This window comes from Propithecus coquereli, unplaced genomic scaffold (genome assembly GCF_000956105.1).
Source record: "Propithecus coquereli isolate 6110/MARCELLA unplaced genomic scaffold, Pcoq_1.0 Scaffold461, whole genome shotgun sequence".
Lineage (NCBI taxonomy): Eukaryota > Metazoa > Chordata > Mammalia > Primates > Indriidae > Propithecus > Propithecus coquereli.
In genome coordinates this window covers 2,506,986-2,560,154 of record NW_012150408.1, presented here as the reverse complement: position 1 = coordinate 2,560,154, position 53,169 = coordinate 2,506,986, and the positions used below count along the sequence as shown (strand labels likewise).

The following is a 53,169-nucleotide window of genomic DNA, read 5'->3' as shown; positions in this document are numbered from 1 at the left end:
ATTTTTTTAATTTTAAATTTTCTTAGTCGTTTGGCTCATTTCTTTCTATTTATAGTAGACACTGGGGGGGAGTCTCACTCTTGCTCAGGCCGGTCTCGAACCCCTGACCTGGAGCGATCCTCCCGCGTGGGCCTCCCAGAGTGCTGGGATCACAGGCCTGAGCCACCGGGCCTGGCCTCCTTCTTGTTTTTAGCTTTTGTTTTTTTTTTTTTTATCAGAAGCAAGTTCTCCCTGCAGAAGAGAACTGGCCCTTCTAGCATTTTCAACATATGTAATTTAAAGTCTCAGTAACCTTAGTTTTTGTGAAAACCTACAAAATAAGCAATTTGAACAATTTTTTACATACCATTTTATGACATGTTTATCCCTAATTTACCTACTTGGTTCAAACCAAGTTTGAACATTTGTGGTAATTCTGTGAGACATAGGACGAAGCTAGCCTTCATATCAAGTCAGCGCCCTGTTGACCATTTACAGCATATAAATATTAGGTGGGAATCAGCTAAGGAAGAAGCCTAAAGTTAAGTACCTGGGCATTTTGCTGATCAGAAGGCACAGCTCTTTTCATTAAACTGAAGTGGAAAATTCCACTGACAAATCTCCACTATTGCTATCTCCCCTAACAGCTGTCACTCTTGCCTCTGTAAACTGCTTGCAGGCGCCAAGGTGGCTCAAGACCCTGCGTCCGCTAAAGATAACCTCATTGTAACTGTGCCCCGCTCCCTCCCTAAACAAAACGTATAAAACACTGCTACGTTCTTTTCTCTGGGCTCAGAATTTGGGAGGAAAAATCCCCTCTGAGTCTGCCGGCATAGTTAAACCTGTTTGCCAATACCTCTGTGTGCCTCTCAGTCTATTCCTGGTCAATTCAGCTGTAACATTTTGGTTCCCTGATGGGGAAACCCTGATTGCACTGGCCGTTGGGTCCACTGGCTCGGGACGGAAGTTAGCCGACTGACCCTGACAACCGGTGAGGATCCAGGCGCCTAGACCCCGGTTGTGGACAATTTCTTCTCCGTTCAGAAGGGCTCCTCCGACCCACGCTCCCGGACCCACCCGGACACCAGTGAGGTGTAGGCAACCAGGAAAACCAGGAGCGGCCATCTGAACCGCAGTAAGGTCCCGGGACCCAGTCCGAAAGGAGCCAGGCCCATCTCAGGACGGAAGAGGAGACTGCTCACCTCCTAAAGGAAAGGTTAAAATTCCCAGAGGGGGAATGTAAAACCTCTGTCTCTTCCAGAAAGGCTAGAAATTCCCCAAAGGGGAAGGGAATGTAATAACCTCTGTGTGTGTGGTGTGTGAGTGTGAGCGTGAGTGCTACAGCTCCATGGCCAAAAGCTAGGGAGCTCGATTGGTACTTGCGATTCATACTTGCGGCTCTGTGGCAGCGTCGAAAGGCATAACAGTGACTCACTCTTCCGAAAGGGGAGTGACCTGGCCCGGGGTTTATACAGGTGCATTTCACCAAGACGTGCCTAAATCCCCACAAGGGGAGCAGCCAGGCGGACAACTGAAAGTAACCCCTCCTCCCTGTGCGACTCCAACCAGTAGGAACACTATGGGGCGGAGTGGGGGGGGGGACCGAGTCCAAACCAACCGCACTCAGGTGCATGATCAAAAATTTTAAGAAGGGGCCGGGCGCGGTGGCTCACGCCTGTAATCCTAGCTCTCTGGGAGGCCTAGGCGGGCGGATTGTTTGAGCTCAGGAGTTCAAAACCAGCCTGAGCAAGAGCGAGACCCCCTCTCTACTAAAAATACAAAGAAATTAATCGCACAACTAAAAATACATAGAAAAAATTAGGCGGGCATGGTGGCACATGCCTGTAGTCCCAGCTACTTGGAGGCTGAGGCAGGAGGATTGCTTGAGCCCAGGAGTTTGAGGTTGCTGTGAGCTAGGCTGACGCCACAGCACTCTAGCCCGGGCAACACGGTGAGACTCTGTCTCAAAAAAAAAAAAAAAAAAAAATTTTAAGAAGGAATTTTCCGGTGACTGTGGAGTTAAAATGACTCCGAATCACCTCCAGACACTCTGCGAAGTAGAGTGGCCATCCTTTGGAGTTAAGTGGCCCAATTCGGGCACCCCCGACATTTCTATTACCCAGGCAGTCTGGAAACGAGTTACAGGCACCCCAGGACACCCAGATCAGTTCCCCTATATAGATTCCTGGCTAGGAATTGCCCAAACTCTGCCCCCTTGGCCCGGTTCTGCATAGAGAAGGGACAGAGCAGGGTACTCTTTGCCCAGTGGCCGTGGAGGCCCCTTTGATCCCAGCCCCAAGCTGGTTCACCAAGGGCCGCCGGAAGATGAACTCCCCCTGCCACCTCTGTACAATCCCGGCAACCCAACTCCCAGGACCCACACTGCCAGCATCGGACACCCCGCTACCCCCACTGCCTGATGACCCGGCCGAGGAGACTCCAGCAGCTCACCATCTCTGTTCTGCTCAGAACCCAACTCCATCCCTCCAGTTGCCAGTCCGTGAGGTCCGAAATCAACTCCGGGTTGCTGAGGATGGGGCTATCCAGCAGGGGCCGCCAGTGCTCTATTATCAACCCTTTTCAACTACAGATCTCCTGAATTGGCAAAACATACTCCTTTTCACTCAGAAAAGCCACAAGCCGTGATAGACAATGCACCAGCGGGCATCCTCGATCCAGAGACATGGGCACATCAACCAGTCCCAGATGTTGCGCCTATGCAGCAGCCCTGGGAGTGGTGCCGCCACCCGTGCCCTGTGCCCCACGAGCTCCCGCCACGGCGCCTGCAGCAGGCAGAGGTCCGCCACCAGCCAGGACCGGCAGGAGCACGGGGCTGCGGGGCCGGGCATGGCTGGGAACGGCACCTTTTGTCCCCAGAAACCCCTGAAAGTGGGCGGCAGGCGCACAGAGGCGGTGGGCAGCCCCAACGTGGAGGAGCCGGCGCGCAGAGCCGGCATGGGCCAAGGGCATGGCGCAGGGGGGCCGCCACTGGGCCGGCCAGGCATGCTGCTGACACTGGCAGCCGCTCCTGGCTGAGGGCTCTGCCAGCAAGTACGACTATGTGAGCTTCCAGTCAGACGTCGGCTCATACCCCAGAGGCCGCTTCCACGCCAAGCCACCGCAGTGCGTGGACATCCCCGCGGACCTGCAGCTGTGCCACAACATGGGCTACAAGAGGATGGTGCCGTCCAACCTGCTGAAGCACGAGACCATGGCCCAGGTAAAGCAGCAGGCCAGCAGCTGGGTGCCCCTGCTCAACAAGAACTGCCGCATAGGCATGCAGGTCTTCCTCTGCTTGCTCTTCACGCCCGTCTGCCTCGACTGGCCCATCTACCCGTGCCGCTGGCTCTGCCAGGCTGTGCGCAACTCGTGCAAGCCTGTCATGCAGTTTTTTCAGCTTCTACTGGCCCAAGATGCTCAAGTGCGACAAGTTCCCTGAGGGGGATGTCTGCATCACCATGACCCCGCTCAATGCCCCCGAAGCCTGAAAAGCTAGAAGGTTTTGTGGGAATGAACATCACTCAACTGTTGGAGGCGGCCCAAAAGGTGTACCGGAACTAAGATCATGTGGCCCAGAGGGAAAGCGAAAAAAAGGATGAAGCATAAGGCCACCCTCCTGGCAGCAGCACTTGGGACTCCTGCGTCTACCCCAGGGCTCGGTACAAAACCTGAGAGGGGGCCCCGCAGGAAGGGGACACTAAAACCGGACCAGTGCACATACTGCAAAGAGACAGGACATTGAAGAAACGAGTGCCCACACCAAAAGACTGCCCCCCTCCAAGACAAGGCCCTTCTCAGGGGTTCCAGATGGAACCAGAGACCCAAGATCTCATTGGACTTGCAGGCACAAACTCTGATTAGGACCGACCGGGCTCCCTTAACCTTGGGCCCCGGGAGCCCATGGTCACTGTGGATGTGGGGGGCCGGCCTGTAACCTTCGTGATGGACACCGGAGCTGAGCACTCAGTGGTGACCACCCAAATCACCCCTCTCACAGGGCGAGAGACAACCATAATTGAAGCCGCTGAAAACCAGGTAGCCAGGCATTTCTGCCAGCCCCGCTCCTGTCAGCTTGGGGGACATCAGGTAACACACAAGTTTTGTACTTCCCAGACTGTCCAGTTCCCTTGTTGGGAAGGGACCTCCTACACAAGTTGGGGGCCCAAATCACTTTCCACGCCGAAGGTATGGACTGCCACTCTCAATCGGCAGTGACAATGGGCCAAGCTTCACGGCAGAGATCACGCAGACTTTAACCAAGATATTAGGGATCAAGTGGAAATTCCATACTGCATATAGACCACAAAGCTCAGGGAAAGTAGAGAACATGAACCACACCCTTAAAAATACCCCTGCAAAGATGTGTCAGGAAACAGGGTTACCTTGGATAGACTTACTCAGTCTAGCATTGCTTAAAGTCAGATGCACTCCAGGGCCAACAGGATATTTCAGCCTTTAAAATTTTATATGGAAGACCCCCACCCATAATCAGCTTAAGGGAGACATCACCCAGATAGGAGAAAAGACCCCGCATACTCAGATCATTTCCCTATCCAAAACCCTGAGTCAGATTCATCACAATGTTATAGAAAGGATCCCTGCAGCGATGGGACACCCAGTCCAGTCACACCAGCCTGGAGACTCAGTCTGGGTTAAAGATTGGAAGAAAACACCACTAGAGCCCACCTGGATAGGCCCCCACATTATAGTCTTAATCACACCCACTGCTGTTAAAGTTGAAAGAATAGCACCCTGGATTCATCACATGAGAATAAAGACAGCCATACCTGAGAAAAACCAAGACACCTGGACAGCGCAACACAACCCAGAGGACCCACTAAAGATCCACCTCCGGCATAACGACGGCCCAGCAACCATGCCAGAGGTCACCCAGGCCGAATGACCGGGCCAGCCTATTACATCACCATTGGACTATTCAGACTATTGGCCCTATTATTCGGCATTGGACTTTACTCAGTGGCCCCAGAGGACTGGGGGCCAGGGAAAAAACTGTTATTAGTCATTTTATGTTGGGCTGTGGTAGGATCCCTTTTCTGGTTACAATATTGTTCCCCAATCTAATCTTTGTCTGTCTCCCACTTACAGTCATCAATAGCCCTCTCCCTTGCCCTCCAGAATGTATCCAGGACATCTAGAAATGTGATGATTTAGGTGATGATTTTCACCCTTGTTACAGAGCTAAAGAGTTTTGGGCTTGTACCAGTCTTAAGGGAGGTTGTTACATAGACCCAAAGATCTGCACTCAGGGGGGCAGAAGATATTGGACAGGTACTACAACAAAAGACGGGTGCAGACCAGACAGAGATAACAGGCCAGAAAAGGGTGCCAGAGTCTGCTGGGGGTACGTTCCAGGGCTCCTCAGTGGAACCCGAGACATTGAAAGTACAAAGGATATGTCAAAGCCAGCTTTAAGGCCCCAGGATACTGCTTCACAACTTCCAGATCCCCCGAGTATAGTAAGGCCAATTTCGGGGCCCCTGGATACTACTCCCCAGATAGCCAAGTTTCTCAACGCCACCCTTAATGCTCTGCCTAATCACACCCAATGTTGGATTTGTCTGCCCCTCCAAAGACGAGTATACCTTAGAGTCCCTGTCCCCTTGGGTTAAAACAATTCCATCAGTTCCACCATTAACCCCAGCAAGACACACATAGTTAGACCAGTGGCATATAACGTCCATCTGGCTGAGACATCCAACATCACTTGTCTCGTCAACCTAAAAGGAAATAAACCTATAGAGACTCTGCCAGTCAGTCTATGCAGCAACAACCAAACTCTCAACTCCAGTGTACACTGTCCAAGAGAGGGCTTGTTCTTCCTTGGTGGTAGCACTGCTTACCTTTGCCTCCCAGTCAACTAGACTAGGGTCTGCACCCAGATTTTCCTTACCCTGGACGTCACTATATACACCACTCCTCAAATGGAGAAGGTTTTAAACTCCCACCCAAGTGTCCGAGAAAAGCGAGTGGCTTCTTTACTTATACCACTCCTCATGGGAAGAGGCATCATAGCTGGGGTAGGGGCTGGACTTGGTGGATTAGAGACTTCGCTACATGTCTGCCAAAAGCTATCTCAAAAACTAAACAAAGACATACAACAGGTAGCAGATTCCCTAATAACCCTTCAAAACCAACCAGATTCTTTGGCAGTGGTTACCCTCCGGAACAGGCGAGCCCTAGACCTCTTCACTGCAGAAAAAGGAGGGACCTGTATATTCCTAGGAGAAGAATGTTGCTACTATGTAAACCAGTCCGGAATAGTGACAGCAAAGGTAAAAGGATTAAAAAAAAGAGTCCAGAAAAAAAAAAATAGAGAATTGGTGTTGCAGCAGAGCTGACCGGGGATAGACCGAGTGGCACACGGAGAGTTGGCAAAAACAGGTTTTACTTCACGTCAGTGGGCAAGGCTCAGAAGGGAATTTGCTCTCCCAAAATTCTGAGCACCAGACAAAGAGCATTGCAGTCTTTTATACACTTTCCTTAAGGAGGAGGGGCACAGCTACAACAGGATTAACTTTAGTGAGGCAGAGTCCTAAGCTACTTCATGGCCTGGTACTCTAATTGCTACAGGTGATTTATGAGGGCGGCAGCTGCGGGGGTGGGGGGAAGTTGCAGGGGAGGAGGCCCAGGGAAAGGGTTCAAGGGAGGAAACCTGGTAGTGGAATTTTCCACTTTAGTGGAATTTTGCAATTTTCCATTTCATTAGAACAAACTTAGGGGCTTAATCTGGACAATGGACCTCATGGCTACTGCCCCTGGCAGGACCTTTAATGACTATACTCCTCCTTGTCACTATAGGCCTATGCTTACTAAGTGCAATTATAAAATTCATGGAAACAACTATAACCCAAAGAGCAACAGGTCATATAATGGCCTTAGGAGGCTACCATCCATAAGAAAATTATACTCTATAACAAACACATGAGGACAAATGCCTTGTGATAAATATATAGGGGAATCAAAGGGGGGGAGTGAAGTGGAAAATTCCACTGACAAACCTCCGCTACTGCTATCTCCCCTAACAGCTGTCATCTCCCCTAACAGCTGTCGCTCTTGCCTCTGTAAACTGCTTGCAGGCGCCAAGGTGGCTCAAGACCCTGCCCCCGCTAAAGTAACCTCATTGTAACTGTGCCCCACTCCCTCCCTCATTAACTGTGCCCCGCCCCCTCCCTAAGCAAAATGCATAAAACACTATGCGTTCTTTGTTCAGGGCTCAGAATTTGGGAGAGGAAAATCCCCTCTGAGTCTGCCAGCATATAAACCTGTTTTGCCAATACCTCTGTGTGCCTCTTGGTGTGTTCCTGGTCAATTCTGCTGTAACAAAACCAACAGTATTAACTAGTCTTGTTTAGAAAGATTTACCCAAGTCATGTCAACTAAAAGGCATTTGAGTTAATCTAGTTTTCTGAGAAAATATTTAAGTGCTTACTTTCTCTTAAAGCCAATTAATTAGAGCTCTTTCACATATTTTGGTAGTGAACTACCACATACACATGACATTTGGAAACATATTAAACACACACACAGAAGCAGACTTTAAAGGTTTTATAAAGAATTCTCATTTGCGGGCTTTCAAATGGCTTTTCTTTTCACAAGTTGAGACTGCCAATCTTTCAATTATCTGCTTCATTGCCCTAAGTAATTGTTAGCCAGGCAACCCTACATTTGTACTTCTAAAAGGATGACTGTTAGGTGAAACAAAGTAGGGTAATCTATATCTGGATATCCCTGAGCTGAAATTTTAGGCCTAAATATTGTGCCATCACCTGCTCAATTCAAAGAAAAAGGTTGTAGTTAAGGGCCCAGTTAAGACAAGATGGCCAGAGAAAAGCACCTTAAGGGAAGGTAAGACTTGTTATGTAAATTTGAAACAATGGTAAGGGTTTCTAATATAGCAATCCTCCCTCTCTTTCTGGTGCACAGAGGCAAACACTGTTACAAATGCAAATTTTCTTTATAGATGTAAATTTCTTTTACAGAGCATTTCAAATAGCCAGATAAATGCCAGAAAGGCATATTTTGGAGACAAATTTAGTTAGGTAGTTTTTTTTTAAAAACCATACATCTTGAATTAGATTACTGATGTCATGGCAGATCCCTTTAATGGCTAGAGAAAATAGAGTGTTTGCAGTTTCCAGGGCTTAATATTTAAATATGCATAAAGCAAGAACAACTGGAAACCAGTGCATCTAGATCTTTAAATCAAGGGTCCCACATTTACACTGAGTCACAGGTCCCCATAAAGAAAGAAACACCATGAGACCAGGGCACACAAGCTTCCACGGTGCACCTCACTGCAAACACACTTCTGTAAGTGTTTAAACCGCACTGCTCTTGTTTAAACACACAGGGAAATGAGGAGCCCCTTGTAGTAACAACCATCCACTGGAAATGTAGGGACCGTCCCTGGGCAAAAATTGGCTTAAGCCCAGAGTCAGCGAAACTGGGTGTGTGTAGGGACCGTCCCTGGGCAAAAATTGGCTTAAGCCCAGAGTCAGCGAAACTGGGTGTGCTCTCCTTGGCGCCAGAGGTCAATAGGCCCGGGTTTGCCTGTTGGCCAAACAGAACTATTCCTCATGACAGATAGCTTTATGACAGATAACCAAGTGCCTGGGGTCTTGCAAACAAGCCAAGGCATCTCATTGTCCAGCATACGGTAATGAGATAAAGAAGTTAAGATGCAAGAAGTTAAGATGCAAATATCTGCTTCCCTTAAGCAATCGTCAGGAAGGAATGAAAATGTATTTTCCTCAGGGCGCCCAAGGTAGTCACGTGCCAGGAAGTAGCTGCCGGACAGAGAAAAGTATAAGAATAAAGCAACTGGTAGAATTGACTACTGCAGTCTTGTATGTCTTGTGTGTGTCTGTGTGTTTCTTTCTGTGTCCATCCCCCGTTCTGCAATCCGGGCCGAGACAGGAAACAACTGCTGTCAGCCCCTGCACAGCTGCGGCTCTCGCTAGCGACTTGCCAGCCAGCACACAGGAAGGCCGAGAGCTTTCTCACAGTGCAAAGGGCCCTCGGTGCCGCGAAGAGATCAGGGAAGGCAATGCAAAAGAGCGGAACCTGACTACAACTCTTCAAACTCTGCCTGAAGACAGAAGTCCCCAAAAAGAGGTGAAGTGGCACCTTTTTTCTGTGTTCCCTAAGGGTTTGAGTCATTAGAAGTCTCCTCAAAATTGGTACCGAAAGCTCTGCACTTGTCCCCTAGGCCACATCAGATGAAGGAGAACAAGTGGCTTGAGGAAAAGGAGAGAGTTGTTTCATTAATTTGCTGTAAAATGAGGAGGGTGGAGACTCCTGTCTATAATGTCATTGTCCTAATGAGAAGCAGAAATACAGAGTTGTTAAAGGGCAGGTTCTCTGCTTTAGGCAATTACTGTCCAACTACAGTCAATGATTCTAATTGTCCCATCTCTGCCTAAGACAATCTTGTGACCTCTGCCCATAACCTCCTCTGCTGGCCTGGTAATTCCTGGCATGTTGCCTTGGGCCGAGCTATCCCCTGAGGCACAAAGATCAGAAGACACTCCCCTGCCCCTCCCAAGCACTGGCCTGAGTCAGGGATGCAGGTCCTAGTTCTCCAAAAGGAGTGGGGGATGTGTTTTTTTGTTTTTTTTTTTTTTGAGACAGAGTCTCTCTCTGTTGCCCGAGCTAGAGTGCCGTGGCATCATCCTAGCTCACAGCAACCTCAAACTCCTGGGCTCAAGCGATCCTCCTGCCTCAGCCTCCCGAGTAGCTGGGACTACAGGCATGTACCACCATGCCCAGCTAATTTTTTCTATATATTTTTAGTTGTCTGATTAATTTTTTTCTATTTTTAGTAGAGATGGGGTCTCGCTCTTGCTCAGGCTGGTTTTGAACTCCTGAGCTCAAACAATCCGCCCACCTGGGCCTCCCAGAGAGCTAGGATTACAGGTGTGAGCCCCGGCCAAGGAGTGGGGGATGTTTTAAAGAGACAGAAAATATTTTTGCCATTTTTTTTTTTAGGCCATTCCTTCTGTTACATGTTCCCCACTGTCAATGTCACCCTTCCATATCTATGGGAGGATAGGTGACTACTCTTACAAAATCCTTTCCTGTGCTACCAAAGTCAGCAAAGAGAAAGGAGGAACTTGGATATCACCTTTGTGAACTAAACTAAAATCTTAAGCCCCCAGCCAACTGAATTGTCCCCCTCTTGGCCAAGGTGACCCCAGAAATACCCTAAAGCTGAGTTGTTGGCCATGAGAAGGGAGGTCAGACACGACTTGTCATGCCCCCTCCCTTCTTGGAGATATCCTTTGTGACTTGTTAACAGGCCTAGGCTAGCAACAGCGGTCCCCAACCTTTTTGGCACCAGCGACTGGTTTCATGGAAGACAATTTTTCCACAGACCAGGTATGGGGAGGTCAGGTGTCATGGGTGGGGGGAGGGTGATGCAGAACTCAGGTGGTGATGCATGGCCCATTTCCTAACAGGCCACAGACCAGTAACCAGCCTCGGCCTGGGGTTTGGGGACCACGGCTATATAAGACAAAGCTTAAACCACATGGGCAGGTCATCAATTTACTTAGCAGATCACTTGAGAACTTAAAGCATTCCAAGCCTTTGGAAAAAGCTTCATTTCTTTAATCAACTACAAAGCAAAGAATCTTTATATCCACGTATAACCCGTAATCCCTGACTTTGAGATGTCCCGCCTTTTCAGGCTAAGAAAAGGTATGTCTTCCATGTATTGATTTATGACTTTACATGTAATTCTTGTCTCCCTGAAATGTATAAAATCAGACTGTAACACAGCCACGGCAATACCACTTGCTTAAGGCTTCTTTGGCCTGGCTCTCCAGGCCATGGTCCCACATATTCTGCTCACTCTTTAAATTATTTTACATAGTTTGGGTTCTTTACTGTTGACACCTTTTAATTAAGCTGACTTTTGGTCATAAGAGATATGTTAAAAAAATCTTTTCAGATCTCTTATTATCAGATTTTAGCAGGTACAAACACCTGCTATTCCTGGCTTCTTAACTTTTAAAATGGTATCCTTCCAAGGGACTCACCAAATTCCATAAGTTTAAGCAAGGTTATGACTTAACCAAGTATATAGAAGATGTCTCCAAAGAGGTGCAAATTGTCCTCACAAGACTGAGAAACACCCCAATGACAGCTCAAAGAAAGGAAAGTTTCGGGCCGGGCATGGTGGCTCATGCCTGTAATCCTAGCACTCTGGAAGGCCGAAGCAGGAGGATCACTTTGAGGTCAGGAGTTCAAGACCAGCCTGAGCAAGAGCGAGACCCCGTCTCTACTAAAAATAGAAAGAAATTAGATGGACGAGTAAAAAAGTATAGAAAAAATTAGCCGGGCATGGTGGCACATGCCTGTAGTCCCAGCTACTTGGGAGGCTGAGGCAGGAGGATTGCTTGAGCCCAGGAGTTTGAGGTTGCTGTGAGCTAGGCTGATGCCACGGCACTCTAGCCCGGGTGACAGAGTGAGACTCTGTCTCAAAAAAAAAAAAAAAAAGAAAGGAAAGTTTCACTAGCCACAAATGGACTGTAGCACACATTTCTGTGTGGCCATTTTTTCAAGGATCTCAGTTTCTCAAGTGAGCACTTGCACGTGAGATGAGTGCCAGGTCCCCCTGTGCCCCACAGATAGACAAAGGCAGGACACCAAAGGCTGTCCATGGAAAGGAAAAGATTCAAAACACGTAGATATCCCAAAGGGCAACGGTCACACAAATGATAAAAAGTGAATGGGACTGACTCCCTGCCCAGGCCGTGGTGGTGAAAGTGAGGAATCCCAGCCACTAGATCATGGGGTGGTGTGACGTTTTGTTGTCGTTGTTATTAAATCCTGCAGGGGACTCAAAGCAGGCAGTTTGGGCATTTAAAGGACTTTAACTTGTTTCAGATCTGATCTCACCTAGAATGCTACCTAGCTAATTCCCCGGGTGTTAGCATTTCTAGGATATGCTGAGATTTACATCTCGAAGGGACTGACTTCAGGGCATTTAAAGAGTATGGTTTGATATCGGGTTAATGAATCAGCAGTACTGTTAGCATAGGCAGCAAAGTAAGATATGAGCAGAGGAAGTGCAGAATGGGCAACGTAAACAAAGGGGATACTGAGTGAGAAAACATACTATAACAATAACAAGATAAAGATATTCGCAAGTGTCACAGGGCACATTATACAACATTGCAGTTTCCCCCGCCTGGGCTTCGGGAGCCACAACACATCTGGGCTGACCATATAAGGTGAACCCCCGCCCCTCCCCGCCCAACAGCAGGGAGGAAACAGCATCCCCATTGGTCAAGAAGAAAGGGAAGAGACAACTTCGCCAAGGAGGAGAGGCCAGCTGGGAGATAAAGGGCTGACACAGAAACCCCAGGCCACTGCTATTTTGAACGTGTGCCTGCTCCTGCCTTCTTAGGAGTGTACTGTTGCTTACTAATAAAGTTCTGTGCTTGCTAATTTATTTTTTGTTTTGCTTCTTTTTTATTTATTTTTTTGTTTTCTTTATGATAAGATGAAGAAGCTTGTTAATTTAAACTTTTGTGTCCCTCACTTTCATTCTTCCATTGTGAGGCGGCAAGATCTCAGGTGTTTACATCACATCATTCATTAGTTCTGGTACAGAAAAAATGTGTTGGGTGTGTATTTTTGTAACAGACAGGTGGCTCTGCCACCTGACCGTCTTGAAATAAGACTTCAGGTTTACTGACTTTTGTGCAAACAGATAAAGAGGACCCCAGTGACTTAATGTGATTACTTGGCTCCTACATTACAGCAACTGTGGTGGGAATTCTGCCAGTTTCACTGCCACTTCTGTGTTATTTGATGCCCTTTTCATAGTTTAATAGTGGGGGCAACATGCTATAGAGCATAGATATTGCCCTACTTTGTCCTTTGAGACATAAGGGCAATTCAAAGGTATTTTGTTGTTGTCAATGTTGTGAATTTATCAGCTCCTCCTGCACTTTCGAAGAATGTCTTCACTAGGACAAAACTAAGCTGAAACACCCCTATTTTTAGACATTTATTTCTTGGATACGGCTGGATTGCTAAACTCTGTAACTTAGGGTGGGTAAAGTGGGAGAATTCAATATTAGTTCACTCAATCTTCCTGGAAAATCTGCTTTGCATTGATTTCATCATTTGACAGGTAGGGACACAGAGACTCAGGGCAGGGAGTGACTTGGGCAAGGAGTTGGGGTGGGGGAGTAAATGGATAAAACTGATGTGTTTTATCTGATACACGGCTTGGCAGGAACACTGGTTAGACTGGCACACAACATCCACACCGACACACTTGAGAAAGCAGAGAGCAACAACCCTGAGAACAGTGCTCGTGTGCCAAGTGCTACACTTGGTGCTTAATGTGACCCTCGCCTGCAAGCCAGCGTCACCCTCATTTTACAGATGAGCTGGCTGAGGTCTGACACAGCTCCTGTCGTAAGTTTATTAGAGTCATTTGGCTACATTTCAGGTCAGACAGTATGAGAGATGAGAACAGACAGGAGGAGCAATCTGCGTCTTCATTCACCCACGCCGTCTCGCCCGCCGTCAGGAAGGCAGTACAGTGTGCGATACGAGAACACACAGGCTCAGCAGCCAGGCCCGTGGGGTCCAAAGCCTGGCTTTGCCACTGCTGGCAGCGTGACCTCTCAGCACCTCAGTCTGATCACTTCTAAAATGAGAACAAATTAACAACACTGAATTCACAGGCCTGTTTGGAGAATTGAGATGTAACATGTTTAAGCACATGAAACAGTGCCCAGCAGAAGAAGCATTCCTTAAATAATATTAGTGGCTGTTATCCTCCTCTTTGAGGACACTAGCTCCTAGACCAGGGCAAGGCTCAATAATACAAACGTGGTTGCTTGGGGCTCAATTCATCTGCCTGATGAACGTGCCTGCCCCTAGTAATGACGACTGTATTTACACTGTACAGCACATGTTTCATTGAAACTGGGAAGACATTTTTATGAGTTAACACTGGTTGTTGTAATAAATAAAGCCCTAAATGTTAGTGGCTTAATACATGTTTCCTGCTCACATGACTATCCAATGTGGGTGTCCCTATTCTATGGTGGCTTTCCTGCAGTTGGTTGATGCTAACACCTCGGCTCCTTCCATCTTGCACCACCATCCCCCAGGGCCTAGAGTCCTTTGTGTCCAGCCAGTGGAAGAGGAAGCAGCAAAGGACAACCTCCACCTCTTACAGACTGGACAGAAGTCATATATTACTTCCATTCACATTCCCTTTGTGAGAATGTCATCTGGAGGCAGGGGAACGGGAATGGCAGTTCCTGGCTGGCAGCTGCCTCACACTAACACCAGAACGCTATGGATGTGGGCACAGGGATTTTTGGGCCACTAGCTGTCTCTGCCACAGCACTGCCTCCAAGTCATAGACAATGCAGTGGGAGCTCGGCAGTGAGGACACTGACCCAGAGTCACCCAGCTGGCAAGTGGCAGAATTAGGACTAGATCTCTGTTCTTGTGACCCATAGCCTTGGCCTTGTTCCTCCATCCTGCTCTCTCCTCTACTGATGCTACAGGCTAAGCTGTCATACCTTAGGGACCCTCCCACAATGTTTAACTGTGTGGGGACCCCTCATCAGAAGATTATTGATCCCAACCCATAGCAGGAGCACTGGGTGTGTGGGCTGTGAGACACAGCCCCCATCCTGTGGTCTCCATCAGGCCCTATTTATCTCTGAGAACACTATGTGCCAAGAACCACTATATCCTCTGCATTCGTTTGCAAGGGCTGCCATAAGAAAGTACAATAGACTAGGTGACCTACAATAACTTATTGTCTCAAAGATCTGGGGGCGAAGAGTTCGAGATCAAGGTGTCAGCCAGACTGGATCCCTCTGAGGGATGTGACCAGGCCGCTCTCCAACCTTCTGGTTTTTTGCTGGCAATTGTTGGTGGTTCTTGCCTTGTAAGGGTGTCACTCCAATTTCTGCCTCAGCTTAACAGTGAGGGATCTAGGAGTAGTTTTCTACTCAATCTTTCTGAGATACTGGTATACTAATACTAACATTATGACTAAGTAAGGATGTTAATTTATTTTTTGGAATGATACGTTGGGAAAAGGTTTTACTGACGTGATCATACAGGAAGGACATTTAGAAGTACTGTGAGGAGGATGACGGCACTTCACAACTTGTTAAAATGATTTGTTCTGTAATATTTGGAAGCTCAAAAGGCCACACTTGAGGATTCAGAAGGCCACATGTGGGCCCAAGGCCACAGGTTCCCCACCTGAACACTGCATATGGGAAGCTTTATGTTTAAAGGAAACCATTAAAACAGTATTATATTTCTCAAAGACTACTACTCAAGTATAAGATAGAATTCTCACAGTGTAACCATTTTTCATTTTTATAGTATTACAGGAAAAACAATCTTTTACTGTGCTAGGTGCTTTCATATTGATTATTTTTATTTAAACCTTGCAAAAGTCTTGTGTAACAAATGGTATTACACTCATTCTTACAGTTGAGGAAACTGAATCTAGAAACTGGTAAAGTAGTGGAACAACAGAACTCTTTTGCTATTGGAGTAATTTGAAACTATGCCCTAAATTTTTTCCATTTTTTTTTTTTTTTTTGGTAAAATGTGTGCCAGTGGATTTCTCCCTTGGTGATTGAAGCTGACCCGTGTACACTAAACAGGATTTGACACACTATCAGATTACTTGACTGATCTGACTACATTTCTTTTGGCAAACATGTACAGCAGGACGAACTTGAAACAGTTTTTGCATATCATGTTTGTCAATGGAAAAAAGACCAAACTCTGTAAAATAATTCTAAAGAGATTTACTCTGAGCCAAATTTGAGGACCATGATCCAGAGCCACGCCCAAGAGTTCTTGAGCAAGTGGACTCAGTGTGGCTGGGTCACAGTTTGGTTTTATACATTTCAGGGAGACAGGGGTTACACGTAAAGTCATAAATCAATACATGGGAGGCATACATTGGTTTGGGCCAAAAAGGCAGGACATCTCAAAGCATGGGCTTACAAATCATAGGTGGATTTAGGGATTTATTAGTTGACCATTGGCTGAAAGAGTTAGGTTTTGTCCAAAAGACCAGGAATCAGCTGAAAGGAATGTTTGAGGGTTTTTTTTAATCTATTACATGATGCTAGCTGAGAGGAATGTTTGAGGGTCTTTTATCTGTTACATGATGTTATACCAGAATCAGGTTGGGAAGTAAATGTCATGAAAAACCTGTTTACTGAGATTTTATCATTTGTAGGCATGACTCATCTGGCCTCCTTAGGAAGGAATTTTGAGCAAAAGAAAAAGATCAGAGTTTAGTCCTCAATGCCCTTAGGCTTGTTAATGGGTTATAAAGGCTGTCCCCAAGAAGGGAGGGGGGCATGATAAGGCATGTCTGACCCTCCTCCTGGCAGGCAATTTAGTTTTAGGATATTCCTTTGGCCACGAGGGGGTCCATTTAGTCAGCTTGTGGGGGGTGAGCCTTAAAATTTTATTTTAGTTCACATATTTTTTTCTTTTAATCATGGAGGTAATTCACTAAAGCAGTTGTTTCTAAATGCCTTTTTGTGAGGCTGAATGCTAAAATAGGCAAATATTTTCAACCTGAGAAAGCTGCTAAGAAAAAAAAAAGAGAAAAAAAAATAGACACATACTGACCATTGATGAAGAAACCAGGTAACAAACCTGTAACAGTAGGTAAGATCTTTTGTACCGCAGACCACAAAAGATGCTTGCTAATATTTTGCAGCGAAGAAAATTTTTGAGCTCATTTTTCCAGATGTTGGGTCAGCAATCCAATCTTTTATTGGGCTGGGCTTAGCACGCTAAAATGAATGGGATTTTGTGCAGTTTCAAGGAGTAAGACAACGGAGGCAAGAAGCATTTTCCAACACTGTTGTGAACTAAAATAAAATTTTAAGGCTCACCCCCCCCTCACCGGCTGACTAAATGGACCCCCTGGTGGCCAAAGGAATACCCTGAAACTAAATTGCCTGCCAGGAGGAAGGAGGTCAGACATGCCTTATCATGCCCCCCTCCCTTCTTGGTGACATCCTTTATAACCCATTAACAGGCCTAAGGGTATGCGAGACAAACCTGCAGGTCCTCAATTTACACAACAAATCTACGTCCAGTGGCCTATCTCTGATAAAGAGCTCCTTATGTTGAAACATGCCAAGCCTCTAGACAAAGCTTCTTGTCTTTAACCAATTACAGGCCAAAGAATCTTTTAACCCACCTATAACCTGTAAGCCTCCGCTTCGAGATGGCCCACCTTTTCGGGCCAAACCAATGTATGCCTCCCACGTATTGATTTATGACTTCACCTGTAACCCCTGTCTCCCTAAAATGTATAAAACCAAACTGTAACCCAACCTCAGTACTCACTGCTCAAGGCCTCTTGGGCGTGGCTCCGGGTCCTGGTCCTCAAATTTGGCTCAGAGTAAATCTCTTTAAAATTACTTTACAGAGTATGGTCTTTTTTTCTGTTGACACTGTGGGCAATGCTGTCGTCAGTGTACAAGCTCAGTGAGCGGTTAAAGAAAGGAGAGAGGCATTCGCCCTGGAGGAGCGGGCTGAAGATCCTTAGATTCTCTAAGGTCGATTTGCCATGACCAGGGCGTGGCTGTGTGGTGCCAGGCCCTGAGATGCCGGGCCTCCTGCCTGGGCCCCTATCGCCAGTCCTATACCGTCCCTCCCAATAGTTCCTATCCCTTCTCTCTTCCCTCTGTAGCTTCTCTTCCTCTGCCGGCCTTATAATGCTGTTGTTTCCCAAAAAGAGTTTTATCCAGACCTCTCTCTAGCTTAACACACCTTTTCTTTGCCTCTTCCAAAAATAAAAATAAAAAAGGAACATTAACTGGCCTGTGAGCCCCCTGCAGAGATACCCAACACCGCCAATTTCCCCACTCCCTTGCTTTCCTTCAGTATTGCTACATCCTCGCCTCCGCAAGAGGCAGGACGGAGGCAAGTGGAGGAAGCCGGGCCACTCTTTAGGTTTTTGTATTCCTGGGAAGCTTCCTAGGGCCGGCACTAAAGAAACAATGTGCTTGTGTATGAAAAACCGAGGCTGCCATCGCGACAGCCATGACTCGAGCCACCTCGGCTACCTCGCGCCTCCGACCGCCTTCGGCAGCAGGCCGCGCCAGCGCAGTGGGGCTGGCGAGAAGCACAAGCTGGTGGCGTCATTAGCCGGCGCGGGTCAGTCTCACCGGACTAAGGCCTGGGCGGTAGTTGCCGGCAGTGGTCCCGCCCTTCGGGCCTCGACCTAGGCCTGCGGTAGGCTGCGCAAGCGCAATGGGCACCGTATGGCGGCGCAAGCCGGTGACGCCATTGTGTCGCGGCGACCACGTGTGCGCCGGCTCCGCTAAGTGGGAGCCGGCTGCAGAGGTTGGATGACCGCGGACAGCATGAGTGGCTGCGTGCTGTTCCTGCGCACCGCGGCGGCGGCGCGCGCCTGCCAGCCTCTAGTGGCCTTTACCGCGAGCCGGAGGGCGCTGCGCACCAGCCCACCGATACGAGCTTTCGCCAAAGAGCTTTTCCTGGGCAAAATTAAGACGGTAACGCGGCGGGCCCTTGCTATTTGGCTTCTGCTTTTCGCCCTTAGCAGGCAAAGGTGGGGCGGAGCTTTGTCAGAGTCCCCAAACCTGCAAGAGAGTTACACCCTAGGGGCGAGGCGTGTGAGCACTCTGGATGCTTGAGTTCTCCTGGAGCCTTCCCACAGAAACGATGGAGCGTTTCTAAGGCAGGACCCTGAGAAATGTGGTGTTGGCCAGTGTTGCAGCTAATTTTTGTCAGGGGAGGTTGGGAAACCCTAGGCAAGGCGATCACTAAGCAACCCCTTTCCCAGCTGTTCTGGCCTCGAAACGTGCGGGGCTGTCTCTTTTATTCCTAAACACAGCTCAGACCGTGCCCCTCTGTCGCTTTCCGGCGGCCCCTGGGCTTCCTTTGGCAGGTGAGCCCTAGCACCTTTCCCTGCCACTGAGATGCCACAGAAATCTGGCTCCAAGGTGACTTCTACGGGTCACACAACCCAGCCAATAGTAACGGTTTGGTTATTAAGAACTCACTTTCCTCTTAGAGTTGGAAGACTTGGGTTTGACCTTGGGTCTGTGATTCTGAGACTCAATTCTTTCAGCCTTAAAATGGAGCTAGCGATGTCTTCCTCCACTTGTTCAGACCAAGTCCACATCTAATCCTACAGCAAATCCTGTGTTCTCTACCTTTAGGTTATATGCGTATGTGACCACTTTTAGGCTCTTCTACCATTAATACCTTGGAACAGGCCAACATCATCTCTCGTGGCGTTACTGGGATATTGAGCAGGAACGAGGCAGTGATGCTTAGAATCTCAGAATAGGAAGAGACCTTTCAGATTATCTAGGCCAGTGGTTGTCACACTGCCCTCCGCTATCCTTGGAATGCCCCTGGAACTACCATAGGGATGAGTGGGAAGTGAAGGGAGTGGGATGTGGGTGACTGTTCTGCCCATTGGCAGTCAGAGCCACTCGGCTTTTGTCTGTTTTACATATTTGGTTTATGCACTGCATTTATTTGAATAACAGGTTCTGCTGGTTTAGAAAATTTCAAAACTGTTCATTGCAATTGAACTCCCCTCCCATGAGGTATTTGACCATCGTTAGAGAATTCTTTCTTCGATGCCCCCAGGTCACTCTCTCTGTAGCACTTAACCCTGTGATTGTACCTGAAGGCCAACTAGTTGCCAGGCTTTTCTCATCTGGCTTGCCTGCTGGTACCAGAATGATCTCTAACACAGCCCATTGCACAAGGCTCAGGTGACAGTGAGCCTCTGTGTATTTAGTGAAGGAGACGGGGCTTTGACCTGAGAGGCTGCAGAGTGGTGAGAGTCATCAGCTTGCTTTTTATAGACCACCTTCATGGCATTTCAGGATGGATGGAGGCACGGATTCCTTTCAATCAGCTGTCACTTTTGGTTAGGAACCCTCCTGTAAGCCAGTGATCCTGGCCCCAGAGAGGAGAAAACAGTTGGGAATGTATTGCTAAAGTAGACAAATCAGGTGATTGATGAGATGTACAAGGGCTCGGAGGAGGATTGAAGAGTCCTCTGAAGACCTGTCTGGAACACTGGGTGTGAGAGGTGCCATGAGGAGAGGCGGGGTTCCTGGGCCTGCAGCTCATGACCCAGGACAAAACTGCTCAACAGCCTTGGGTTCACATCCAAACCTCATGTCATGCTGGTAGCTAAAGGGATAGCTGGAACCCAAAAGGCCAGAGGGGCTCAGGACATGGCAGGATGATTTCAAGGGCTAGTAGGGTATCTGGGATGGTCAGAAACATTGGCCACTCACTGGTTTGAAACAAAGATTGGAAGCTGCGTCATTTTCTAGGCCATGAGGTAGGGACAAGAGTAAAACCAGAATCTCGTACAAATAATTAGTCACTTTATGTTCCAGGACACAAAACCATTTTGAGCCTCATAACAACCTTCTGAGATAAATAGGATTGTTGTCGGAAGAGAAACTGACACTGAGAAATGCTGTGTGAGTTGCCTTAATCACACATCCAAGGAGTGGCTGAGCCCGGGTTGAACTCATGTTGGTCTGGCCGCACAGCTGGGCCTTGTCCAGTGAGTGACCTCACTTCCTCACACGCACAGCACAGGGAGCAGGTGTTATTGAGTGGGAGGGACAGAGGCACAGGGGGTCAGACGTGGTAAGCAACGGTGTGCTCTTGTTAGTGCAGTCTTTGAGCTCACACAGGAATTAATGTAGAATTTTACATTTCAGTAAGGAGCTTTTACATCCACTATCTTACACAGTTCTCACAAGGACCTTGAGCACATATTACCTGCATTTGATGGGTAGGAAAGCGGAAGCTTAGAGAGCCAAAGGGATTTGGTGAAGGCCAACAATTAGTGAGCCCTAAAGCAAGGACCAGACCCCCAGGGTTTCTAAATGTTAGCCAAAGGCCCCTTGTTTCATGGGAGGGTCACTCTCATGTGTGACTGAGAAGGAAAGCTGATCGAAGTCAGGAATCAACCTACTTGAGCCAGGGAGGAAGATGGACATAGGTAGTACAGTCTACGCACAATTCCTGTATCATAAGAACCTTGCGAGGTTTGGTTTGCTTTCTCATTCCTTCAGAGGGGAATGTCCTGCTATCCACGTGGAGTTTAGCACATGCTTCTCCTTCCCTTTTAACTGATGTTATCATGATGGGGGATTGCTAAAAATTCTTAGTAAATATTATTTTTTTTAGAAAGAAGTTTTCCCATTTCCAGAAGTTAGCCAGGATGAACTCAATGAAATCAATCAGTTCGTGGGACCTGTGGAAAAATTCTTCACTGAAGAGGGTATGTATAGTTTTCTTTATCATTGCTGATTTCCATTATAATGCAGTTAGGTTGGTGTTTGTATTAGAAGTGGTATACATAGGGGAAGTTCTCCAGTGTCATTAATGAGGGAGAAATAATTTCCACTCGTAACATTTTGCTTTAGGGATCGACCTAATTGCTATTTAAGGAAAAGACGCCTAGTTCAGTGCTTCTGCATGTGTCCGTGGTAAAGGGCCACTTGTGAGCATTTCCAAATGGTTGCAGACAAACACTTCTGTAAGATACAATAAAAAGGAGTAACTAGAAAAAACGAGATGACAAAAAGCCAACGCCATACAAGCCTGTGGATCATGAGTTGGTGGTTGCGGCAGTAGAGGGTTGCCGTCAGCGTTTCTAAAAGTTGAGTTTAGATTTCTGTACTTAGCTTATTGTGAACCAGTACTGGTTTGTGGGCCAGGCTGCAGGTCCCTCTGTCTGAACGATCGGTCAGTCAGCCAGGGCAGCGATGGAGAGTTCAAAGAGTGCAGGGACAGTGGGTTGACGGCAGTCCCTCCTCAACACCAGGGTCCCAGAGAGCTTTTGTTTGTGTGGGTTTTATCTACCAATATTTGTGCTCTTGGGAATTAAAATGGAGGAATTTAAAATATACTGTGTTTATTTATGACTTCATTTAAAAATAATGATAATCCCATTACATGTTAACATAAACAATATTTTTAATGAAAAATATTCAGAAAACAAAACAAACAGATGGAAAGGGTGGCACTGGTTGACAATTTTGCATGTCTTTTTACTGTTTGGTGTATTAGAAGATAGCTGGATTCTCATATCTGTGCGTTTAGTCTGTGATGTCACGTCACGTAGCCTCTGAAAAAGGCCACGGTGCACTCTTCAGAGAATTAGAATTTAAAAAGCAAATAACATTGTTACTAAAATAATTTTGACCCTGTGGACCCCCTTGAAGCAGTTCAGGTCCCCCAGGACCTCTTTGACAAGTGCTGTTCTACATCATTATCTGTCATTATGTTGCTAGTTTTAAAAGTCACTTAGTTATGTATAATATCTTTTGTTATTTAGAAATTGTTTCTGTTTTTTTTTCCTAGTGGTTATCTTCCTACTTATATCTTTTTTTTTTTTTTTTAAATTCCTGTCATCTCTCGTTCTTTTATGTAATTAAAGTTTTAGGCTGGGCGCAGTGGCTCACGCCTGTAATCCTAGCACTCTGGGAGATCGAGATGGGAGCATAGCTTGAGCTTAGGAGTTCGAGACCAGCCTGAGCGAGAACAAGACCCTGTTTCTCCTAAAAATAGAAAAAATTAGCCGGGCATGATGTGTGCCTGTAGTCCCAGCTACTTGGGAGGCTGAGGCAGGAGGAGCACTTGAGCCGAGGAGTTTGAGGTTGCAGTGAACTATGGTGATGCCACTGCACTCTAGCCTGAGTGACAGAGTGAGACTCTGTCTCCAAAAAAAAAAAAAAATTTTTTTTTTACTATGTGGTTTGTCAAGTTTTTTTTTTTCAAGCTTAATTGAGGTATTTCCGATAAATTACCCATAGAGTCATGTGCCACATAATGATATTCCAGTCAATGACAGACTGCATATATTAATGTAACAATGGACCCAATAAGATTATCATACTGTATTTCTACCATACCTTTTCTGTGTTTAGGTATGTCTAGATACACAAATATTAATATACTTTCTGTTCTGTTATAGCTGCCTACAGTATTCAGTACAATAATAGAGTGTACAGGTTTGGAGCCTAGATGTGTTGTAGGCTATACCATCTCGGTTTGTGCAGGTACACTCTATGACGTTCACACAATGAGGGAATCGCCTAAGGATGCATTTCTCAGATCCTTAAGTGACACATGACTGTATTTATAGTGTACCCCTGAGGAACCACCAACACGGCAAAGGTAGTGAACGTACCCATTACCCCTAAAATTTCCTTAAGCCTCTTTTATTCCCTCTCTGTCCCCAGGCAACTGCTGATCTACTGTCTCTCACTACAGATTAGTTTGTATTTCCTGGAGTTTTATTTAGATAGAATCATACATTATGTTTTTGTCTGGCCTCTTTCTGCATAATTTTGAGTTTCATCCATGTTTCGTGTGTCAGTGTAGTCCCTTCCTTTTAATACCGAGTAGTATTTCTTTTGCTATACCAAGATTTGTTTGTCCATTCACCTATCATTGACAACATGGTATGTATCCAGCTTTTAGCTAGCACAAAAAAAGTTGCTGTGGACATTCTTTTGTGTGTCTTCGTGTGGTATACACTTGCATTTCTCTTGAGTGATGCCTAGGAGTGGAATGCCTCGGTCACATGGTAAATGTGTGATTAACTCTTTAAGAAACTGCCAAGCTGTTTTCCAAAGTGGTTACTTTTCTTTTTTATTTTTTATTTATTTATTTTTTTTGAGACAGAGTCTCACTGTGTCACCTGGGCTAGAATGCCGTGGTGTCAGCCTAGCTCACAGCAACCTCAAACTCCTGGGTTCAAGTGATCCTCCTGCCTCAGGCTCCCAAGTAGCTGGGCCTACAGGCACATGCCACCATGCCCGGCTAATTTTTTCTGTATATTTTTAGTTGTCCAGCTAATTTCCTTCTATTTTTAGTAGAGATGGGGTCTCGCTCTTGCTCAGGCTGGTCTCGGACTCCTGAGCTCAAACAATCTGCCTGCCTCGGCCTCCCAGAGTGCTAAGACTACAGGTGTGAGCCACTGCACCCGGCCAAAGTGGTTACTTTTCATTCCCACTGCAGTGTATGTAAGTTCTGGTTGTTCCACATTGGTGTGGTCAGTCTTTTTAATATATCTCATCAATATATCTCTTTTAGTTTCTCATTTTGATTATAATTTGCATTTCTCTAATGACTAGGCATTTCTTCATATGCTAGTTTGCCACCTGTATTTCTTTTGGTGAAGTGTCTTTTTAATATTTTACCCATTTAAAGAAGTTAGATTGTCTTCTAATTGAGTTATAAGAAGTCTTTGTATATTCAACATTCAGGTCTTCTGTCCGGTACATGCTTTGTAAAATGTTCTCTCACCCCCTGGCTTGCCCTCTCCTTTTCTTAGGTGTTTTTTAGAGAGGAAAGGTTTGTAATGTCGATTACATTTTTTTTCTTGTGTAGTTTGTGCTTTTTTGTATTGTGTATGGGAAATCTGCCAAACCCAAGGCCATGATTTTTGTCTGTATTTTCTTTTAAAAGGTTTATAGTTTTAACTGTTACATTTAGCTCTATGATCCATTCCAAGTTAATTGGATGTATGCTATGAGATAAAGTTTGAGTATGATTGTTAATGCATATGGCTATCCAATCATTCCAGCAACTTTTATTGGAAATATTATTCTTTCCCTATTAAAAGTATCTGTGTCAAAAATCAATTGCGTGTGGGTCTATTTCTGAATTCTCTATTCTGTTCCATTGATCTGTTTGTCTGTCTTTATACAAATATCACATTGTCTTATTTGCTGAGCTTTGTGATCAGGCTTGGGACCAGGTATTGTTGGTCCTCCAGCTTTGCTCTTTTCTAAAGTTGTTTCCATTCCTCTAGGTCCTTTGCATTTCCTTAACAATTTTAGAATTGGCTTTTCAATGTCTACAAAAAGGCATACAGTTCTTTTTCTTTGAACTATTGCTTTATCTCTTAGAGCAATTTTTAAAATAAGACAAATGATTTTATGGTTACCTGTCTAATTACTGTTGCTAGGGATCTGCATCATCTCATGTAGAATCCGATTTCTTTTTGGTAGCACCACCCTTCTCTGGGAAGGACGTCCTTCCACATTTCATGACGTGTAGCTCTGCAGGGGAAGAATATTCCCACAGTGTTTCACCAGAGAAGATTTCTCTGTGGACTGTATTTTCCTTGCAGGCCTGTAATGGGGCTGCTCCACTCGCTCCTGCCTTGATGTTGCTTCTGATGAGATGACCGCTGTCCTTCTCCTCTTCCTTGCTTTGTGCATAGTGTTTCTTTCATCTTTGGCTACTTTTAAGTGGTTTTAGGGAAACTGATTATCACATGTGTTGGTATAGTTTTTGCACATCTCTTTTGCTTGGAGTTCTTTGAGCTTCTTGGTTCTGTATGTGTTTATTCTGCTTGTTGAATTTGGATGAACAGTCATACACCCATACAATAGAATATGAAACAACAAAAAGTAATAAAGTATTTATGTGTGTAGCAACGTGGATGAATCGCAAAATCATCACACTGAGTGAAAGAAGACAGGGAATAGAAATACATACTATTGAATCCACTTACTTAAAACTGAAAAATGCAAACTACTCTACTGGTGAAAAAGAGATTCGTGGTTGCCTGTGGATGGAGGCGATGGGAGGTTTGGTCCCAAAGGGGCACAGAGACTTGTGTTGGAAAAGGAATTGTTTTCTTCTTGCTGGTGGTGATGTTCTTGTGGGTGAACACAGCCAGAACTCAACAGATTATACTGTCAGTATGTGCAGGTTATTCTATGCCAATAATATATGTCAGTAAAGTGTAGAAGGATAAAAAACAATGGATTTGGACTGCATTTTGGGGAATCCATAGTTCTCTTTAGTGATCCACGTATACAAAAATTCCTAAGTATAGGTTATGGTGTTTTTCACAATTTATAATACTGATGAATTCATAAGTATACTTTAGTTAACTTGGTGCATACAATATACGATTACAGACCTAATGCACTGATTCCTTGGTTTTGCTGCAGTGAATCAGTGTTGAATGAGAGAACGGATTGGTGTGGAACAGATTAAGTTGTCTCAGAGCTTGTGGACGCTGGTGAAAGCCAGGTGGCCTCTGACAGCCAGGCAGACCTCAGCCCAGATACTGCCTGGAGGTGGCTACCTAGCCGAACATTTTAGTACAGTTCTGAGAATTGCGTATTTATTCTCTCATTTCCTAGAAGATAGTGGCAAAAAAAAAGTGCAGTTCAGTATGCCTACAGGAAAGACATAATCTGCTACTGTTTCACAATGAAAGCACCCATGTGACTAGCACCCAGACCAAGAGACAGATTGCCATAGAGCTTTTAAAGATAGGATTTTTGGCCTGGCACAGTGGTTCATGCCTGTATTCCCAGCACCCTGGGGGGCCAAGGCTAGAGGATTGCTTGAGGCCGGGAGTTCAAGACCAGCCTGAGCAATAGCGGGACCCCGTCCCTACAAAAAATGGAAAAATTAGCCAGGTGTGGTGGTGTGCATCTGTAGTCCCAGCTACTTGAGAGGCTGAGGGAGGCTGAGGCAGGTGGACCGTATGGGCCCAGGAGTCTGAGGTTGCCGTGAGCTATGATGGTGCCACTGCACGCTAGCCCAGGGGACATAGCCGAGACCCTGTCAAGTAAAAAAAATAAAAGAGAATTTTTCCTGGGCTAATTACGTGAAATTGAACACATGCTGAATGATGACTACACAATTTCTAGTTTTAAAAAGTTTTTGACTCTGGGATTATGTATTACATAAAAGCTATTCTGTATACTTTTCTTTGTATAAAAGTAGATTACATTTGTTTAATCAAGATATTTCCTCTTGGCAGTGGACTCTCGAAAAATTGACCAGGAGGGGAAAATCCCGGAAGAGACTTTAGAGAAACTGAAGAGCTTGGGGCTTTTTGGGATGCAGGTCCCAGAAGAATATGGTAAGTCAGGGAAACAGCCACCTCACTGGTGTGGCTCTTAAGAAAGCAGTTTATATTTGTCCATGAAAGGGTTCTGTTTAGAAAGGCTGGCCTTTACATGCAGTAGATGTAATAGCAAAAGTGCTGAAACAGATGACAATGTCAGTCATGGGTAAATGGTGGGTGGGTGGACTGACTGAGGGACCGATAGGAAGGAAAAGCTGTGGAGTCCTGCGCTTCTCATCCTGGCACGAAGGAGTAAGGCCTGGGGTCCTGCTGGCTGTAGGTGCAGGGCACATTTTGACCAGTGGGAACCTTCAGGCAGGGCCTTTGTCCTTTGGACTGTCCCCATAATTCTTTGAGCATCGTAGTGATGTTTTTAGCCCCCACGTGAAAGGCCTTAATCTTCTCCCTAGGATCTCAGTATAATTCTGCCTCATTGGAGTTGACTGGTCCGTACAGCCTTCCTGTCTTTTGCCTGTTCTCGAGTTGGTCGTCTGAATTCTGCAGAATTAAAGGGAGGGCGGCCGGGCGCGGTGGCTCACGCCTGTAATCCTAGCACTCTGGGAGGCCGAGACGGGCAGATTGCTTGAGCTCAGGAGTTCGAAACCAGCCTGAGCAAGAGTGAGACCCCGTCTCTACTATAAATAGAAAGAAATTAGCCAAACAACTAAAAATAGAAAAAATTAGCCGGGCATGGTGGCGCATGCCTGTAGTCCCAGCTACCCGGGAGGCTGAGGCAGGAGGATCGCTTCAGTCCAGGAGTTTGAGGTTGCTGTGAGCTAGGATGACGCCATGGGCAACAGAGTGAGACTCTGTCTTAAAAAAAAAAAAAAATAAAGTGGGGGGGACGGAAAATATTTCAAAGGGATAGATATCTCTCTCACACACGCACGCGTGCGCGCCATTTGTTTTTACTCTCGGGCCGTTTCAGCGTCAACAAGTGCCTCCAGGCTCTACAGCCTTTCCCCTGCATGTCCTCCAGCCTTTGCTAGGGCTGCCTCCAGGTTCGATCAGCTAAGGTTTGAGGTTTACGGGAGATAGCAATTGGTAGTGCTTTAAGGGTCGAGCACGTTTCATGGTCGCAAACTGATCTTGGACATTTTCCCAGCTGTGTATATGCTGGGCTTCTGTGCAACTGGCAGTGTAGTAGGCGTGTTTATGCAGCATTACCACAGACATACGAGTAATGCCTTGTGCTATGATGGTACAAGACTGCGGCAGTAGGAATTCTTTCGCTCCATTATGATCTTATGGGACCACTGTCCTATACGTGGCCGTTGTTTACTGAAATGTCGTATGCTGTGCGTGACTGCACATGAAACAAATTTCCCTTGTCTCTGCAGAAGCCCTATTATAATTAATGCTGCTGCTGGCCCCAGCGGTGGGAAGTGGAGCACAGACCTCCACAGGGGGAGTCATACATCCTGTTTCTTAACAAAAATAGCCTCTGTGTGAGGTTCTGGGAGAGATGAGCCCCCCAGACAGCTGGGACTTGTGGTGTAGCTCACTAGCAGCAGGCCGTGAGTGTTAGAGGAGAAAGCGGGGGCGGCAGAGCTGGAGGGCAGGGTCAGTCTGTGTCAGCAGAACGAAAGAGTAAGTGCTTGGAGCACACAGATAACAAACAGTGGGAGGGTGGCAGTAATACCTGTTCCCCTTCAGAATATTTTAAAATCACTCCTCGGTTCACGAGAAGTACTTAATCTTTTCCCTAGAATAATCCTGTGTGCAGCTGGGGTATGTCTGTTCACGCGTGCGTGTGTGCGTGTCTTACCTGCAGCGTGTGCGGTCTGTGTGGGGGGTGGGACTGCACAGCTCTCCACCCCGTGCTTGGTTCCGTGTCCTGCTGTCTGCTCTGAAAATGCCTTTCTCTCCTGAGATGATAGGGTCATGTGTGGAGCTTTGTTTTTCTTTTAATTCTTCTTGGGAAATTAAGGCAACGGCAACCCTGTGTTCATGCCCAAAAGTTTTGGGAAGCTTTTGTTAGCCTGGAGAATTCTAAAGCCTGGCTGGAAAGCTCTGTGCTGGAGAGCTGAAGCCTTCCGCCGACTGAGCCCAGGTTTCCTTCCCTCGCGCTGCTGCCTGGGGCCTGCCAGTGTGTGGCTCGTGCCTCCCTCTGTGCCCCTCTCCCACCGCAGTCCCCGCCTGCCTGTCTTCTGTCCCGGTGTGGTTGCCATCTCCCTCATGATTTTAGCCATACTTTTTTCAGGAGGGACGCATCAAATTTTTTTTCTAACCAAAACTCAATTCCCTCAATACATGGAGTGAGTAAGAGCAGAAGTGTTTTGACTGGTACACGAGTGGGGTGCAGGACGGGGTGGGGTGGGATGGGGGTGCTTAGTGCAGAGCCCCCCAGCGCCTGCCAAACACCAACACTGAGCCCAGGGGACCGAGGGCCAGGCAGAACCTGGGTGCTGCAGGGTCGCCCTTCCCTTTGTCTGCGAGTGGCGCCCTCTGCAGGTGGGCTCTGCACCGCACCCTGCCTGCAGGGCCCCGCTCTGCTGTGGGTCAGCCTCATGACCTCAGGCCACCTCTGGAAGGTGAAGATTAAATGCAAAGTACTTTAGTTCAGTGTTTTTTTTTTTTTTAAATCCTTTTGTCTTTTTGCTCCTAGTGGTTCCCACTCAGGGCAATTTGGCCCCTCAGAGGAACATTTGGCAACATCTGGAGATGTTTCCAGCTGTCAGAACTGTGGGGGTGGGGGGTTTGCTACTGGTATTTGGTGAGTAAAGGCCAAGGGTGCTGCCGAACATGCTGCAGTGCACAGAACGGACCCCACGACAGAAAGGTCCATCCCGAAATGTCAGTGCTGCGGCAGAGAAACCCTGCCCTAGGGTCCTCTAGGTACTGGACAGTGGGACACTACAGCTGTCACGTTTCTGAAGCTCTGCCTCTGTGATGGGAGAGACTCACTGTGTGTATAGATGTCTTTACATTTAAGAAATTTGTGTGTGCTCATGTACCTAGAAAAAGTCTGAAAGGATACACACAGAAATGCTCTTTCTGAGTGAGAAGATGTGGGCACTTCTGGTTTTCTTTGTACCTTCTGTATGATGATTTTTTATAGTGATCTGGCATTACTGTATAATCAAGGAAAAAACCAGGGAAGCCATTGCCTTAATGGGAGGACTCTGGGGCTGGACTGTGATTAACACTCGTGTGTCTCTCCTAGGCGGCCTGGGCCTCTCCAACACCATGTACGCGCGGCTCGGGGAGATCATCAGCGGGGATGCATCCATCGCCGTGACCCTGGCAGCCCACCAGGCTATCGGCCTCAAGGTCAAGTGTCTGGGGTTTCTGTTTGGTCTTCAGGAGTCACATGGTGCCTTGGTGGCAACAGGCTTGCTCACTTTCCTGAGAAGGGAAATAGGCCTGATGTCTGATGTGCGGTCACACCCCCACAGTTCCCTTACTGAGGCCACACCTTGGGACACTCAGCCCCCACATACGCAGCCTTATTTCTGCTTGACGTAGACCTCAAAGAGAGCTGAACACACACCCTGTTCGGCTCCCCCACCCTGGAGAGCACATGCGCATTCACACAAACATTTAGAGAAAAGAGGGGCCTGTGCACGTGACACTGTCTGGGAGGGGGTGGGACAGCCTGACATTACTGTGCACCTTTGTTATGCTGGGCATGGTTCTAACACTCCTGTGTCCTCACGTCTCGTCTTCTGGACCATGCTGCCATTGGGCGGGAGTGTCCCCAGTTTTTGGATGACGAGATGGAGGCTCAGAGAATGGAGGTTCCTTGCCCAAGGCCCCTGGGGCAGGGCATGGAAGAACTGTGATGAAATCCTGGACTCTGCACAGCTCTGCAGGTCCCACAGGCCTCCCACCCTGGTGTGTGGGCTCCTCGGCAGCATGGCTCCCTGTGCTCTGCCTGGGGCTGCCCGCTGGAGCCCGTGCAGTCTTCTCTTGGAAGCACATATTTTCCTCAAAGGGGAACAAGCACATCTCATAGTCTCTTTTCTCCCCACAGCTGAAAGTAGTTCTCTGTATGTTTTGTTTAGGGGATCATCTTGGCCGGCACTGAGGAGCAGAAGGCCAAATACTTGCCCAAACTGGCGTCCGGGGAGCACATTGCAGCCTTCTGCCTCACTGAGCCAGCCAGGTCTGTCCCCTGCAAGAAATGTCATCCGTCAGCATCCTTGGCATTTTCCACGGTTCACTGGGACAAGGGGCTGTTGTTTTTGTTGAGTAGATGACTTTTATTTCTTCCCAAAATCTTCCAAAGAATCATCTCAGCAACTGTTCTTGCCAGTTCTCTTATCTTGATCTTACTTCTCTGTCCCAGCAAGAATACAAATGAGATAAGGTACCTGATAACACTATTAAATAAAGTGGCTTACAACATCCCTGACCTACGGTAATGCGTTCAGGCTTCAAAGCACTTTCAGAGTACATAGGGCAGGTGGTATTGCCTCCATTTACAGATTAGGAGCTGAAGTTCAGTGAGGTGGTATGATCCCAGCCCTGCGACCTGGGATGGAGCAAGGCTGGGATAAGATAGTATGTCTCTTGAGCCACACTCCATCCTGCTTCTCTTTGCTTAGGAATCTGGGAATAGTCATCCCTGCTGGGGTGCGCTGAACTCATCCTCACAGAAGCACAGATGAGCCTATTTGGAGCGCACATGTCCATGTTCAGACCTAAGCCCAAGTTGTTTTCCCTGCTACCTTTTTACCTCATATTATATATTGAAGCAGAGGTCGGCCAATCCAGCCTGCCACCTGTTTTTGTAAATAAAGTTTCATTGGAACGTGCTCACCTTTTTAACGGACTGTGTTCATGTTCTAGGGGCAGAGTTGAGGAGGTGAGACATACGTCCTGTAGCTTGGAAAGCTGAGTGTATTTATTTTGTGATTCTTGATTTAAAAAGTTTGCCAACCTCTGTATCAAAGTACTAAAAGCATCCATTTTCAGGCCCTCAAAAGCATGCTTGCTTTTCCCAGTATTTTTGTTCCTTGACCACATCTTTTTGTCTCTGCAGTGGGAGTGATGCGGCTTCCATCCGGAGCAGAGCTACATTAAGTGAGGACAGGAAGCACTATGTCCTCAACGGCTCCAAGGTAGGGCCCCATCCTCATGGCCTTGTCAGGGTCTTACTCACAACCTTGCCTACCACTGTGTGACCACTTTCCACGCACCGGGAATTGTCAAGGGCATGGGTGATCTCTTGACCACCTGCTGGGCGATGCTACTCTTCTTTTTCAGAAGAAGAAATTGAGGCTCAAAGAGGTTAACAGACTTGCCTCCAGGTCGTGTGTCTCTTTGGTGGCGGAGCCAGGATTGGATGAAGGCATTCTGGCTCCAGAGTCTGCAAGCTTCTGTAGTACCAACTACAGCTGATTTTATGTGTTTGTTTTTAGTTTTTTGTTGCACAAAATTTCAAACATATGCCATGTTCTGACACCCAGCTTCATCAGTTACTCGCTTACATTGCCGTGTCTCTTCTGGGAGCATCACCACTACTGGATTGCTTCAGTGGCAGTTTCCACATGTGTCTCTACAGGATAGGAATATTTTTAAAGAAAAGCAAAGCCATAACGTTTTATCACGTTCTTTAAAATTTATAGGCCAGGCATGGTGGCTCATACCTGGATTATAACCCTAGCACTTTGGAAGGCCGAGGTGGCAGGATTGCCGGAGGCTAGGAGTTCAAGACCAGCCTGGGCAACATAGCAAGACCCTATCTCTAAACAAAAAATAAGAAAAGTTAGCTGGGCATGGTGGTATGTGCCTATATCCTCAGCTACTTGGGAAGCTGAGGTGGGAGGATCGCTTGAGCCCAGGAGTTGGAGGCTACAGTGAGCTATGATCGCACCACTGTATTCTAGCCTGGGCAACTGAGCAAGACCCTATCTCTCAAAAAAATAAAACAAAATAATTTTAAAATTGATAATTCTTTACTGTCTATTCAGCATTCACAATTTCCCTGATTGCTTCGTACCTTTTTTTTAACTGTTTGCTTGAATCAAGATCTAAATGAGTTCCACACATTGAAGTTTGTTGTAGTCTCTTTATTTCTCCGTCTCTCCCATTCTCTCCTTTTTCTCCTTACTTCCCTCCCTCCCTTCTTTTTATAATTAACAAATAAACATTGTGTATATCGAATTTGTGTTTACATGATGTTTTGATATATGTATACCTTGTGAAATGATTAAGCCCCTTCTTTCTTGAAGAAACCCAGTTGTCTGCTGGTAGAGCCTGACTGTCTGGGCTGCTGGCTGCCCTCTCCGCACCCCCACCCCTCGCCCCGGCCACCTGTGTCCCTTGGGAAAATCCTTGATGTGGGGAGACTGGGCTGAGCCCCTTCTCTGTTCACACAGGCTTGGCTTCTGCAGAGCCAAGGACTCTGCATGTCAGGCCTGAAGTCTGACTGGCAGGTGGAGCTTGAGGGGCAAAGATGGAGCTGAGAAGGGTTGCACAGGAGTTTGGTTTTCTCCAAAGTCCTTCTTTCTTTACTCAGGTCTGGATCACCAATGGAGGAGTGGCCAATATTTTTACTGTGTTTGCAAAGACTGAAGTTGCTGATTCTGACGGCTCAGTAAAAGACAAAATCACAGCATTCATAGTAGAAAGAGACTTTGGTGGAGTCACTAGTGGGAAACCTGAAGATAAGTTAGGCATTCGAGGCTCCAACAGTAAGTAGCTTCTGTGTGTGTGTGTGTGTGTGTGTGAGAGAGAGAGAGAGAGAGAGAGAGAGAGAGAGAGAGAGAGAACGAGTGTGAGTGTGCCTCTGCTCTGTCCAAATATCAAGATAAAATGACATTTAGGCTGGGTGTGGTGCCTCATGCCTGTGATCTAGCACTTAGGGAGGCCAAGGTGGGAGGATTGCTTGAGACCAGCCTGGGCAACATAGTGAGACCCCGCCTCTACAAAAAAGAAGAAATTAGCTGGGCATGGTGGTGTGCTCTGTAGTCCCAGCTACTTGGGAGGTTGAGGCAGGAGGATCATTTGAGCCTGGGAATTTGAGGTTGGAGGGAGCTATGATGATGCCACTGCATTATGGCCCAGGCAACAGAGTGAGCCCCTGTCTCAAAAAAATATAATAATAAGAACATTTAAGATTTAAATAGTTTTGGTTTCACTTGACCTTTTAGCAAGATCAAATTAAGAATGCCACAAGAGACTTTTCTCTGGCAATGCATGTGAGTTCCTTGACACTAAGTCATCAGTTAAGCAGACAGTGACTGCGCCTCTCGGCGCATTGAGCGTCGGTGATTTCGAGGTGAGCAAGAGGGTCGAGCTCTCAGCCTTGTGGGAGAGGCAGTGGACACCAGGAAGAGTACGGCAGTAGGGTGACCTAGGTAAACATTCTGTGACAGGAAACCCCCTGGCTTTCCTGCCTGGAACCTCCTCCTCCCTCTTACCCTCCCTCTCACCTGCCCAGGCACACCTGCAGTCCCTGGTCAGCACTTGGTTCACTTGAGGCTGGTGTCCTGTAAGTTGTCCTCGGCCTGCCCAGTGCTGCTGTGGAGTCCTTACGACACTCTGCCTTTTCTGAGGAAGAAGATAGCAAATATGGCCGGGCGTGGTGGCTCATGCCTGTAATCCTGACACTCTGGGAGGCCAATGCAGATGGATCGTTTGAGCTCAGGAGTTCAAGACCAGCCTGAGCAAGAGCGAGACCCCGTCTCTACTAAAAATAGAAAGAAATTAGCCGGACAACTAAAAATATATAGAAAAAATTAGCCGGGCATGCTGGCACATGCCTGTAGTCCCAGCTACTCGGGATCCTGGGGCAGGAGGATCGCTTGAGCCCAGGAGTTTGAGGTTGCTGTGAGCTAGGCTGACGCCACGGCACTCTAGCCCGGGCAACAGAGTGAGACTCTGTCTCAGAAAAAAAAAAAAAAAAGGATAGCAAATAAAAGGAAAAAAAAAAAAAGAAAAAAACACTCTGCTTTTGGATCTCCTAGTGTCTGTGCTGGAGGGGACGCTTCTGTGTGTCCCGTCATCTTTGGGGACCCTGCACTCTGGGTGGTGGAATTTGTCATGCTCAGCTCAGGCTGGAAGGTCCAGGGGCCCCAAGCTCTAACTTGAGCCCCACCTCTTGGGAGTCTATGTGGCCTTGAACAGGCTAGTTTACCTTTCTGCACAGCAGTTTCGTCAGCTAAAGTAAAGGGGCGATCATTGAACCCCGCCATGGAAGAGATGTGAGAATGGAGTGTTAGGGTGTATGTAGAATGCTCCGTGCATGTGGAAGCACAGCAGTGTCAGTAGCGGGACTGGTGGCGCTTAGCAAGTCCTCGGAAGGGGCGAGCGGAGGAAGGAGTGTGCAGGGAGGCCTTGTGGTCATGAAGAGCTCACTCAGTTGTCTGTGGGGAGGAAGGGGGAGGGAGGGGCGGGGTTGCTGCTGAGCACACTGTGGGGGCGTGGTCCACTCTGCGGTCTGGGCGGGTGGCCTTGTGTAGTGGCCCCAGAGAGAGGGCTCAATGGCACAAGGTGAGGTCAGAGGGAGGAAGGGTCTTACCTACACCCACAGCCTATCGGGGAACAAGAGCCTTTGGGAGAGGGGGCTGGTTCTGCAGGGCATGTGCTACTAGCTTGAGTGCAGCCTAGCAGCCAGAGATGGTGATTTCGTCACCTTTCCCATCCAAGCTGTTCAAGCACAATTGTCCCAGAATGAAAGGTCAGAGGACCCAAGGTGCCCTCACCCAGCTGGCTCCCCTCCCCATGACCGTCTCTGTCCTGAGCCTGCAGTCTCTCTGGTGTAAATTGCCAGGAGCTGCCATGTTTGTAGAACAACATGCAGGACACATTGCTAGAGAAAATATGGTACAGACCCTTCCCAGGCCCTCCCCCGCCCTGGCTGCATGCCATTCATGGCGCCCTTGTCTGGGTTCCTGCAGCAGGTGGAGCACGCTTCACCCCAAGGCCTGCTGGCCATCCCTCGCTGCACTAACCCTGTCTGACAGACCCTCCAGAACCTGGCTCACAGCAACCAGCATTTAGCTTTCTCACAGTCCCGAGGTGCTTGGGCAGCCTGGTTCTGGCTGTGGGTTAGGTTCAGGTGAGCCTGTGTGTTTTTTTTTTTTACCATCCCGGGGCATGTTCTTTACAGCAGATCACAAGCGCCCGAGGGGCCAAGCCAAACCATAAAAGCACATTTAAGGCCTCTAGGCCTCTGCTCATGTTGGGCCAGCTGCATTCCATTGGCCACAGCAAGTCATGTGGCCATACCCAGCATCAGCCCGCAGGGAAAGGGAAGTCCATCCTTCCCCACGGTGGGAGGGTGGGAGGGTGCTACAGATACCTCGCAGGGGTACGGTTGTGTTCGAGTTAAGAATTGGGACCAATAATCCCAATCCACTGTGAGACCTAGGAAATGCTATTCCTTCTAGCTTTGATTCTGTCTCTGCCTCTTTATAGGATTGACTCTTTCTCATCCTTTAAACTTGCTAAATGTCACAGAAAAGTCTGACATACCCCTTAATAAGAATGTTATTATACACCCCCTCCAGCTGCCACTTCTATCACTGTGCCGTGTTTTTTCATCCATCACACTGATTGCAATACCCATAATTTTGTTTATACTTTGTCTTCCTAACCAAAGTATGAGCTCCACAAAGATAGGAACTTTGTCTTTCTGTACTGTCCTACCAAATAGTGGATGAATAAATGAATGAATGAATGAATTGCATGCTTGCAGAGTGGTTTGCAGTTGTCACATAAGGTCTTAAATTTTACCTTTCAGCTTGTGAAGTCCGTTTTGAAAGCACCAGGGTGCCTGTCGAAAATGTCCTTGGAGAAGTTGGAGGTGGGTTTAAGGTGAGTTGCCAGCTGCGGCTCTTTGGGAGTGATGTGTGGTCTCGTGGTGTGGCTTGTTGGCCTTCTGTCCACCTGTGCTTGGAGCAGACCAGCCCATGCTTAGCAGGTGACTTTGTGTGGTTCTCCGTTGGGAAATCAAAAAATGGAGAGTGGAAGATTGTCTCACGTCTAGAGTAGGGAGTCTGTGGGAAGCATTGGGAATCTTCTTTCATCTCCCAGACCTCCTTTGCCTGGAGTGAGGGGTGGGATTCCCCTCCCCAGCAGGTGCAAGAAAGCAGGCCAGTGGGCTCTGGAGAAGCTCAGGTTCTGCACAACCCTGGGACTTGAGTCCCTGCCCTAATTTTTTTTTTTGGACTCAGATTTATTTTTATTTTTATTGAGAGATAATTCATATAACATAAAATTCACCATTTTAAAACATACACTGCAGTGGTTTTTAGTATGCTCACCATATTGTGTAGCCATCGCCTCTGTCTAATTCCAGAATACTTCTGTCATGCCAAAAGGAAACATTGTGCCTCCCAGCATGACGCTTACCCTGTCCCTTGGTGCTCACTGTTTTACTTTGTCCCCGTATAGACTGCTGAACATTTCGTGTAAATAGAATCATGTACAATGCGAAGTCTTTCATGGTGTGCTTGTTTCCCGTAGCATGATGTTTTCATAGTATGTCAATTCATTCCTTTCATGGCTGCGTGGTATTCCTTTGTGTGGAGCTAGCACATTTTGTTCATCCATGCATCAGCCAGTGGACATTTGGGTTGTTACCACTTTTTGGCTGCTATCAGTAATGCTATAAACATTCATGTTAAAGATTTGGTGTAAAAAATGTTTTCAGTTCTTTTGGGGTTTATACCTACTGAGGCAGTAGGATCACTTGAACCCAGGAGTTTGAGGTTGCTGTGAGCTAGGATGACGCCACGGCACTCACTCCAGCCCGGGCAAAAGAGTGAGACTCTGTCTCAAAAAAAAAATTCATGTTATTTTTGAAAATAAGTTCCCTTGTGGAACTGATGCGGCACAGACAGCTCGAAACATCAACAAAGGTTTGGGAGTGATGTGGCTAATGAACACACAGTGCATCTATAGTTTAAGAAGTTCTGTTCTTGTGATTTTAATCTTGAAAATGGGCCAAACAGGTGACCTGAGACCAAGGTGGATAATGATGAGCTGAAAGCTGTAGTGCAAGCCAGTCCGTCTCCACCGACACGCAAATTAGCAGCAAGGTTTGACGTTACTACGCCAACAATATTGGACTACTTCAAACAAATGGGCGAGGTAAAGAAGGTGGACAGATGGGCACTACATGAATTAACCGAGCATCAGTAGACAAATTGTCTCGAAGCTTGACTTTCTTTGCTGTCACGACACAAAGGTGAAACATTTCTGTTACTACGCCATATTGTTATGCGTGATGAAAAATGCACTGTTTTTGATAATCACAAGTATTCAGTACAATGGTTGGATAAAGATGGAGTGCAAAAACATAGTCTAAAACCAAGTATTCATCAAAAAAGTTAATGGTGTCTGTTTGGTGGTCCAGCGCTGGTGTTATCCACTACAGCTTTGTGAAACCTGGTCAGTCCGTTACAGCAGATGTCTGCTGCTACCAGTTGGATGAAAGGAAGAGTATGCTTGCGATCAAGCAGCTGAGATTGGTCAATAGAGACAGGCCAATCCTCTTGCAAGACAACATTCAAGCACATGTCGCACAAACAACGCTGCTCAAACTGTAGAGGCTGGACTTGGAAACTGTCATCCACCGTATTCCCTAGACCTTGCACCAACTGCCTACCACTTCTTCCAGGCTTTGGACCACTTCTTGCAAGAAAAAATATTCAATTCTCAGCAAGCTGTGGAGAATGCCTTTCGCAATTTCATCACCACTGACTCTCCAGGCTTCTTCACTACTGCACTAAGCTACCATTCAGATGGCAAAACTGTGTTGATAGTTTAGGCACGTACTTCGATTAATTGTACTGCTTCTTGTTTGAGATTTGATAAACTACACTTTTGATTTGAAATTGGACATTTCATATTTAATGACCTAATAGTTCTTTGGCCAGTGTCCTCCCAAGTCATCCCAAGTCCTGGAGGAAATCTGAAGTTGGGGAGGTCAGCAGGATAGGGCCCTCACCTCCTCAGGCCCTTGGGAGGTGGCAGAGAGGACAGCCTCTTGAACCCTTTCTAGGGGTGGGGTTTGCATCTCACACTGTGCTGTGACTTAACCAAGCCCCCTCTCCAGCCAGTCCTGGAGGCTAGGCCAGTGCCCAGGGATCTTGTCCCCTGAATTTCTCAGCACCTCAGATGAGAGTGGTGAGAATCAGCTGTCCCAATAGTTTGGAGCGGTTGTTTCTAAGCTGTCCAACCCCTGACGACCTGCTATTTCCTGCCACAGGTGTGTTTTGAGAGATTCTCCCATTCGGGTTATTTAACAAGTTATCATAAATTCTATTGCCCGTTTTAGTAATCCAAGTTACCCATAACCAAGCATTCAGCAAAAAGCAGTAATACCATTGAAGTTGAGCTTTTAGGAAAACTGTCATGTTCACAGTCTTCCTTTCTGCCCCCAGGCCCTCCCTTTGGGGATTCCACATCGGATCAGAACTGCCCTTGAGGAGGCTCAAACTGGTGGCTGCAGGGCTTCACACATGCCTGTCCTCCGCCCGTGGTGCCCATCCATCCCTGGCCCAGCCCAGGTGTCTCCTTGGGGACTCCTGTGCTGCCCAATGTCCCCTCTCCCCACACCAGAAGTCCCCCCTGGACTCAGACACGCCCCTCTGGCCACTGTTGCACCGTTGACCACCTGCTGCGGACCTGGCCGTTTGCGTCTGTGCCCGTTTGGTCTATCGGTGTGTGTGGCACCAGGGCTATGTGCCTGTCCCTCATCCAGGCTGCTGACTCTTGAGTTTGGTAGGAAGATAGAAGGGGACGGGGGAAGCTGATAAACTCTCCGGGTCATTGTTATAGGAATGTGGCTGAGTTCCCTGGGGTCATCTCATCCTGAGGGGAGAGAACAAGGGCTTGGATGTCAGGCAGCTGCTGGCTTTGGGGCCTTGGGAGCGTCACTTCACCACTCTGAACCTCAGGTTCTTCATCAGTGAAAGGAGGGTCCTGACCTTGCAGCCTTGTTGGGAAGGTACAAGCTTGCAGCGTGTACTCAACAAGTCTGTTTCTGCTCACTTCCCCTGAGGGAGAGGAGAATTGGCGTGTTCCTGTGGAGTAATTTGTTCAATGTCCTTTCTTGCGTTGTGGAGGGGAGGTGACTCCAGAGATGCTGATAAGAGCCACAGCAGTGGCTGAGCGACCTTGTTTCGAAGTGTTAGGACTGTGCTCTCCCAGAGCGAAGGGGGCAGGGTGACCAGCTTGTGCTGGATGCCGGCACACGGTGCTGCAGAGACTCACCTTTGTTTTCGAGAGAGCTTGTGGTGAAAGTGGCCAGATGCCGTTGTGGTCTGCTCCCGCTGTGTCCTCAGTGCCCACGGGCTTTCCTTGCAGGTGGCCATGAACATCCTCAACAGCGGGCGGTTCAGCATGGGCAGCGCCGTGGCTGGGATGCTCAAGAAACTGATTGGTAGGTAAGTTGGGGACAGGGCCCTTTGTGGCCATGTTGCCCCTGGCGCCCCCACTCCAGCCCAGGAGGCTCTGCCCTTCCCCAGGCCATTTCCAGGCCACCTGGACAGAGGTCCTGCTCAAGCTTAGCACCTGGCTGTCGTTTAGATGAGTGAATCTACTCTGCCTGCCCCCAGAGGCCAGTCTTCATCTCTCAGCAGTCCTGTTTGACCTATACGCAGAAGATAAGGGGACAGGGACCCCGCTTCCTGCCAGAGGTAGAAGGGGTATGCTGCCCTGACCACCAGGGCCAGAGCTGCCAGTGAACGCCACACCGCGAGCCAGGCCCTGGGCGACGTCAGCTCTGATCCTCACGTTTCCCCCGTCTTGTAGGTGACTTTTGCACAGGGGTGAGGAGTGGGGTCAGGTGTGGAATCCAGATCCCTTGGCCTCTGGATCTCTCCTTTATCTTTTTGCCAGGGTACATAATACCTAGACTTTCCTTTGCCACTGAACATAAAACAGCCCTGTAGCTCTCAGCCACGTGGAAGCGTCTGCAGGGAAATGGGGGTTGCCGGGGACGGCGCACTGCCAGCTTTATGGAGCTCCTCTTTGGTGCCAGGCTCTGGCTTGGGCTCTCAGAGTTCAGGGCAAAGTGGGCACATGGAAGGCTTTGTTTTGGGTTCTTCCCTTCACTTCTTAGATGAGACTGAGGTTTGCCCGAGGCTGTGCACCTGGACCTAAAGCTAAACCTGTCAGACTCTGGGCTCAGGGCTCTCCCCACTCAAGGCCTCTGCTTCCCTGTCTGGAAAACTCAGTGCAAGAGCTTCAGGGGGGCCCTTACAGTCAGCCTGTCCCCCAAAGGATGCGGAAGCTCTGATGAGATCCCACAGCCCAGAAATGTGTACACGTGGGGTCCCGTCATGCTTGTGAAGGCATGTGGAGAGCACGGGCTGCAGGTGGGGCTGGGGGTGCTGATGCCTGGGTGGGCCCCTCCAAGCTCAGCCTGTATTCACAACTACATGTCCTAAAGCCCCGGGCCCGAGTCTCCACGCCAGACTGCCCGTTCTGCTTTGGTCAGGAACAGTGTGCTGGGTGCGGGCCCGCCCGCCTCTGGGGTGCTCTGTGCACCAGGCTTTGTGATTCCATCTGATTTCATCTCTGAGCTGGGTAGTGTTGTTCAGGGAGGTGAAGCACTTGGTCCAAGGCCAGCAGCCGGTAAGAACAAGTGCCAGGACTCAAATCTGTCTGACCGAACGCCGTGTGCGGGCACCACGAGGAGTGGGCAGCCCTGCCCCTGACCTCACGCGCTGCACAGCGGGGGCGCTGGCATTCAGGGCGTTTTGTTGCAGCAGACACGTCCTCACGGTTCCTGCCTGAGTGTTTGAAGGGTAACGATGGTAGCCTTAGGAAATCATTTAGAACAACGGAAGTGTTCTGGTTCTTTCTAACAACTCTGCTCTTCTTCAGAAATGACTGCTGAATATGCCTGCACGAGGAAACAGTTCAACAGGAATCTCGGCGAATTTGGACTAATTCAGGTACTGACGGCTGAGTGCTGTCTGTGTTGATTTCACCGTGTGGCCGTGAAAGGTGTGGTCTTTGGTTTCTCTATACCGCTGACCCATGTGACTTGGGAAGACTAGAAAAGGGTTTATTTACTGCAGGTTCCTTTTATTAATGCCCGGGTTTGCCTCTCCTGGGCAATGAGGCTTCTGACTTCTCTACTGGTTGGCAGATTTGGGTCTTAGCACGTGCAGATTGCTTTTTGATTGTGTTTTTTTCTGCGCACTCCAGGAAAAGTTTGCACTGATGACTCAGAAAGCGTACGTAATGGAAAGTATGGCCTACCTCACTGCAGGGATGCTGGACCAACCCGGGTTTCCTGACTGCTCCATCGAGGCAGCCATGGTGAAGGTAATGTCGTGGAGGGCTGAGGGCTGGCGTTGGGGGCTGACTCGGCAAAGCTCTTTCTCCACAGCTTTTCAGACCCGCCGTGTTGCCTGCCATCTTGTTAGTTTATAGGCCAGTTTGTCATTGATCTAGCATTGATGACACACCCACGGTGTGCAGTGCTCCAGGGACAGGCAGACCCCTCGGGGGCAGCTGGGCAGAAGCCACCAAGAACAGTGCCCAGTCGAGTGTCAGTTTGCAGGAAAGCTCCGTGCTTCCCTGGTGCAGTTTTTGCCATGTTTTTGCCACGTTTTTGCCACATTTTCACCAGTTGAACGGTTTACAGCAAATGGAGAAAACACAGACCATTATGGTAACTCCATATTAGTATAAAATGGCAGCTGCTCTCATGTGAGGGACTGTGTTTCTGAGTTTATGACCTTCCTACTTATTGGTATCAAAACTTCCTTTTAAAAATAAAATATTTGGTTGAGGTCAATACTAGAGTTTTCTGTTACTTTTCTTGTGTTTCGGGGTAGCCTTTTTTAGCTATAATAAAAAAGATGGCCACCGCACTTTGGGGGGAACCCTTCTTTGGTTCCCCACAAATTGTATTTCTTTTTTCTTCCCTTAATTCCTTGGAGACCCACAAATTGTTTTTTTGTTTGTTTTTTTTTGTTTTTTTAAGACAAGAGTTTCACTCTTTTGCCTGGGCTAGAGTGCCGTAACATCAGCCTAGCTCACAGCAACCTCAAACTCCTGGGCTCAAGCGATCCTCCTGCCTCAGCCTCCTGGGTAGCTGGGACTACAGGCATGCGCCACCATGCCCAGCTAATTTTTTCTATATCGTTTTAGTTGTCCAGCTAATTTCTTTCTATTTTTTTAGTAGAGACGGGGTCTCACTCTTGCTCAGGCTGGTCTCGAACTCCTGAGCTCAAACAATCCGCCCACCTCGGCCTCCCAGAGTGCTAGGATTACAAGCGTGAGCCACCGCGCCCGGCCCACAAATTGTTTTTAAACTGGTCTCTGGAATTGAGCTCTTGAGAGAAATGGTGAGAGGTATGGCAGCTTAGAGAAGTGAACGGCCTGATGTCGGCAGGAAATACACCTACAAGGTCAAGAACGTTATCTGTGTTTCAGTGAGTCTTCTCTAGGTGTGGGTGTAGCCTGCGTGCTGGGTGCGTTTGCACACGTTTTATCATCCCATCTTCTCGTCACCCTTCAACAAGAACCACAGATACTAGTCGGTGCCTGGGAGTTGGCCCTCTTGCAGGTGCTAAGCCTAGAGCTAAATATTACAGTATCTCTGTCCTTGAGATGCTCACAGTGTGCAGGCAGAAATAAGTCACAGTCGTGCAGGGCGGGCTGTGGAGGGCGGATGGGGCTGGGTCAAGCTTCCTGGAGAAGGTGAGATCTTAGATTGGTTTTGAGTTGAGCCAGGTGTGGAAGGGGTGAAGGCAGCCCAGCGGTATGAGAGGTCATGGTGGGGGGGAACTGCAAGCTAGTCAGTGTGGTTGAGGAAGACAAAGGACTTGCGGCAGTAAGCTGTCGAGTTTCTCCCTGGGTGGGTCTTATCCCTGAGCCTGGGGTTCTTTGCACAGAGCCTCCCGCTCCTCTCCAGCCACCCAGCTCCCCACGGCATAGGTCCTCCTTTTGGGAGGGATTCAGCAGTGACGTCCGTGTGCTGACCTCGCCCTCGGCCTGTGGCAGGTGTTCAGCTCCGAGGCCGCCTGGCAGTGCGTGAGCGAGGCGCTGCAGATCCTTGGGGGCTCAGGCTACATGAGGGACTACCCATACGAGCGCATGCTGCGTGACACCCGCATCCTCCTGATCTTTGAGGTGAGTGGCCCTGCTGCCAGCTGCACTCTGCTGTGGACACCCCCACCGACATCCCCACCTTCCTCTCCCTGACCCTCCTGGTCCTGGGAGATGCTGCTGAGAGCTCAGCAGAGGTCCACCACAGCTGCTGGCTTGTGTGTTTTTTCGCTAGATCCTAACAACCCTGTACAGACCCCATTTTGCAGAGAGAGAAGTTGAGGTCAAGCAGCTCGCTCAGGGTCTTGCTCCTGAGGGCCCTTTCCGCCGAGCCCACTGCCTCCTGGTGATGAGCTGCGGGTCTTCTCTGCCATATTCTGGCTGGATATGGGGGACAAACAGGTCTTGTAGGGGACCAGGGTTCAACCCCAGCTCTGCTGTGCCTTGAGTGCACTCTCTAGGTCTTGGTTTCCTTCTCAGTGAATTGAGGCAGTTCAACAGGGCCACCCCTGAGGTCTCCTAACTGGACGTCTGTCACTCTCTATTGCTGCCCTCTGTGAAGGCACAAGCCCAAAGAGTCAGTTCACTTAGTATGTGCCAGAGTGGAGGGCGACTGGGGCCACGGAGACCACTCGGGCGTCTGTGTTCTGATCGTGCAGCATGGCTGACCAAGGAGGATTAATACAAGCAGGGTGGGAGACAGGAGGTAGGCATCCTCCGGGAGGGAGCTGGAGTCTCATGGAGCATGTGCACATGGCCCTTAGGGGCAGAGAAGATGTTGACCAGGGGTACGGGAGGGCAGCTTGGGCCAAGGGGAGGGAAATGGAATGTGCCAGGCCCAGACGGGATGGACCTGCTAGCTCTAGGTGAGTGGAGGGAGAGGAAGGAAGTCTTTGTGGGAGCAGCAGTCATTCCTGCGAGGTGGGCTGGGGCAGGTAGTGGGGGTGTGTGCAGAGGGTGGATGGGAAGGCAGGCTGGAAAAGTAGCCAGGGGACCTTGGTTAACAAGCAGAGGAATTTCGGAAGCCATAAAAAGCTTTTGTTCAGGGAATGATTTGGTTGTATTTGTGTTCTGGGAAATTCCCACTGGGGCTAAGGAGGAGGATGGGAGGCAGGTGTGAGACCAAGGCCAGGATGTCCCCGCTGGGAGGGAGAGGCTGGACTTGAGAGGGCTGTGAGTGTGCAGGAGGCAGGGAGGGTCTGAGCCTGAGCAGCTTCTGCGTGGAGGAGGGTGTCCTCAGACTCCGGAGTGTGGGTCTCGGCTCCTGGGACATCCCAGTGGAAGGCCCCTTGGCCACAGGTCTCCGCCATCTTCTCTCCCTTGGACAGATGGGGTGAGGGCCAGCCTGAGGGCACTGGGCATGTCACAGCCCTGCTGGCCTAGGACTACTTCTCCAAAAGTCCTTCCCTCCACCCGGGAGCGTCGGGCTCCGTGGCTGGGTGGTGTGGTCCGCAGGGGTTGAGGAGGCCCAAGGCCATGGGCACAGGGCCTTCAGTGTGGGGCAGATGCTTCTGTCTAGAGACTATGCTTTGAGCTGGGGTGGTCCTGCCTGGAGGCCTCCATATTCTCTCTTCCTCTGCGGTAGGAGTCTCGTTATTGGTGGTGCCAGCCTGCCTGTAGGGGACAGTCCTCAGTTCCCAGTGCTGGCTGTGTGGCCTGGGTCAGGCCCTTGCACCTTTCTGATGCACAGTGCCATTGTACACAGTGGGCAGAAGCCCACCGGCCTCTCACAGCCATCGGATGGCGTTACAGGTGGTGGGGTTAGTGTACGCGTGGACCCCTGGCACAGGGAGCTTCCAGGTGCTGCTGCTCAGCAGTTCGCAGCTTTCCTGAGGAATCTGGCCTCGGCCTGGGGCCAGCACACATTTGCCTGGCACTAGCTGTGCCCCGGGCATCAGTGCTCTTACGTTACCACCCAGGGAAAGCTGGTTTCCATTTTAAAAGGGAGCTGGAGACGTCACAGATTGGTGGTAGGCCCCAGTGGGAGACCACAGTCTGGTCAGCTCCTCCACTCGTCCCTGACCCCTGGTCATAGCCCTCTACACAGCACCACCGTGGCCACCCGACTCTGGGCAGCCTTTAATTGCTACACTGCTGGCTACAGGGAACCAATGAGATTCTCCGGATGTTTATCGCCCTAACGGGTCTGCAGCACGCCGGCCGCATCCTGACTGCGAGGATCAAGTAGGTGCTGTTCTCACTGTCTGCTCCTCAGGTCCCAGCTGCGCAGCAGAGGCCAGTCTGAGCGGCAAGAGGAAGAAGCTGCCTCGTCCTGAGATTGGGGGGTGGGGAGCATGGCACAGCCCCGCAGTGCTCACTTGCAGGCTGCTGTTGCTGCAGGGCCTGGGAAGCCAGGTGTGGGAGCTGGCCTTCCCCTGCGGGTGATGGGGACCAGCCGCCCAGGGAAGCCCTCGCTGCCCTACCCTATGGCCACCTACCCTCCCACCCCAACTTGAACTCAGTCTCCTCCATCCCCAGGTAGCTCTTATCCCCCACACTGGGGCAGCTGGTTTCTCAGAACTGTCCCTCAAACAGTTGTCAGGCTCTGAGGCCAACATCAGACCAATTTCTCTCTCTGCCTCTCTTCCTCTCCTGCACCCCTCTACCCCGTCCCAGGGGCAGAGCAATCAGATCTCTGCTGGAGCCCAAGTACAGGTTGCTGGTGGCATTCTGCAGACTCCATAGTGGGAGACAGCTGCAGGGAAGCTGGCTGTGACTCCACTGCCCCAAGCAAGTGGCTGCTCTCTGCCAGGCTGGGGGGTCAGCCTGCAGCCAGGAGCCCAGCACATCTGGGCCATGGGAGGGGCGTGGAAGTAGGGTGCCAAGGGGTCATGTTGCTGGACAGCGGGAGCTGGCAGGACGGCCTCTGGTCACGGGACTGTGGACTTTCTGCAGTGAGCTTAAACAGGGCCGTGTGATCACAGTCATGGAGACTATTGGCCGGAGGCTGCGGGACTCCCTGGGCCGCACTGTGGACTTTGGACTGACAGGTGAACTTGGACTCGTGCACCCTAGTCTTGCGGTGAGTGGATCTAGCTGGTGTACCCTCTACTTGGGTGCCGTCCTGCCAGATGTCCCCATCTCAGAAGGGCTCAGACTAGGGGTTGGGCTAGTCCAGGGGAAGTTGGGGAGCACCAGCTAGCCTGAGGCACCCCAGATGCCCCTACCCTATCTGGGCCCCAGAGCCCTGGGCTATGTGCTGTACCAGGGGACAGGACAAGGCACTATGGAGAAGAGGTACTGAGCTGGGTCCTGTCTTCTGGCCCAATAGGACGGTGCCACCAAGCTCGAGGAGAATGTATATTACTTCGGCCGGACTGTTGAGACGTTGCTGCTCCGCTTTGGCAAGGTAACCGGGCCCTGCCAGGCCTGGGGCACAGCAGGCCCTCCAACTTGGCCAACATCCATGAGACTGCTATTTGCCAAGCGTCTGCCTTTGGCACCAGGCCTAGAATAAAACTCTTGATCCCCAGGGAGGGACGAGATGGAGAGGTTGGGCTGGCTGTGTCTGCCTGTCCTGGAGGCCACTCAGCTTCTCAGATGGTCACCTTGCTGGGAGTGTTTTCTGTGATGTTTTCCTGTGTACCTTCCAGGTGAAGAAAGGCTCCCTGGAATTGGGAGGGTGGCCCTCCATGGGCCTAAATCTGGGGACCTGCTGGGGAAGGTGACAGTAGCACACTGAGTATTGGCCTCTCGTCTCAGCCGGCTTTCTGGGACCTGGTCTTGCCTTAACCCCTTCTCGAATCTAGAGAGACCAAAGAGAAGGGGAAACACAAGGCAGCCATGAGCTGGCCTCCTGTGACCCAAAGGGAAAGACATCATTGGCCCCACTTTCCCAAGGAACACAGGGAGACTCAGACCAGCAAAGATGCACCCCAGGGCAGGAACTGTGGGGGCATGGTCCATCCCAGGTGGCAAGTCCCCACTCTGAGCCCCTGTATTCCCAGACCATCGTGGAGGAGCAGCTGGTGATGAAGCGGGTGGCCAACATCCTCATCAACCTGTATGGCATGACGGCCGTGTTGTCACGGGCCAGCCGCTCCATCCGCATCGGGCTTCGCAACCACGACCATGAGGTGAGCCCCACCCTGCACAGGTGGCCTCTGTCCCGTTGCACTTTAGTGAAGCTGATTGTGGGGGAGGGGGTAGTTGGTTGGCGAGGCCCTGTCTGGTAGTCCCACAAGGGAGAGGCCGCGGCACCCAGTTGTGGTCACTGAGAGGGCGAGGTGCACGTAGGCGTTGCCAGGGAGGCCCACAAGGGTCTGTGCTGCTCAGAAGGCCGGGCCACTCCCTTTTGTCTTCCTGCCTGAGCGAAGGAGGGGGCGGGTGACAGAGTCCTTGAACCCCAGAGTCCTCAAATGTTTGGGGTCTGCCTGCCCCCACCCCCCCCAAGGGGCAGCCCCTACGCATTCCTCGCCCAGTTGGAGGAAGGAGATGCTGTCACTCAGCACTTATGTGCACCCAGCCCCCACATGCACTGTCCTGGAGTAGCCGCGACGCCAGGGTTAGTTATCATGTCTGCCTCTCAGAGGAGACAGGCTTAGGGGTGCTGAGTAACCTGCCCTAGGGGATGGGGTCGTCAGGGTCAAGGCTAGAATTAGAACCCAGGACTGTGTGACTTCTGAGCCAGGCCTTTTGACCCCTGCCAGGCTGCCCAGTTTGGCTGACAGGCTGGGTTTCTTGAAGCTCAGAGGTCAGATTCCAGGGCTCTCAAGCAGTTATCCTTTCTGACCTGGGTTCTGGCAGGTTCTGTTGGCCAACATCTTCTGCGTGGATGCTTATTTCCAGAATCTCTTCAGCCTGTCTCAGCTGGACAAGTGTAAGTAGGGTGTCTTCTGGGAGGGAAGGGACGGCCCAACTCCTGGCTCCTGTTGATGGTGCACCGTTTCTGAACTCTGTCAAGTTCCCAGAGCCGACGGGGCAGGACCTGCTTGCAGATGGGCACCTGCACCATTCACCAAGGCGGTTTCAGACCGAGCGAGCGCAGAGCCCCTTGTGCTGGGCCTGCCGGTGCCTGCCCAGCATGCCTGGCTGTGTTCTCAAAGCTGCCCTGGGAAGGGTCACGAAGGCAGGAGACGTGGTAGCTGATTTGGGAGGCCGCGTCTTACCTGTCTCTACTGCTGCACGCCGGCCAGAATGAACGTGGCACACCCGCTGTGCCTCAGGCCTTGGCTCTAGAGAATTGAGGGGCTTTGCTCATGGTTTTCCGTTTGTGTGGAATGCGCCGGCTCTTGGTAGCTTCTTGACCATGTCTGGGAACGCCCAGCTTGAAGTCTACTTCTGACCTTATGGTCCTGTCGGCCTGAAGGCTTTGGATCTATGTCCCCTGCAGAGCCCAGTCCTGTTGCCAATGTGGCACTCACTGAGGAGAGTGGTGGATGAATTTTTTCAGGTCCTGGCCCTGGGGGTGTCCCAGGCACCCCCACAGTGCTGACAGGACAGGTGGATGCTGTGGAGGGTGACGATGGTTTCTCCTCCAGTGGGCTAGAATCACAAAGGGGCCATGTCCTGAGCAAGGGCCAACTCTACCCTCACAGGGTCTGGGATTTGGGGAAATGAACAGAATGAGCCCTTTGTTACTCACGAAAGCCTCTGTCCCTTTCTCTTCCTGCAGCCCAGAGCCACTTCCTGGGGGTTTGGAGGAGGGGATCACCTTTAGGGCTGCTTCACGGTGGGTGGGTGATGTTGTTGAAAATGCCCCTGATGCAGAAAGCTCACTCGCTCCCTCCCTCTCTCCCCCCAGATGCTCCACAAAACCTAGATGAGCAGATTAAGAAAGTATCCCAGCAGGTCCTTGAGAAGCGAGCCTATATCTGTGCCCACCCTCTGGACAGGACATCTTGAGGCAGGGGACAGTGCTGCCGCCTGCCCCCAGGCCATGACCCGTCGATGGACAACTCTCATTCTTTTTTCAGAAGGTGGATAAATTGGGTTTATCACAAATTGAGCCATTTGTTCCCAGTCTGCACCAGAAAGGCTTCCTCCTGGCTTGGTAGCTCTTCCAGGTTTCAGTCCAACAGGATCACAGCTTCTGGACTGAGAGGGAATGGAATGGCGGCACCTGGAATTGGCGGGTATTGTGATAGGTTAGGAGTTACTACGGAGGAGATGGGCTTGTGCTGCCGCCTCCACGGTGCCAGGCCGATGGGGACCTGTTTCAGGCATGGATAATCACATATTCTCTAAGAAACAGCTTGAAAGCTGTGTACGTGTCACTCATTTAAACTAGAAGCAAGTGGGCTAAGAACATGTAGCAGGAACCATTTAACAAAGAATGTAAATTGTCACAATTTGTGTGTGCAGTTGTAGCGTTTGCTGTACTGGTTACACTATTGCTCAGAACCAGCCTTTAATGGAAGACAGCGCGACCCTGAAAACCACCACTCTTTGGTGACGGCTTTGGGTCCCTTTTGTCCTCACCCTCTGAGAAGAGGGCCCAGAACACTAAGGAGCAGGTGCATGGCCCAGGCCACAGTGTCTTAGGATTACGAGTGTTCAGTCCGTCTCAGGACATGGGGGAACTACTTGGCACGTACTCATTCTCACTGAGGGCTTTTGTTTCTTTGCAAGGATTGGCTTCCACTCTTTTTTGTTTGTTTGAGACAGAGTCTTGCTCTTTTGGCCCCGCTGGAGTACAGTGGCGTCATCACAGCTCACTGCAGCCTTGAACTCCTGGGCTCAAGTGACCCTCCTGCCTCAGCCTCTTAAGAAGCTGGGACTACAGGTGTGCACCACCACACCTGGCTAATTTTTCTTATTTTTTTATAGAGATAGGGTCTCGCTATGTTACCCAGGCTGGTCTCAAACTGCTGGCCTCAAATGATTGTCTGGCCGTGGCCTTTGCTCGTGAACAGACGATGAGAAGGTATCTTCAGGCTGCACTAAGAGGCCTTTGCATTTCTCCAGGCTCCCTTTGCTGTTGCTTGTAAGATACCGCAGGGGTCCCAGTGTGCTCACTCTGGCAGGCTTCCAAGCTTTGGACTGGTCTTGGAGGTTGAGGGCTCCAAAAAGCCTGTTGTGGACATTACCTTGAGGGGGAAGAAGGAGGCTGGGCTCGCTCTTTTTCCTCCTCATATAGCAAATGAGGTATATGTCCTCATTGCTGTGATGTTGGAAACACGCACAGCGGAGGTTGGGAACAGGGAGAGCTGAGCTGGCTTAGTAGGTTTGGCCTGAGGATTCTGCCAGGGTTTTGGTAACTAATCTTAAAAAGAGGGAAAGTTTACAAAAACTGTGACTTTGGAAATAACTTGCCAGTGAAACCTAAAGTTTTTTGTTGTTGTTGGCTAGTAATTAATGATGGCAAGGAGGCATTCTGCACAGAATGGAAAGTTAAATATGAAATGTCCGATTTGGGATCAAAAGTGTAGTAGTTCATTATCTCTCAATCAAGAAGCAGTACAGTTGATCAAAGTTGCGCCTAAACCATTGACACAGTTTTGCCATCTCAACAGTAGCTTGTTTATGCCAGCAGCAAAGAAGCCTGGAGACTGAGTAGTAATGAAATCGCAAAAGGCGTTTTCCACAGCTTGTTGAGAATTGGGTATTTTTTTTATTTTATATTTTATTTTTTTATTTTTTTAAATTAGAGAAACAGAGTCTCACTCTGTTTGCCCGGGCTAGAGTGAGTGCCGTGGCGTCAGCCTAGCTCACAGCAACCTCAAACTCCTGGGCTCAAGCGATCCTCCTGCCTCAGCCTCCCGAGTAGCTGGGATTACAGGCATGCGCCACCATGCCTGGCTTATTTTTTCTATATTATTTTTTTTTTTTTTTTAGTTGTCCAGCTAATTTCTTTCTATTTTTTTAGTAGAGACGGGGTCTCGCTCTTGCTCAGGCTGATCTCGAACTCCTGAGCTCAAACGATCTGCCCTCCTCGGCCTCCCAGAGTGCTAGGATTACAGGCGTGAGCCACTGCGCCCGGCTGAGAATTGGGTATTTTTCCTTACAAGGAGTGGTCCAAAGCTTGGAAGAAGTGGTAGTCAGTTGGTGCAAGGTCTGGTGAATATGGTGGATAACAGTTTCTAAGTCCAGCCTCTATGGTTTGAGCAGCATTGTTGTGTGACATGTGGTTGAGCATTGTCTCACAACAGGATTGGCCTGTCTCTATTGACCAATCTTGGCTGCTTCATCACAACCATCCTCCTCATTTCGTCCAATTGGTAGGAGTAGACATTTACTGTAGTGGATAATACCAGTGCAGGATCATCAAACAGACACCAGTAGCCTTTTTTGATAAATACTCAATTTTGGACTGTGTTTCAGCACTTCATCTTTATCCAACCATCGTGCTGGATGCTTGCAGTTGTCAAATAGAATCCATTTTTGATTACACATAACAATACAGTGTAGAAATGGTTCACCTTTATGTCATGACAGCAAAGAAAGGCAAGCTTCCAGATGATTTCTCTTCTGATGCTCGTTTAATTCATGCGGAACCCATCTATCCTGCTTCTTTGCCTGCTCATTTGTTTCAAGTGGTCCAATATTGTTGGAATAGTAACATCAAACCTTGCTGCTAATTCACATGTAGACTGAGGTGGATTTGCTGCCACTACAGCTTTTAGGTCATCATTATCTACTTTGGTGTCAGGTCACCCACATGGCTCATTTTCAAAATTGAAATCACCAGAATGGAAGTTCTCAAATCATAGATCTACTGTGTGTTCATTAGCCACATCCTTCCCGAACATTTCGTTGATATTTCAAGCTGCCTGTGCTGCATTGGTTTCATGATGGAACTCATATATTTGACAATAACACTACTAATTAAAAAAAAAGTAAAACTGAGTTTATTTTAAATGGAGAAAAGATATAAATATGAATAGGCACTTCACAAAAGGAGATACCCAAATGGCCAATAATGTGTGAAAAGGTGATCAACATTATTATTTATCAGGGAAAGGCATATTAAAACCAGAGTTTAATACCATCGTACCTCATCAGAGAAGCTAACATAAAGATTGACAAATCCAAGGTTTTGCAAGGTTGCAAAGCAAATGGGACTCTCGTGCATTTGTTGCTAGGAGTGTAAAATGGTATAGCCACTTTGGAAACGTGGCAAAGTTAAAAGCTAAATATGCCTCCCCTGTGATGATACCTATAATCTAGGTAAATGCCCAAAAGGAATGTGTATATAGCTGCCACAAAGAGGACCTGTACAAAAATATTGATAGTAGCTTTATTAAGAGGCTCCCCCCTCAAAAAAAAAAAAAAAAAACCCGGGAAACAATCCAAGTTTAAATCAAGAGAATGGGTAAATTAAT

At 48.7% G+C, this 53,169-nt stretch overlaps 1 protein-coding gene and 1 pseudogene across 1 annotated transcript; both read left to right on the top strand.

Moving 5' to 3' along the window:
- The first annotated feature begins 2,631 nt into the window (after positions 1–2,631).
- LOC105818992 lies at positions 2,632–3,467 on the top strand (annotated as a pseudogene).
- A 14,876-nt stretch (positions 3,468–18,343) lies between these two features.
- On the top strand, positions 18,344–50,203 carry ACAD9 (acyl-CoA dehydrogenase family, member 9). Its single transcript, XM_012655159.1, has 18 exons — positions 18,344–18,557; positions 21,238–21,331; positions 26,852–26,953; positions 30,105–30,211; positions 30,946–31,046; positions 31,926–32,004; positions 33,405–33,579; positions 36,633–36,706; positions 40,205–40,280; positions 41,729–41,799; positions 42,056–42,175; positions 43,862–43,990; positions 46,011–46,090; positions 46,802–46,928; positions 47,178–47,255; positions 47,854–47,982; positions 48,653–48,725; positions 49,650–50,203. Exons 1-18 carry the CDS (start codon positions 18,393–18,395, stop codon positions 49,748–49,750), a joined length of 1,881 nt encoding a protein of 626 aa, XP_012510613.1. The 5' UTR covers positions 18,344–18,392; the 3' UTR covers positions 49,751–50,203.
- The last annotated feature ends 2,966 nt before the right edge of the window (positions 50,204–53,169 follow it).

What these genes read in the sequence shown, in the direction of transcription:
- ACAD9 (XM_012655159.1), top strand. Translation starts at nt 18,393, where the DNA reads ATGACCGCGGACAGCATGAGTGGCTGCGTGCTGTTCCTGCGCACCGCG. An exon ending in GATGCTCAAGAAACTGATTG is followed by an intron (nt 40,281 to 41,728) that starts GTAGGTAAGTTG and finishes GCTCTTCTTCAG; the next exon opens with AAATGACTGCTGAATATGCC. An exon ending in TCGTGCACCCTAGTCTTGCG is followed by an intron (nt 46,929 to 47,177) that starts GTGAGTGGATCT and finishes CTGGCCCAATAG; the next exon opens with GACGGTGCCACCAAGCTCGA.